The sequence below is a fragment of the Ruditapes philippinarum genome, unplaced genomic scaffold, assembly GCF_026571515.1.
Source record: "Ruditapes philippinarum isolate M1 unplaced genomic scaffold, ASM2657151v2 ctg766_1_1_1_1, whole genome shotgun sequence".
NCBI lineage: Eukaryota > Metazoa > Mollusca > Bivalvia > Venerida > Veneridae > Ruditapes > Ruditapes philippinarum.
The window spans coordinates 81,070-153,158 of record NW_026861034.1 but is presented as its reverse complement, the minus strand read 5'-3'; positions in this window follow the sequence as shown (position 1 = coordinate 153,158).

Below are 72,089 nucleotides of genomic sequence, written 5' to 3'. Positions count from 1 at the left end.
TGAAGCCCGTTACGAAAAAATAATTGTATGGAATTTCATACTGTACCTCTCCTCCTTTATAGAATTCATTCCTTGACAAGGTATGATCATTCTCTCGACGTAAGTAAATTAAATATTGTGTCGTTTATGTTTGATCAATAATCAATGCCCAGACATAAAATCAAATAAAGTACTTTTAGTTCAACGGTACTATTTTTCTTTTTCTATATTATCTTTGCGATTCCATAACGGTATATTGCAATTGAATTTTGATACGTACCCTTTAAATAATGCTAAAAGATATGTATGTGATTCAAAACCATGAAAACAATAAACATTAAATACACTTGTAAACTAATTGGAATGTTATTATGTATTTTGAATTATACCTGAAGTGGGTAAACGATTAATATTACAAATATTATTGATAAAATCTATAGAAATGTATCATTTTGATATTCTTGTAAATAATAATTCTTGAAATAAAATGTTGACAAGTGTTCTAAGTGATTTTGTTTTGGCATTTATAGCACGAATCCTAAAATTTTCTTCTAGAACAATTTATTAGCAGTTGTATAAAGGTATGTAGTATATGATCATGTATGTCACACGTATCAACAAATACTACGATACTTAATTGGTACCATATGTGAAACATGTGCTAAATATGTTCTTTAAACAACATTTCATGATCGGAATAAATGATACATTGTAGTATATATGTTTTCATTAATTTCACGAAGACTTAGTGTTAAAATGAAGTTGTATGTAATGGAATGCTTGTAATATCATTTAGTAATTCACCTTGTCCTTCACTATATGCCCTTTTAAACATGAATTGAAATTATGAAAGTGACAGTCTGCCCATCTTAGTGTAAATTGTATTTGCAAGGGTAAACGTAAAAAGACATTTCACTATGCTATAATCGTTTTTAATTTTGCATTCTACTGCGTAAAACTAATAAATAACTAACGTGACTAATTGCCAATTCTATACATATCCTACAGAATGTATCAGTAACGTTCAATTAATAAAATAGTGGAACAGTCTTTATATATTTAAGGCAGATTTCATATTTTATACGCAGCATTTGTGTTATTTATTTTTTACAAACGACCGTTTTAATAAAGCACAATTTTTGTAAATCATTTTTGTATAATATCATTTTTGTTTTTGTGAAAACTATCTAGCAAATTATTTAAGAAATATATTTAAACAACAAGGTTCAAAGTACGTCTGAAATCTTACAATAGAACTGTCACTTACTCGAACATCGGAATATAATGTTTTTTTAAAAGAAGCCAACAGAAGTCGAAACTATGTGAACTTTGTACAACTTGTCACATTTGATCAGAAGGGAAAACAGATGGCACGTAGCATATTTCATTTCATTAATCTATTTTTTCATTTTATTTTATTTGTCGTCTATGTGACAAATATCAACCAATTAAAGCTAAATAAAATCAAATTAGGAAAAAACATAAGGTACGTAATACGTCATAGACTTTAAAATATATCGGTCTACTTATTACTTGTAATTGTTTATTATTTATTTACATCTCCCGTATAGTGTCGTGGCTGACAATAATTACATTCTATTTTCTTTCTAGTAAGTAACAAATTTTATATATTAGATACATCACATACCAGTCCTTTAATTAAAAGGCATTTTTCTTTATTTGAAGCTTTTATTTTCCATATCAGAATAATTATTGAAGTAAAATTTCGATGTTGATTTCCTTATTAGCAATATTGTCAACTACACACACAAGGTTTTTCTGCAACCCGTTAGTTTGACTGCAAGCAGCCATTTGTGACATAATAACGTTACGCGGCCTTGACGTCTTCCGGGTCGTATGGCGTACGAGGATAATAATGGCTACTCAGGCCTCTGATAATAAAAAAGGCGAAATTTTTTATCAAAATAATATATCAATATAAATCGTTACCATTTTGCATATCAAAAAGTCTTTTATTTTCGTGTAAGCATTTACTACAATGTTGCTTAAAGCCCTTTACATCATAATTATCATGACAAAATTGTAAACGATCGACATCTTAATGTTTCAATTATTCTTTATCTTTTGATTATTATGATTTATATCCATCTATCTTAAATTAACGAGTATAAATTTTTCAATGAGAAAAAAAGAAAAGAATTTGACATACGCAAAACGGTATATAAAATAATTTGACGGAAATAAAACTTGGTGAATTAAGAAACCTAAATATAACAAACAAGATATATACGCGATATAAACAAGATATAAAGAAGTCTCATCTTTATTTTATACTAATGGTCAGATGTAACGAAATTATCGGAGTGATTTATATGTCTGCTGCATCATATTATTTAGTTTATAGTGCATTTTGATAAGATTATCTATTACATACCATGGACAGATGTGAATTAAATAATCAAGAAGAATAAGATAACTTGTCTTTTCAATTCTTGTTCGTTGATACCAATAATATGTTAATGAACAGATTATATATGGTTTTCATTTATTGCCGATTTGCTTTGAAACATGTTTAAATGCTCCTGTTAACAAATTAAAGTCTAATCATTACAAATAATGTTTCGCTATGACATAACTTTAAATGACGTAGGATCGTGTTAGGTTTACCAATTTCTTGCATGATTAACCTGAACTATTATCACAAAAAACGGTATTAATAAAATCTAGAAACAAGACTGTTAAATGTGATTTAAGTGCAATTACGTTCCCAGACATTGCTCTGATACATTCGAAGTGACCTTCGGTGAAAATTGCATTGAAAGTTAAACATTCAATTAAATACTCTTCACAGAGGATGATTACACCTACTTAATCTTTAAGGCCTATCAAAATAATATCTATTTTTAAAGATATTCCCAATAGCATTTCATTTTTTTGTACATACTATTTGATGTAAAAATCGCAAAACCCGAGTATTTATTGTACCCTCATATGAATGTTTTGATATTTAAAAATTTATAAAATTAAAAATTTTGGAATCAAATTAATGTGTTTAAACTTTAAAAGTACAGCATGAAGTTGGTTGACACAAGATCGAACGAATGCAGTAAATTGTGCTAGGAAACTGTAGCAAAAACACGGGGATAAATAAGGTCTTCTATAGTAAATCAAGTGTAAAAACTTATTCTGTAGACATTATGGCACCGCACAAGAACATGCAACATCTCATGCAGCTACAAATTTAACAAAAAAGAAGACCATCCTTCAATGAGGAAAAAAGATAAAATAAAGTGAACTCTAGGTTTTATTCAATGTTCAGTGCATAAAAAAGGACAAATACAATTTCTTACGATGGTCTACAGAGATGGTTTACAGATATTCTCCGATGTGTATTATCATGTGTCACGTTATCTTCTGCGAAAAACTAAGTTTAAAACGATATCCGATGCGGACGATTCTGAAAAAATGCAAAAAGGAAGAAACCGAAAATTTAAGAAACCGCTTTAGACAGTGGAAAGTAATAATGGAAACTTACTTAGCAAAAAGCATCAGCTAAGCTTCTATTTTAGTAATTCAAATTAATATACACCATTAGTGTAACATTTCAATGTTTTTTCATAAAAATGAATATACTATAATAAGTTACTCGAAGGTATTTGCTTATTAAAGATAAATATAATACAATTAATTAGCTTTAAATATGTATCCGTCTTATGATAAATATGCTTTTAGTCTGATAATATTCTCAGACAAATTTCATTTCTTCTAATGGATATTCAAGACATGATTTGCCCTTCTTTAACAAATGCCTCATTTACTAGCTTTTACTGCTGCCTACATGATCTAATTGATATAATTATATTACAATCCATGCACTCCTCACAGGTTAAGGGTTTTCCCTTTACATTTGTGAAGACAGAACTTAAGATATGTCTTGCACAACTAAGAAGACGGCTGATGTAATGCTCAACTAGAAGACCCTGGTGTGATTTGAAACAACCGATTTATCATACTGTTATCGTTTTAAGAACTTATAGTAAATAAACAGATTGATGACAGAATTGTCTGTACACTTTATTTTTCAGTTCAGAACTATAAATTACTCCATAATCTGTACAATGACTGCAGCCTATTATGTTTGCTTTAAACTTAGAATTATGTTAAAGTGCCTACCATTAAACAATTGAACGTCTTTCATATACTAAGAAAAAACTTGATATATTGTATTGTTTGAAAACGATACCAATTGTTTAGATCCACATGTATAGTTCTGCATTTCGCGAAAGTAAGTTTAAAACACAAATCACAAGTGTGTATTCTTGAACTTTTTTTGACGATAGTTTGCAATTAAATTTGCTGTTTGTTGAAAAAATATTAAAGTTGTAAATAAAATGCCCGACAAAACGTAACGAACTGCAACACGTAGCCCAAAAAATGCATTTTTCATCATAATTATAAAGTAGATATTCACAGACATTATTAATTTTGAATTCTGGTTTCCGTTTCATTTTTCGCATAAATTTCAACTGAAAGTTATCACAGATCTACCTTCAGTAAAACAAAATATTATTTGTATACATAATGTTTGAAAAAAACATCTTTTTTTATTTTGACAGGTTTTCATAAATGCAACCTTTACCTAAATGCAAAAATATATATACTATAAATGTTACGTTTTAATGTAGAGATTATACAGAATGAGCGTGATATTAGAAAGATATACACTAAAGGCAGTCTCCATACTTTGCAATGAAAGTTATTGAAGATGTCGAAATAAAGACATTTAAATACCTCAATTTTTCTTTCTCGACTACAGATTTATCACATATTTTACTGCCTGCTTGAAAATAATGCATTTTTTCAATTTATCCAAACTTTTGACAGCTCAATATCTTCGACGGTAATAATTAGCCAGTCATATTTTCTTCTCTGTTTTCGTTAAAAGCTTAATAATTATATAGAATTGACTTTCTAGGATTAATATTTCTTTTCATTGTATTTCACTTTTTGTAGGTATTTGTCCGTAAGAGAAGGGACCGGGTTTTGCGTTTTTTTAAAACAAAGAATAAATCAATGAACAATAGAAAAACAAAATAAGCTTTTAGTCAGATAATATCATCAGACTGATTTGATTTATTCTGAAAATCTATTTAAGCACAATTTGTCTTGCTCTAACAAAGGTTTCATTAGTGGTTACATACATTTACTTACGGATAGCTTTACAACGGATTGCATTTTGGGCGTGCGGTGTATTAGCTATTTTCATAGATTTACAATAACAAAACATAGTCTTATTGTTTGATTGATTAATGAATAATTTAAACCTTTTGAAAACTCATTTGTATTCTATATTATAATACATCAGGTGATAAGGACATTACAATACTAGGCAAAATATATCTAACCATACGTACGTACACAATTCAGATTGTAAACATATAATTTAAAAGTTGAAAATATTAAGGCTTTAGCATTTCAAATTAACATGTTAAACATTTCAATCGCCTGGTTTTATTTTTGTCCCATAATCTCTGAATCACATTTTACATTCAAACTATATTATTGTTATAACTTATAAGTAGAAAACACGATAAAGTACACCATAGTTTATATTTCAAATATCATCATAATAGAAAAGTTTTAAATTTCAAATATACAATGTTAAATTGAAGCGATATTTTGCTCATCTTTTTATTGTCAAATTAAGATGGATTGATAATACATTCTAAAAGATTGCCTGCTGTAACGATATTTGACCAAATGTTGATATTGTAAATCGTTTGAGATATAAAATAAATCTGCTTAAATCGCTCATGAAAAGGGTATTATACATTTGAAAAATAAAATATTGCAAAACTTACGTTTACTGGAACCTGTTCACTGACTATGGGCATAATCAAATCATAAAAATCTGTTATTTACTGTATCATTTGATACAACATATTCTTACAGTTCAGTTACACCTTCCACGTCAAGTATTGAAATTATCGCTTTGAATGATTTCAGGAAGATGTTTGAGTACGAAAGGAATGATCTATAATTATACTGATGATTATAACAATAAGGTGAAGAAGATGATGATGAAAAAGTAAACAAAGAAGAACACCCCCCAAAAAAGCAATGAATATATTATACAAAAAACACAATGAATATATTATACAAAAAACAATGAATATATTGAGTTGTAAGTAATAACATCATTTTACTTTTCAGGCGTCATAGGTACAAACATAATCTAATCAACGATTGACCAAATGATAATTTAAGAAGATTATTAAAGAGAATCTATTTACCAGATTGATTAGATATCAGAAAAGTTGAGAAAAAAACGTCAATTTGTATCGCTCACAAGGTCAAAATTATATCACTTTAAAAAGAATTTGGGACTATTTAAACATACTAACTGAGAATATAATAATGTACTAATAATAGTGATTTGTCATATCTGCCATTCTTGATTGTGAACAATATACATTTTGTATAACGTGGATTTTATAGTGATCAAGCTATTTTGATACTTCTTTGTCTAGAGAAAATGATTGTGCTGTTACCATTTCACAAGTAAAATCGATAAACAAACATTTGTGATTATATAAAATGTAAAAATAATTTTATATAAACTGTAAAATAATGCATTCAATCCAGACGTTGCTTTTAGTTCAAATGTATCCTTTACATAGTCACCATTAACATTTATTGTTTTAATACTATAACCTAATAACCTATCTTTATTTATTTCTTTAAAAACTTTGTTTCGTTATGTTCGCTTCTATCAGAGAAATAGAGGATATTTGTTCGTTTTGTATGGAAGATTGAAAAATATTTCACTGAATGCAGACCAAATGCAATATTTTCACGAGTGGCGTAGCCACGAGTGAAAATATAGTAGCTAGTGTTCACGAATTAATTTTACATGATGTATGTAATGTCGACTTTTTTACGTATGACGGCATTAATATTTGCCTGTTTTTTTCATCTAGGTATGATATTCTTTTTATCTGCATTCAGATATACTCCGGCTACAGTGAAAATTATAATTCATAAATTTCACTAGTGTTTTATCAGAATATAATCATCTGATATAAACACTGGGAAGCATGAAATAAACCATATAAGTTAATAGCTTAATATGATGAAACTATTTACCGATCCTTTGTCTATTGAATAACGTTAAGTGCAGTTCTATTCTAAGAATACAAATCTTAATATATTTACAACTACTTTCCTTGTCAAAGGCAGCCTGCCCTGTCTTTGTAATTGACATACACCTTTAACAACTAATATACAATATATAGGATGTTAACAGTATTGTATTGACCAGAATCTTAGTTATTCAAAAAGAACTCTTGGAAATCGTTTGAATAAAAGAGCATCTGCAGCTGAACAAAAAGTACATTATCCAATGTGGACAATATATTTTAGTTACAATTACTCTCTATTGCGATTGTATTACAATTTGCACAGCTTTTAAAGAGAACAGTAGTAAAGCTTTGGTTGGATTACTAGTATACGAAAGTTAAATTGAACATGAAAAAATGTTATCATTGATTAGAATGGAACTAGGAAAGGGTAATAATGATGCATGTTTATGAGGTGAAAATAACTTTGTCACAGTTATGCATATAGCTGATAAATTCGCCTATTTTCTGAATTAATTTTCTGGTGTTCTGACATATTGAATGCTATAAGGATATGGTAGGGTAATTAATTTACAGTAAAATAAACAAGAGTTCCGTAGACGTTGTTTCATATAAAACTCCAGACAAACAAGTTTTATAAATCAGTTGTTTCATCCCAATTAGTTCCTTTATTGTACACTAATGATAAAGTTTAATGACAGTGTAGAAGTGATTTATATGTCTGATGCAACATATGCCAAGTTCATATTTGACGTATTCTTCGATGTTGAAAATTGTTTTATAAGCATAATTATATAGTTTTACATATATAAAAGTTCATCCAAGTGTTGTAACAACCTCAATTACAACATATAGGACCTTTTATTCAATCTTTTCTGCGGAACAAAACATGAAAATAAAATATCATTTTAAATAATAAAATATATTATTTCCTTAATTAACGAAACACCCTATCGTTGCTAAAATTTTAAAATCAAGTACAGTCATGTTGCAAGGCATTGTTCATAATCTAATGTATATATTTAAAGTTACCTTCGTAGTCAGTTTCAATAGAATTCGATAATACTATATACGAGGGTTGCCAAAACAAATTCGTGCACTGCAGTTATTGTCGTGAAAGTTATTGATAAAAAACATGAATTATATTTCACTTGAAGGGGAAATCTGTCTCCAATTTGTCAAATCTGTCCGGCGTGGCGTGAAAACGAATAGTCAAATAATTACGGGTTCATTACATAAACATTGTTCTTAAGAATATAAATATTCAAGTGTACATTTTAATACCCGCCATACCTTATATATGTTTAAAATCACTTGAGAACAAAACAAAGAAACGACTCTTACTTCTCGAAACCTATTCATATCTAAAGGCAAGAAACGTTATTTCAAAACTAAATATGTATCAAGTTACTATCACATATCGTGATTGCACGTAGAAACAAACGTGTCACATACTACTGGTATTGTTATTAACATGAGTACTTTAGCATGTTTCTATACAGACAATCAATCAGGGTAAATCAAACTGATGGTCATTAAATTCCATAACCTTATACGATCTGATAGAATGTTAAGCAATGAGACAGACATGTAAACTCAAAGTACAATCTACATAATGTTCAATGAAATCTATTCTTGATTGCGGGTGAGTGTCCTAATTGAGTTTGTTGACATATATTAAATTCTTGACTGGAACTAGTTTATCAAGATACTTGCGTACGAAGTTTCAGACCATAAGCCCACTCTGTTTTTCAGAATGATTAATTAAATTGCAAAATTCACCGAAAAGTTAAAAACGTTGCAACGGTTTTCACTAAAAGCGATCTAATCGAAGTCTAATTATTTATTATTACCGTTCTTCTTTGGACATTGATAAGAAGAAAAAGCGATCAAAAGAAATTAAATCAAGTGAGAAAATGTACAAAAAAATCCATGTGTCTGTTAATCAGACTTACAGTTTTAGGGTCATGTATTGGTTTTACGTCTGAATAAAAACACAATAATGATTTGTCTTAAACATGATTCGTGTTCAACTCATCGTGTCAAAAACCGTGCTGATAATGATTACTCGGTTCATCCTGAGATACAATTATCACCCTATCCGGCTTTTAAAGCATTATTTACATTGATTCAAATCAACATGTGTCAGTGGTCTCAATTCCTTTTTCGAATGAGCGTGCTTTTTCTCGTTACATTTGGAGAGGGGAGTAATAATCGTTTGTTTGAAACGTGAACTTTGTTTGACTCCACACTCATTTATGCATTGTTTCTGATTGCTAAGGCAATGTCTTAGTATACATCCTATAAGGAATACGGCATAAAAGCTTCTGTGGGAACCATTTCACATGAATTGTCAAAATTGGTTTGTAGATGAATTTTAGCATAAACGATTTCATTAGATAAAATAACACTTTAAACAAGCATTTAACAATGTCTTCTTGTGATTTATATCGAGGTTTTCATTTGACCTAAGCTTACGTTGTTAGCATATCTTCCAATATTTAACAAAAATATTTAAAGTTAAAACATAATTATGTACAAATCTATATATCCTTCTAAAACATAATGAATTTACGATTCTTCGCAGGATAACAATTTTATAAAACATTTAAGTATGAGATGATTAATACGTTCTCAATTATATTTATTACTGACTATTTTTGTCTTGAATACTTTTACAAAAGTATATTGCGAGAGGGTTTGCTTTCCATGAACGTTGTTCTCTTTTCGATATTCAGTCTATTTACATTAATACCTTGTGAGGTGTACCACACTATCTGACTGAAAGAATGTAAAATGTTATCACTAAATCAATTCAGATATACAACTGAAGTTAATGATAAAGGCACAAGGCGGCCATCATACTTATGGTGTAATTAATAACTCATCGGCAAAAATTTATGAGCTCAGTGTGGCTCATTTAAGGACGGATTCAAACTATTTCTCAATAAATACGTATATGGGAATATGTAATTATTTTTTGATATTTGAACTAGAACTAGTTGTTTAACTTGTATCAATTATGATACCATTCATTACTTTGCTTTCGTTGCAAAACAGATTTGAATATAATTAAAGCACTATGTCAAAAAACATATGAAAACAATAGGTGGATGTCCATATATTTGACGTCTGCTTATACAGATAGTTCATAATAACCTAATGCCAGACACAAATTAAGAAAAATGCTACTTCTTCAATACTAAAAACGATCTTTTTAATTTATTAAAGGTAACAAAACAAAACAAAACAACAAAATAAAAATGATCAGACATTTAAAAACTACGATTATGTCATCAGATAGAAATCTATTTTGGCCCGAGAAAGTTAGTTCAATAATATTAAATGTTAATACATATGTTAAAAACAAACGTGAAAATGTGTTGGTCATTTGTACAAGAGTGTATTTAATACATAGTTAACATACTGTTGTTACATGTATTCAACATAATATATTCCATTTTAATAATTATTCAATTCTAAAACAGAAATGTAAACATACATACAAACACCCGCACACATAGACATACACACACACGCACGCACGCATATACACATACACACACAGGCACTCACGCACGCTGTCTCATGCTCAAAAATCTTTTTGTCCCTTTTTTGTATAGTGACTAATACAAATCTTATTAGTTTTCTTTATAGATATGGTTTTTTGCATTGTTTTACTCTTGATTTACTTGACAATTCTTAAGTTACAGAGGATATTCCATTTTGTCTTATGCGCTTCCAATTTGTCTTTAGATAATGCAATTTGTTTAACTATTTGTATTCTACTGTATAACATTTTTCTAAATATTTCAAAACTTGGTGTATACTTTTGATATTTTGTCTTTAAAATGTAATATTTCATTAGAATGAGAATGAAATTATCTATGTTACTATGCAGATTAACTTTAAGTTCTCCAAAGAATAAAATTTCTTTCGAAAGATTAAATATAATTCCAATTGAGTTAAGCCACGTGTGTAGCTTTGACAAAATATTTTGTATTTTTGTACATTCCCAAAAGGGATGGTCAATATTTTCAATGCTATCATGACAAAAATGGCACAAATTTGTGTCTGACAGTTTGCATTTGAAGAGAAAAGTATTAGTCGGTATAATTCTGTGGAGGAATTTAAACTGAAAATTTCTTACTGTGACATCTTTTGTGCCCTTAAAAGGCAGTTGATATATCTTTTTCCAGTCAATATGTTCTTCATATTGTTCATTTTCTAGTATTAAGATTAAGACCTGATATAAGACTAAAATTCTTCAAAACATAGACAAGCCGTTCAAAAGACATTTGTGTACCATCATTTATAAATGATGCATCATCAGCAAAAGTTTGTTTAATTTGTTTTCCTTCAATATATATTCCCTTGATATCGCGATCATTTTCTATGTAATTTGACAATATTTTAAGACATATAATAAACAAAGACGATGATAATGAACATCCTTGTCTCACACCTCTCTCTATATTAAAAGTTTCTGAAAAATTGCCGTTATTGATTATTATACTAGTAATATTCGTTTAAAAGAGTTTCAGCCACTGAATTAAAACATTTCCAAAGTTTAAGACAACAGAAAATGGCTCAGTATAAAGACGTATTGACTTCTCATGTTTAACATACTTTAAAGCAGCACTTCTCCAGATTCAAGCTAATTTTCATGATAATTTTAAAAATGTATTTGAATGTGTAATATTGTAAAGTAACCCAAAGGAAGCAATTTAACATTATCAATGGCACTTACAAACCACGTAAATTACCAAAAGGTGTCATAATATGCATAAATAGTAATTACTGCGTTACTATCGCAGTAAAAACATAGTTGTTAATTCTGAAAAAGTTGCACATTATATGTTGAATATTACTTGAATCTTGTCACTTTTTACTTTTCCTTACATCTTGGTTCAAGTTATCTCAAGTTTGATTTTATTGAAATATTTTGACCCATCTGGAGGCATGTAGCTTTAAAGCGGTAGTGCATTAATGGACATTGGAATTGTTATCGCACCAAACTATTTCATGAACTTTATTTGACCTTCGAACTAACTAAAGCATATTGTGCTTCCAGGAAAAAAAGATGATACATTTAAGAAGATTTAAGCTTAGCCTAGTAAATTATCCCTTATCTATTGACTATACTGTTTAAGTTGGGATGAATAATTTACTTGTAATACAGCTCAATAAAGCTGATGAAGTGTGAGCAACGACTGTGTTTTTGTTACATTAAATAAGAAAATCCCTAAAGACGCCACAAATGGTAGAAATGAAAATAGAAAAATCTTTGTGATAAAACACCAACAATGTAAAGCTATTTGTACGCATTCAGAGACAAATTATCTCATATTGCTTCAGATTAATTTATCATGTATCATTTGCTTCAGATATGGATTTGTAACATATAAATGTCTGTTGTCATTATCTTTTTCAGCCTGAACTTCATTTGACCCAACATTCATAATTATGTATGGAATTGAATCTCACTATTTGTGTAGTCTTTTGGATTATAGACTCTATGAAAATTAATTCTGTTACAGTGAGAAGAGTATAAGCATCCCATTTATTTTTAAGAAGATGATTTAAATAGTAACTTGCCAAGAATGCAGTAATTAAATTAATGGTATATATTTAAACATGATATCATACATGTAGAATGACGCAATATTTAAAAGAATGACTTCAAAAAAGCTATTCTGACAGGAAATGTTTTTTAAAACTATTAGCAGTCTAAATATCTGAATTTGTAACAGACATTTTAAAGTGTAATTTTACAGTAAAATTTATTGTTAAAGTAAAACAAGAGGGCCATGATGGCCCTGAAATCGCTCACCTGTATATAGGCCCCTGGGCCAATGCCAATTTTAAACCAGAGACTTTTATTTGAACAAACTTGGAAGACAGCCATTAGAAGAAGAACTCTTTGGGGTTTTTAAAAGAAGTTTTTTTTAAAGTTTTTACTATATACATATAGGAAATAACAATGACCCCCCGAGGGGCCAATTTTCACCCCAGGGCTTTTATTTAAACAAACGTGGTAGACACTAACTAGAAAATATTTCATACCTAGTATCTAAACTCTAGCTCTTATTGTTTTTTAATAGAAGAGTTTTAAGTTTTTATTCTATACAAAATAATGAAAATCAATGACCCCCTGGGGCGGGGCCAATTTTGACTCCAGGGCTTTTATTTGAACAAACTTGGTAGACATTCACTAGAAGAGGTCTCATGCTTAATATCTAAGCTCTAGCTATTTGGGGTTTTTTAAAGGAAAATCAATGACCCCAAGGGCCGAGCCAATTTTAACCCAAGGGCATTTATTTGAACAAACTTGGTAGACACCTACTATAAGATGTTTCTGCCTAATATTTTAGCTCTGGCTATTTGGGCTTTTTAAAACAAGATTTTTTAAGTTTTTACTATATACAAATAAGGAAAATCCATGACCCCCGGGGCGGGGCCAATTTTGACCCCAGGGTATTTATTTGAACAAACTTGGTAGATACTGACTAGATGATGTTTCATGCCAAATATTTTAGCTCTAGCATTTACGGTTTTCTAAAGGAAGATATTTTAAGTTTTTTCTTTGGTTGCCAATATATCATTTGTTTTTAAGTTAATGCTCGCTCGTAAATGTGCTACAATTTAGCATAAAAGTAGTAAAAGAAAAGAAACTTGTATATTGACTTTCGATGACAAACTGGGCTCCTTTACGGTAATTCTGTGTTGGTGGATGCGTTCATTAAATGTCACCCTTCCTTGTTGATCTTGTTTTTTATAGTCCATACAAAATAATTATTCACTATATTTGTACTAATTAAAAACAACGTACGATTGTTCAGCCTTGTGGCCGATCCTTTTTCGAAAATCCTAAAAACACACTAGAAAACAAATTGGACATTACTATGACATTATCTTTAACGCCTTGAATTGGCGTAAATTAATGATGTAATAAAGGAGGATTTTTTTTCAGAATGTAAAAAGGCAGGTTAAACGTTACGCAAAAAAGTATCAAATGCAGTTTCTTTCTTTAGTTCCTTACATGAGAGGAAAAGATGAATATCAATCAGATACCAATAAAATAGAGAAAAACACAATCCATTCAAAACCGTTCAAAACAATACAATTTACTTTTAAATTGAATAAGTGTAAACAAGGAAGTAAAATGTCTTTCCAAAGATATTGTGATTTCTTTGATAAATTAAATGTAATTTTTGAGTGTTAAATCCTAAAATAATGAAAATATAAATTCCACTACTAGTACTTTTAAGGTCAATATTCTGTAGCACGATTATAAATTAGTTGTGGTATTCCATGTCTCATGAGAACTGAAAACCATTCATTGTTAAAAAAGGTAAGGGTAATTATGCTTATTGGTTTTTTATCAATGCTGAAATTAAATACATCTATAACGCAACCGTGTTAGTCGGATCGAAATTTCTCATCACGGATGTAATTAAATAAAGAAACCCCCTCACACAAAATGTAAACATATTTTATCAGATTTCTTTTCAAATTGGATAGAAATCAGAATTTACAGATGTTTTCTGCTTTTAAATGATGGTTTGAAAAGTTGTTTAATTAAGTAAATGACAAAAGGACATTGCGTTGTATCGATAGATAAAGTCCGGTTAAATAACAAATCTTTGTTACCAATTATTTTTTTGCAGTTTGTAACTTCATAAGAATTTTCTCTTTTTTAGTTATATAATTAGAGACGTTTTCCGGAGTTTTCATATAGACATATGGGCAAAATTCAAACTGTTCAATAGAATTTTTGTAAACTTGGCATGTTGTTAGAATATGATAACAGAAACTTTTTAAAGGGAAATATATTTGGAGTCCTCATTTTCGAGTTATCTGCCCTTGAATTGGACTTTTTCGTTATTCAAGGGCAGAAAATTTACAATGAAGCGAAACAATAATTTTTTCTTTCTTATTTTCGTGAAGCTTACCTTCGTCTTTGTCAATATGAAAAATTTCAAGAACAAATTTTAGAATGGATAGTTTTTTTTCCCACTTCTTCTCTTAACCTGTGCATTTTTTCTTAAAAATTGGCCTATTTTTTATGAATTTAAAGTACCTTGAGTTTCTTTGAAAAAATTTAACAGAAACGATATAAGGCATTGCATGTTATCATGTATTGTATTACAATAAAAAGAAAAACATTATCCATAAGTTAAAACAAGAATTCATTTACGTATGTATAAGTTATCTGCCCTTTAAATGACCTCAAATAAGTAAAAAAAATTCTAATTCAGGGGCAGATAACTAAAAAATAAGAACGGTGACCCCAATTTTTTTTCGCTTAAAATGTTTCTGTTGTCATATTCTCAAAACAAGCCAAGTTAGAACAGTTTTAATTTTGCCTATTTGTCTGTATGAAAACTCCCGAAAACGCCCTTAAAATAAACACGTACTTACGTCTGTTTGATGTTGTTTATTTGAAATGGCAAGTTAGACCATTTTGATACTGTTTCAGACAATGTTACAGCATGGTGTAATTATGTGTACAAGATCTGGTTCATTTTTCCCATTTAGTTGACCTAATTTATTGATTATTTGTAATCTTTTGATATCCGTGAATACATTTACATACCAATACCCTGACAGTAACGTTTTAACGATTCCTTTTCGACGTAAACACCTCGGACAGGGATTAAGTGCTTTTGAATCGTCTAATATATTTATATTGAATGAGCAAACATCTGATAATTTAGCGACTATATTGTTCAGAACAATACTTGAATACTTCTTTCGCTAGAAAAGCGGCCAAGCAGTTGCCTTTTTTATTATACAGACATAAGAATTGCAGTCCTCGTTTATCACTGTGTGATCTTAAGAGGCGACTAAATGGGTTAGAATGACTGGAGTCCATGCAATTCATAGCTCAAGTAGCTGAGGTGGTTTTACCCCTAATGTTCCTTTAACATTGTAACACCCGAGGTTAGCCAAAATCATCTTTCCTGTTTCGGCCTACAATTAAAGAAACATGACCGTTTTTTTTTGCGTTTGGCTCGGCTAGCGCAGACAGGCTTGAGACCTGTGCTATTAAACTGTTGCAATAGGATGTAAATTCTTTTATTATCCTAGTAATATCAGTACAATTAGGATAAAAGATAAATATCAACCTTCACGAAATAACGGACGTGTCGTCCAAGCACGATGTCTAGCCTATATTGAGCCTATAGACAAATATTGAATATAAAAGATGCAATAAATATGTTTTGGTTTTACTTGTTAGTAAACATAAGATATCTTTATGCATAAGTAATACACTCTATAAATATAATTCAACAAAAGTGATTAATAATCTAAAGTCTTCGGAAAGACAAAAACTAAATGATTCAAGCAAAATAATACACAGAACAAATGCGATAAATTGTGATTTTTATTAATTTGAATAAAGAAGCTGTATTGTGATAGCAGAATAATTTAATAAACAAAGCACTTTACAATTTCATAAATGTCAGATGTGTCGCATGCGTTTCTGAGATAATTCATATATGTTTACAATAAGCCTATAACTCGTGAATGAACTTTTGACCCCAGGGTTTTTATTTGAACAAACTTACTAAAAGATGTTTATGCTCTAGCTATTTTTTAAAAGAAAAAGTTTTTACTGTTGTCTGTAATGGAATTTTTGTAACACCATAATTAATTATGTTGATAATAATTCACCTTATCTTTCACTATATGCCTTTAAATGAATTGATATTATGAGATTGACATTCTGTCTGTCTTAGTGTAAATTGTGTTTGCAAGGAAACACGTAAAAAGACACTACACTATGCCATAGTCATTTTTAATTTTGTATTCTACTGCGTAAAAGTAATAAATAACTAACGTGACTTATTGCCAATCCTATACATATTCTACAGAATGTATCTGTTCAATTTATAAACAAGATTGCATTTGAGAAAAATGCTATGCCACCGCATGGTTCAAATTTCATAGCTGTACATCAAAGGACAAGAAAGTAGGTCACATCATCTTTAGATGATATCATTTAACAAATATTAAAGCTCTAAGCCTTGTACCTTCAGACAATAAGATTTTTTTTTATTTTTTACTATATTTATACATTGAAATCAATGACCCCCAGGGCAGGGGCAATTTTGACCCTAGGGCTATAATTTGAACACTCTTGCTAGAGGTTTACAACACAATGTTTCATGCAAAATATCTAACCTGTAGCATTTGTCAATTGCTAGAAGTATTTTTTTTAAGTTTTCACTATATACATATAAGGAAAACCAATGACCCCTGGGGCGGAGCCGATTTTGACCCCAGGGCTTTAATTTGAACAATCTGGGTAGAGGTCTACCAGACAATGCCTTATGCAAAATATCTAAGCTCTAGGCCTTTTGGGTCTTTACAAGAAGGTGTTTTAAGTTTTTACTATATGTACATATAGCGAAAATCAATGACCCCGGGGCGGGGCCGATTTTGACCCAAGGGCTAAAATTTGAACCATCATGATAAGGGTCTACCAGATGATGCCTTATGCAAAATATCTAAGCTCTAGGCCTTTTTTGTTTTTACAAGAAGGTATTTTAAGTTTTTACTATATGTTCATAGTGAAAATCAATGACCCCCGGGGCGGGGCCAATTTTGACCCCAGGGCTATAATTTGAACAATCTTATTAGAGGTCTACCAGACAATGCCTTATGCAAAATATCTAAGCTCTAGGCCTTTTGGGTTTTTACAAGAAGGTATTTTAAGTTTTTACTATATGTACATATAGCGAAAATCAATGACCCCGGGGCGGGGCCGATTTTGACCCAAGGGCTATAATTTGAACAATCTTGGTAAAGGTCTACCAGATGATGCCTTATGCAAAATATCTAAGCTCTAGGCCTTTTGGGTTTTTACAAGAAGCTATTTTAAGTTTTTACTTTATGTTCATAGTGAAAATCAATGACCCCCGGGGCGGGGCCAATTTTGACCCCAGGGCTATAATTTGAACAATCTTGTTAGAGGTCTACCAGACAATGCCTTATGCAAAATATCTAAGCTCTAGGCCTTTTTGGTCTTTACAAGAATTTTTTTTTAATTTATTCTTATAATTCCTTTTGGTTGCCATGGCAACCAGATTTCTGCATGGAATGAAATTCTTTGAACAACTTTGAAAGCCCTTCACCCAAGGAATAATCCTGCCAAGTTTGGTTGAAATTGGACTAGTGGTTTTTCACAAGAAGATTTTTTAAGTTCATTATATAATCTATATAACACACACACACACACACACACACACACACACACACACACACACACAAACACACAGGTGAATCGCTATATGCCACCGCACCGCAGATGCTGCCACCGCATCGCAGATGCTGCGGTGGCATAAAAAGTGGAACAGCAGTTACATATTTAAGGGATATTTCATATTTAATCCTCAGCATTTGTGTTATTTAGTTTTTACAAACGACCGTTTTAATAAGGCATATTGTTTGTAAACCATTTTTGTATAATACCATTTTATTTAACTATCTAGCAAATTATTTAAGAAATATATTTTAAAAACAAGGTTCAAAGTACGTCTGAAATCTTACAATAGTACTGTCAATTACTTGAACATCGGAATATAATGTTTTTAAAAGAAGCCAACATAAGTCCAAAAAGATGTGAATATTGTACAACTTGTCACATATATATTTGATCAAAAGGGGCATAGAAAACAGATAACCGATCGATGATACGTAGCATATTTCATTTCATTAACCTATTTTTTCATTTTATTTTATTTGTCTTTTATGTGATAAATATCAACTTATTCAAGCTAAATTAAATCAAATTAGGAAAACAAACATAAGGTATGTAATACGTCATAGACTTTGAAATATACCAGTTTACTTGATTATTATTTATTTACATCTCCCGTATAGTGTCATGGCTGACAATAATTACATTCTATTTTCTGTCTAGTGTAAGTAGCATATTTAAATATTAGATACATCACATACCAGTCTTTCAATTAAAAGGGATTTGTCTTTGTTGGAAGGCTTTTATTTTCCATATCAAAATAATTATTGAAGTAAAATTTCGATGTTGATTTCCTTATTAGCAATATTGTCAACTACACAAACAAGGTTTTTCTGCAACCCGTTAGTTTGACTGCAAGCTTATGACATCACGCGGATTTGACGTCTTCCGGATCGTATGACGTACGAGGATAAATAATGGCTACTCCGATAATAAAAAAGGCGAAACGTTTTATTAAAATGATTTATCATCTAAATTACACTAATATGAATCGTTACCATTTTGCATATCAAAAAGTCATTTATTTTCGTGTAAGTATTTACTACAATGTTACATAAAGCTCTTTACATCATATCATGACAAAATTGTAAACGATCGACATCTTTATGTTTCAATTATTCTTTATCTTTTGATGATTATGATTTATATCCATCTATCGTAAATTTACGATTACTAATTTTTCATTGAGAAAGAAAAGAATTTGATATGTGCAAAACGGTATATGAAATAATTTGACGGAAATAAAGCTTGGTGAATTGAGAAACCTAAATATGATTACAAACAAGATATATACGCGATATAAACAAGATATAAAAGAAGTCTCGTCTTTATTTTACACTAATGATCAGATGTAACGAAATTATCGAAGTGATTTATATGTCTGATGCATCATATTATTTACTTAAAGTACATTTTTATAAGATTTTTTTATAACATAGCATGGACAGATGTGAATTAGATAATCAAGAAGAATAAAATAACATGTTTTTCCATTTCGCTTTTTTTTGTTGATACACATTGTATTATAGATGGTTATACTGTATTGCCGATTTGTTGTGAAACATGCCATAATCTTGAATGCTCCTTTTAACAAATAAAAGGCTAATCATTACAAATAAAGGAATGTTTCTCTGTAAGCTAACTTAAAAGCTGTATGACCTTGTAACATTTGCCAATTTCTTTCATGAATAACCTTAACTATTATCACACAAAAACGGTATTACTAAAAACTAGAAATCAGACTGTTAAATGTGATTTAAGTGCAATTACATTCCCAGACATTGCTCTTTAATCCCATTATGATACATTCGAAGTGGCATTCGGTAAAAGTTGCATTCATATTTAAACATGCAATTAAAAACTTTTCAGAGAGTACGATTACACCTACTTAACCTTTAAGTCCCATCAAAATAATATCTATTTTAAAAGATATTTCCAAAAGCAACTCAATTTTTGTACATACTAATTGGTGAAAAAATCGAGTATTTATTGAACACTTATATGACTGTTTTGATATTTAGAAAAATGTTTTGGAATCAAATTAATGTGTTCAAACTTTATAAGTACAATATGAAGTTGGTTGAAACAATATCGGAAGAATGCAGTAAATTGTGCTAGGAAACTGTAGTAAAAACACGGGGATAAATAAAGCTCTCCTATAGTAAATAAAGTGTGAAAACTCATTCTGTAGACATTCTGGCACTGAACAAGAACATGCAACATCTCATGCAGCTACAAATTTAACAAAAGAGAAGATCATCCTTCAATGAGGAAATAAGATAAAATAAAGTGAACTCTAGGTTTTCTTCAAAGTTCAGTGCATAAAAAAGGACAACATACAATTTCTTACGATGGTCTACAGAGATGGTTAACAGAGATTCTCCGATGTGTATAATCATGTGTCACGTTATCTTCTGCGAATAACAAATTTTTAAATCGATATCCGATGGGACGATTCTGAAAAATCCAAAAAGAACGAAACCGAAAGTTTAAGAAACCGCTTTAGACAGTGGAAAGTAATAATGGAAACTTATTTAGCAAAAAGTATCAGCTAAGCTTCTATTTTTAGTAATTCAAATATAAATACATCATAATTGTAACGTTTCAAAGTTTTGTTATAAAAATGAATATACTATAATAAGTTACTCGAAGGTATCTTGCTTATCAAAGATTAAAATAATACTGTTAATTAACTTTACCTATGTATCCGTCTAATGATAAGTATGCTTTTAGTCTGATATATACTCAGACAAATTTGATTTCTCCTAATGGATATTCAAGACATGATTTGCCCTTCCTTAACAAATGCCTCATTTACTAGCTTTCACTGCTGCTTTCTTGATCTACTTGATAGAATTATATTACATTCCATGCACTCCTCACAGGTTTAGGGATTTCCCTTTAAAATTGAGAGGACATAATACAAGATATGTCTTGCACAGCTAAGAAAACGGCTGATGTAACGCTCAACTAGAAGACCCTCATGTGATTTGAAATAGCCGATTCATCATACTAATGTTGTTTAAAGAACTAATAGTAAATAAACAGGTTGATGACAGAATTGTCTTTACACTTCATTTTTTGTTCAAGACTTATAAATTACTCCACAATCTGTTAAATGATTGCAGCCTATTATGTTTGCTTTAAAAAAAGTGCCTACCATTAATAGTTGAACGTTTTTCATATGTTAAGAAAAGCGTGATATATTTTATGGTTTGAAAATAATACCAATGCCTTAGATCTTCATATTTATTTCTCCATTTTGCGAAATTTATTAAAAAAACTTATCACAAGTGTGTGTTCTTGAAATGTTAAATTGACTCTTGGACGACTAAACAAAACGTTTTTTTCATACAGTTACGAATTGCGAAACGTAGACCATCAAATGCATTTTTCATCATAAACATAAGTAACTATTAATTTTCTGATATTCATAGACAGTTCATTGCACAAACTAAATATATCAACAATTAAGCGTAACAGTTTTCATCAAACCGCTAATGGAACTATTGCTTTTTTATGTAAAGACAAATAAATAAAGACTTAATTTACGCTTTCTCTATCCGACGACGTAATAGTATATACCTTGCTTATGGAATGTGAATAATGAAATATTCGTTGATTATGCTATGTTACTGTTATTATACGACAGTCGACACTTATTTCATGCTTTCAAAAGTACCATTTCAATACGTGTCAAAACGTGTTCGAGATAAAACTAATAAAATTCTAATTACAACCGCGACTAAAACATATGTCTAGATGTATAATCTGAAAACTGGAACTAAATAATGAAATAAGTCTTATGTTTTATAAGGCATGGTTTCATATCATATTTTTTTTAATTCTTATATCCGTTTCATATTTCGCTTAAAATTCTACTGAAAGATCTCTTCAGTAAAACAACACATTATTTGTATCTATATTAAAGAAGACAACAACAACAACAAAAACAACAAAAAAACAACATTTTATTATTTTGAAGCAACTATAAAATATGAAAAACAAGATCAACAGGGAAAGGCGGCGTTCAATGAACGCAATAAACCTGCACCTTCATACAAAAATGTATATATAATTATAAATGTTACGTTTTAATATAGTGATAAAAAGAATAAATATAATATTATAATGATTTTTCGTAGAACTAACCGAATATTTAATCACCCGTTTGATAGTATTTAAATTGCAATGAAATATTGATGATATCGAAATAAAGACATTTAAATACCTCAATTTTTCTTCCTCGACTACAGATCAGTCACATATTTTACTTTACATATTTTAAATTGCAATGAAATATTGATGATATCGAAATAAAGACATTTAAATACCTCAATTTTTCTTCCTCGACTACAGATCAGTCACATATTTTACTGCCTGCTTGAACATAATGCATTTGATCAATTTATCCAAACTTTTGACAGCTCAATATCTTCCATGGTAATAATTAGCCAGTCATACTTTCTTTTCTTTTTTCGTTAAAAGCTTAATAATTATATAGACTGGACTTTCTAGGATTTATATTTCTTTTCATTGTTTTTGATAATGTCATCAGACTGATTTGATTTATTCTGAAAATCTACTTGGACACAATTTGTCTTGCTCTAACAAAGGTTTCATAAGTGGTTTCATACTTTAACATTTACTTAAGAAGGATATCATTACAACGGTGTTCATTTCGAGTGATTTATTTTGATAGATTTACAATGAGAAAACATAGTCTTATTGTTTGATTGATTAATGAATAATTTAAACCTTCTGAAAACTCATGTATATTCTATATTATAATACGCCAGGTGATAAGGACATTACAGTACTAGGGAAAAAAAACCTAACCTTACGTACGTACACAATTCAAGTTGTGAACATTTAATTAAATAGTTGAAAATATCAAGGCTGTAGCATTTCAAATTGACATGTTAAACATTTCAATCGCGTGGTTTTATTTTTGTCCCATAATTTCTGAATCACATTTTACATTCAAACTATGTTATTGTTATAGATAATAATTATAAAACAACAAGTACAATACATTGTTTATATTTCAAATATCATCATAATAGTAAAGTTTTAAATTTCAAATATACAATGTTAAATTGAAGCGGTATTTTGCTCATCTTTTTATTGTCAAATTAAGATGGATTGATGATACATTCTAAAAGATTGCCTGCTGTAACGATATTTGACCAAATGCGGATATTGTAAATATAAAATAAATAAATCTTCTTAAATCGCTCATGAGAAGTGTATTATAGATTTGAAGAAAAAAAATGCAAAACTTATGTTTACTGGAACCTGTTCACTGACTATGGGTACAATCACATCATAAAAAATCTGTTATTTACTGTATCATTTGATACAACATTTTCTTACAGTTCACTTACACCTTCCACGTCAATTATTGAAATTATCGCTGTGAATTGTTTCAGGAAGATGTTTGAGTACGAAGGGAATGATCTATAATAATACTGATGATTATAATAATAAGGAGAAGAAGATGCTGATGAAGAAGATGATGGAAATGTAAACAAAGAAGAACACCAAAAAAGCAATGAATATATTATACAAAAAAAAGTTGTTGTAAGTTGTAAGTTATAACATCATTTCACTTTTCAAACGTCATAGGTACAAATATAATATAATAAACGATTGACCAATGATAATTTAAGAAGATTATTAAAGAGAATCTATTTACCAGATTGATTAGATATCAGAAAAGTTGAGAGAAAAAAACGTCAATTTGTATCGCTCACAAGGTCTAAATTATATCACTTTACAAAGAAGTTGGGACTATTTAAACATACTAACTGAGAAAATAGTAATGTACTAATAATAATGATCTGTCATATCTGTCATAGACAACGTTCTTTCTCCATTTTGAACAATATATAACGTTGATTTTATAGTGATCAAGCTATTTTGATACTTCTATGTCTAGAAAAAATGATTGTGCTGTTACCTTTTCACAATTTGTGAAATCGATAAAGAAACGTTTGTGATTACATAAAATGTAAAAATAATGATATATCAAATAATGCATTCAATCCAGACGTTGCTTATAGTTCAAATGTATCCTTAACATAATCATTAATAACATTTACTGTTCTAATACCATAACCTATCTTTATTTATTTCTTTGTTTCGAAATGTAGCTACGGAAATCGCCTCTATCAGAGAAATACAGGATATATGTTTGTTCTGCATGTTAGATTGAAATATATTTCACAGAATGCACACCAGAAGCAGTATTTTCACGAGTGGCGTAGAAACAAGTGAAAATATAATATCTGGTGTTCACGAATGAAATATATTTCAATCTTACATGCAAAACAAATAAATTTTCTTTTTATTTCATGCTTTTTAAGTGATATTAAGTATTTTTACTGATTTTGCCTCGCAACGTTGCGCAATCTCCTTTATGACGTCATCATATCATGACCTCACATCATCAGTTTTGAAATATAGTTCTGTTAAATTTCTCTAATTTTGTTACATTTTTACATGATGTATGATGATACCATAAAGAAGCAAAATTTGCGTATGACGGCATTTATATTTGCCTGTTATTTCATCTAGTTATGATATTCCTTTCATCCCCATTCAGATATAGTCCGGCTAAAGTGAAATTATATCTTATAAATTTCACTAGTGGTTTATCAGAATATAATCATCTGATGTATTACAATAAAACACTGGGAAGCATGGAATAAACCATATAAGTTAATAGTTTAATACGATGAAACTACTGACCAATCATTGGCCTATTGAATAACGTAAAGTGCAGTTCAATTCTAAGAATACAAATCTTAATATATTTACAACTACTTTCCTTGTTAAAGGCAGTCTGCCCTGTCTTTGTAATTGACATTCACCTTTGAACAACTGATATACAATAAAATGGATATTAACATTATTGTATTGACCAGAATCTTAGTTATTCAAAAAGAATTCTTGGAAAACGATTGAATAAAAGAGCATCTGCAGCTGAATAAAAACGTACATTATCCAATGTGGACAATATTATTTAGTAACAATTACTCTCTATTGCGATTGTATAACAATTTGCACACCTTTTTTAGAAAACAGTAACATAGCTTTTGTTGGATTATACGAAAGTTAATTTAAACATGAAAAAATGTTATCCTTAATTATAATGAAACCAGGAAAGGGTAATAATGATGCATGTTTATAAGGTAAAAGTAATTTTGTCAAAGTTAAGCATATAGCTGATAAATTCGCCTATTTTCTGAATTATTTGTTCTGGTGTTCTGATATATTGAATATTATAACGGACATGGTACGCTAATTAATTTACAGGAAAATAAACAAGAGTTCCGTAGACGTTGTTAATATAAAACTCCAGACAAACAAGTTTTATAAACCAGTTGTTTCATCCCAATTAGTTCCTTTATTGAACACTAATGATAAAGTTTAATGATAGTGTAGAAGTGATTTATATGTCTGATGCAACATGCCAAGTTTCATTGCCTTTTGTAAGGTGTTAATTAAATGAAATTGAGCATTATATAAAGTAGTTAGTTTATTTCTCTACATTTGTTTTGTTCGATGATATTCCTTCGTACATATATATTACTCATTTAAAAAAACGACATATTATAAAACCCTCTATAAGAGAAAATAGACAACGATGAAAGATTTGCAATAAAGCATCTCAAATAGCACAGCTGTATGATTAAGTTAACTGTAACTGAATGAATCCTTTAACACAGTTTCCTTTTGGTTTTATATCATAAATATGATGCTCAAAATAAGATTTGTCAATATTATAAGTTCCAAAAAGCATTATTTATAAAGGTATTACCGAATTAATTAATTCATGTAAATAAAATGAGGTAAATAGAAATTTATTTTCTATAAAAATCAAAAGTCAAAGTCATTTTTTAATAAGAAATGAATGCATATATTTAAATGATTATTGTAGTATATATTTGACATATTCTTCGATGTTTGAACATTGTTTTTTAAGCATAATTATATACATATATAAAAGTTCACCTAAATGTGGTAACAACCTAAATTACAACATACAGGACCTTTAATTCAATATTTTCTGTGGAACAAAACATGTAAATAGAAATATCATTTTAAATTATAAAATATATTATTTCCATAATTAACGAAACACACTATCGTTGCTAAAAGTTTAATATCAAGTACAGTCATGTTGCCAGGCAAAACAAACTCATAATCTAATTGATTTATTTTATTATTAAAGTTACCTTCATTTTCAGTTTCAATATAATTCGATTATACAATTTGAAACTTGAAACTTTTTATTTAATTAAACGCCTGTTTCTATTTAACAATATTCAACGGCGTTGTACAGTACATATAAATAATAAGAATAAAAATGTGAATGCATAAGAATATGTGGATCAACATCAAATGAAATAAAAGCTTTTACATACAATTCCAATTAACATATTTTTAAAAAAAAATTGCAGAGACCATAAAATGATAAAACTGATTGATATACATGTAGCTTGCATTTGTTTTCAATTCAAAATCGGATACACCATAAAGAATGACATTGCAATAATCCAAGTGTGACATTACGAGTGCTATAACTAGTATTTCAGCTGCTTCTTTGGTGAGGTATTTTCGGATACGTTTTATTCTAAGATAGTTTAACATTGCAGTACGGCACTTTCGCTTGACATGTTCCTTGAAATTTAGTGTTTGGTCTAGAAATGCGCCTAAATATCTAATGGACTCTTCGGAGTTGATCTTATCTCCGTTAATACATATGGATTTTAGGTGACACTTTTCGAGTTGTTGAGCACTTCCAAATGTTATGAATTCTGTTTTCGATGAGTTCATCTTGCGTTTATTAGCGTTCATCCAGTGGTTGATATCAATCGCACCATTTTCTAATTCAGCGATTGCAGTAATTTCACTCTTGTCTTCAGTCGGTTTAAAACGTTTTGTTGTAGTATGGTCATCAGCGAATACTATATACGAGGGTTGTCTAAAAAATTGTGCACTGCAGTTATTGTCGTGAGAGTTATTGATAAAAAACATGAATTATATTTCACTTGAAGGGGAAATATGTCTCAAATAAGAAAAACAAGCAATTATCATAGTATTGCAAGCAATCCATAAGTCCCCTACCGGTAAGAGCCCAAGCAACATTCTGAAGGGCCATTGGCCATTCACTTAGGTTCCTATTTTAAGTAAATTTGTTGAAAAAGTTCTTTAAAAGTGATCACAGGAAACAGTTTTTATGTACAGACAGACGGACTGAAGGACACTCTAAAGTTATTTTTTAAACATCCCTGATATCAAAATATAACATTTTTAAAATCCTATCATGATTGAAGAAGTTGGAGTAAAAATTACCAATTTCTCAAAAAAAAGTCTAAGTTCAAAAGGGGCATAATTCTCCCTAATAGTCTTGCTAGAGTATTGAACACTCACAAATGTTGAGTGACAATAAGAAACATTTATATGAAGTTTGAAGTAGATACATTCAGAAAAAGAAGTTATTAAAAAAAAAATTTTAATGAAAATTTTAAGTTCAAGGGAGGTAATTCTGATAATTTTTGTGCTAGAGTTGTAAACCTTGTCACATATGATGTGGTTGATGACAAGCAACTTATATTTAAAGTTTGAAGAAAATACCTTAAGAAATAAAGAACTTATAGTGAAAAAACTTAAAAACTAGAATCAGAAATCTTGAAATTCAGTCTATTTGTTGCCATAGCAACCAGAATTTTCAACATAGGATGTAAAAAAAGGATGTGCATAATTTCCATACTGCCATCTACCAGTATGTCAAGTTTCATAAACATATTTTCAGTACTTTTTGTGTTATCACTGGATCCAGTTTATGTGTTAAATTTGCCATATTTTCAGTCTATTTGTTGCCATATCAACCAGAATTTTCAACATAGGAAGAAAAGAAAAAAACGTGCATAATCTCCATACTGTCATCTATCCATATATCAAGTTTCATAAAAATATTTTCAGTACTTTTTGCGTTATCGCGGGATCCAGATTATGTGTAAAATTTGCCATATTTTCAGTCTATTTGTTGCCATAGCAACAAGAATTTTCAACATAGGAAGAAAAGAAAAAGACGTGCATAATCTCCATACTGCCATCTATCCATATATCAAGTTTCATTAAAATATTTTCAGTACTTTTTGCATTATCGCGGGATCCAGTTTTGTGGACGGACGGACTGACGGACGGACTGACGGACAGACGGACGGAGGGTAAACCTAAAGTCCCCTCCGGTAAACCGGTAGGGGACTAAAAAGCCGTGTTACCAGCGTGTCATGAAAAGGAATCGTCAAATAATGACGGGCTCATTACATAAACATTTGTTCTTAAGAATATAAATGTTCAAGTGTACATTTTAATACCCGCCATACCTTTATATGATTAAAATCACTTGAGAACAAAACAAAGAAACGACTCTTACTTCTTGAAACCTATTCATATCTAAAGGCAAGAAACGTTATTTCAAAACTAAATATGTATCAAGTTACTATCACATATCGTGATTGCACGTAGAAACAAACGTGTCACATACTACTGGTATTGTTATAAACATAAGTACTTTCGCATGTTTATATACAGACAATCAATCAGGGTAAATCAAACAGATGGTAACCTTAAACGATCTGATAAAATGTTAAGCAAGGAGACAGACATGTTAACTCAAAGTACAATCTACATAATGTTCAATGAAATATATTCTTGATTGCGGGTGAGTGTCCTGATTGAGCTTGTTGACATATATTAAATTCTTGACTGGAACTAGTTTATCTAGATAAATGTCCCATGTGATGAAGGTCTAGACCAATAACTTGCGTACGAAGTTTCAGACCATAAGGTCACTCTGTTTTCAGAATGATTAATTAAATTGCAAATTTGACCGAAAAGTTAAACGCGTTGCAACGGTTTTCACTAAAATTGATTTACGAATAGCACAAAAAAAACGAATTTTAATTTATTTCTGAGTATATATTTCTTAATTATCTTTTGTATAAATTTCTGTTTTAAGTGACCCAGTTGAATAAAATACATAATGTAGTATGTTTTAAGGTTTTTTTTGGACCTCAGTTGAGTTCCTTTAATCCAAATGATACATCTACATGTTTAATAAAGTCCTACAAAGGCGATATTATTAAGGTAGTGTTACGTTTTATAATAAAAAAGGAAGTCTAATTATTTATTATTTCGGTTCTTCTGTGGACATTGATAAGAAGAAAAAGCGATCAAAGAAATTAAATCCAGTGAAAAAATGTAAACATAATCCCTGTGTCTCTTAATCAGACTTACAGTTTTAGGATCATGGTGTATTGGTTTAACGTCCGAATAAATATAAAATGATGATTTGTCATAAACATGATTCGTGTTAAACTCATCGTGTCAAAAACCGTGCTGATAATGATTACTCGGTTCATCCTGAGATACAATTATCACCCCATCCGGCTTTTAAAGCATTATTTACATTGACTCAAATCAACATGTGTCAGTGTTCTCAATTCTTTTTTCGAATGAGCGTGTTTTTTCTCTCGTTACATTTGGAAGGGGAGTAATAATCGTTTGTTTGAAACGTGAACTTTGTTTGACTCCATACTCATTTATGCATTGTTTCTGAATGCTTAGGCAATGTCTTAGTATACATTCTATAAGGAATACGGCGTAATAGATTTTGTGGGAACTATTTCACTTGAGTTGTCAAAATTGGTTTGTAGATGAATTTTAGCATAAACGATTTCATAAGATAAAATAACACTTTAAACAAGCATTTAACAATGTCTTCTTGTGAGTTATAGTGAGGTTTTCATTTGACCTAACCTAACGTTGTTAGCAGATCTTTAAATGTTTTTAAGTTCATTTTTAAATTGTTTGTATCCATTTTCTTCCATATCTAAATCAACTGATATGATTTCAGATTGAGGCTCACGTTTAAAATTGTGTTTTGTCTAAGTTTGATTGTTCAAGCTTATAAAATGCCAATGTATGATGTGTCTGTTCTTCTGAAAAAATATGCAAATATATCTTGTTGCCAAAAGTAAACTTTCAAAATAATTAATTGGTGTAATAATGAATAAACTTTTTGATAAATTGTAAAATACTTTAAACAATGAACGGAAATACACTTCATTTGATATCAAACAAATCGATAAATGTACATTTTTCTAAATGATGTCGTGCCAATTCTAGAAATATATAATGCGACAGAAGCATAAAAATATTGTTAAAGAGTGTTTTGAAAAATCATTAAAGTATAGAATCTCTTTTTGTGTGCAGATTTATAATAAAATGCGAATGATTTTATACATACCTATATATGCAATGTTTAATCATACGACTTGCTTGAATGTATCCTAAACGTTAGTCCCTTTACAATATACACATGTATAAAGGTCGAAATGTTTGTTAGCTTGTTATTAAGACTGATCATTAATGTTCATTACAATCAGAAAGTGACTCATATCTCTGATAAATATTTGTAAGTTCAAACATTTTATGTTACATAATTATGTACTAATCTATATTTCTTTATAAAACATAATGAATTTACAATGCTTCACAAGATAACAAGTCTAAAAACATTTAAGTATGAGATTAATAAAACGAACTGAATTATTTTTATTACGGACAATTTTTGTCGTGTATACTTTTACAACAGTATATTGTGAGAAGTTTTGCTTTCCATGAAAGTTGCTCTCTTGTCGATATTCAGTCTTTTACATTAATACCTTGTGAGGGATGTAATAGGTTGTACCACACTATCTGACTTGACTCTGAAAGAATGTTATATGTTATCACTAAATCCATTCAGATATACAACTGAAGTTAGTGATAAAAGCATGACGCGGCTATCATATTTATGGTCTAATTAATAAGTCAATGGCAAACAGGTTAGGGCCTCAGTGTGGCTTATTTAAGGACTGATTCAAACTATATCTCAATAAGTACGTATATGGGAATATGTAATTTATGTTTTTATATTTTAACTACATGTAGTTGTTAAACTTGTATCAGTGTTGCAAAACAGATTGGGATATCATTAAAGCACAAAGTCAAAAAACATATGAAAACAATCAGTTGATGTCCATATATTTGACGTCTACTTAATAATAATCTAATGCCAGACACAAATTAAGAAATATATAAAAAAAATTTAATTCCTTTAAGGTAACAAAAAAAAAAAAATCAAAATAATCAGACATTGAATAAACTACGATGTCATCAGATAGAAATCTATTTTGATCCGAGAAAGTTTTTACGTTAATATTAAATGTTAATACATGCGTTAAAAACAAACGTGAAAATGTGTTAGTCAATTGTACAAGATTGTATTTAATTTTATTTTGTCTGTTGGGTTGAAAAACTAAAGATAACGGCTCAGTATAAAGACATGTTGACTTCTCATGTTTAACATACTTTAAAGCAGCACGCCTTCAGATTCATGCCAATTTTCATAAAAAATTTAAAAAATGTATTTGAATGTGTAATATTAATAGTCAAGTAACCCAAATGAAGCAAATTACACATTATCGTTGGCACTTACAAACCACGTAAATTACCAAAAGGGGTCAAAATATGCATAAATAGCATTTACTATGTTACTAACACAGTAAAAACATTGTTGTAAATTCTGAAAAATTCAGTCATTAGTCGCACATAATATGTTACATATTACTTGAATCTTGACACTTTTTACTTTTCCTTACATCTTAGTTCATTTTTCTCAAGTTTGATTTTATTGAAATATTTTTACCCATCTGGAGGCATGAAGCTTTAAAGCGGTAGTGCATAAATGGACATTGGAATTGTTATCGCACCAAACTATTTCATGAACTTTATTTGACCTTCGAACTAACTAAAGCATATTGTGCTTCCAGGAAAATAAGATGACACGTTTAAGAAGATTTAAGCTTAGCCTAGTTAATTATGCCTTATCTATTCACTATACTTTTTAAGTTGGGATGAATAATTATGACAAATTACTTGTTATACAGCATACATACAGCTCATGATGAAGTGTGAGCAACGACTGTTTTGTTACATTAAATAAGAAAATCCCCAAAGACGCCAGAAATGGAAGAAATAAAAATAGAAAAATCTTTGTGATAAAACACCAACAATTATCTCATATTGTCAGATTAATTTATCATGTATCATTTGCTTCCGATATGGAGTTGTAACATATAAATGTCTGTTGCCATAATCTTTTTCAGCCTGAACTTCATTTGACCCAATATTCATAATTATGTATGGAATTGAATCTCACGATTTGTGTAGTCTTAAATCAATTTTTGGATTATAGACCCTTAAAAGATTAATTCTGTTACGATGAGAAGAGTATAAGCATCCCATTTATCTTCAAGAAGATTATTAAATAGTAACTTGCCAGCATGCAGTAATTAAGTTATGGTATATTATTTAAACATGATATCATACATGTAGAATGAGGCAATATTTAAAAGAATGACTTCAAAAAAGCTGTTCAGACAGGATTTTTTTTAAACTAATAGCAATCTAAATTTGTAACAGACAATATAATGTTTAATTTTACCATGGTAACAGGAAATGTACGATTGAGCATGCTGTTACAGAAGCTACTGTCCAGTCATCATTTGTGCCCAAGTTTAATCGGTATTGAAGCATTTTTCATAGTTTCATAGCAGTTTGAACTTGTAACAGGAGGCTTTTCAATAAAAACGGCCATTTTTCACAAAATGCTCATGGGGTAAAAAGTTAATGAAGGCTGAACTAGGAAAATGTAAATACGTGCTCTTTTGTTTAATTTGCAGACCATAATGCATTAAACATTTTGCCCAACTTTCTAACGCTTCATACTCCCTGTGATAAAAATCTTATATGATCTAAATCAATTTGTTCAACATTTTCAACACATGGCACCCACTTCTAAAGAAAAAAAACATATTAATTCCTGTCAGAGATATAATGTGTGTCTTTAAGACGAATGTCATTAATACCTTGTCATATTAAAATGGTTTGACATCCAGCTAATGGAACATTTCTCGTCTCTTTGAACTCTGAAATGAATGTTATTTGAATATGAGGATGATTAATAAGAAAGAATGTTGACTTATTCGAATTTTTATTACGATTTACTTGAACTTGTTACTATATCATTTGTTTTGAAGTTAATGTTCGCCCGTAAATGTGGTACAAATTATCATAAAAGTAGTAAAAGCAAAGAAACTTGTATATTGACTTTCGATGACAAACTGGGCTCCTTTACGGTAATTCTGTGTTGGTGGATGCGTTCATTAAATGTCACCCTTCCTTGTTGATCTTGTTTTTATAGTCCATACAAAATAATTATTCACTATATTTGTACAAATTTTAAAAAACAACTACGATTTTACCCTTGTGGCCACCCTTTTTTTCAAAAACAAAAAAACACATAGAAAAAAAATTTGGACTTTACATACTATTTTTTACCCCTTAAATTTGGGGGCCGAAATTTAAATTTTTTAATAAAGGGGATTTTTTTCAGAATGAAATGAGCAGGGTTAAACTAAAGAAAAGGGAGAAAAAAAAGTTTTTTTTCTTTTTTTTTTCTTTACATGAAAAAAAAGAAAATACCAATCAGAGCCCAAAAAATAGAGAAAAGCAGAATCTTTTAAAAAACCTTTTAAAAAACAATAAATTTATTTTTTAAATTTAAAAAAAGTGTAAACAAGGAAGTAAAATGTTTTTAAAAGATTTTGTGATTTTTTGATAAATTAAAGAATTTTGATTTTTAAACCCTAAAATAATGAAATAAAAATTTTCCACTAAGTATTTGAGGAAAATTTTCTTCACGTTTTAAAAATTAGTTGGGGTTTTCCATGTCTCATGAAAACTGAAAACCCATTTGAAAAAGGGTAAGGGAATTATGCTTTTTGGTTTTTTATCATGCTAAAATTTAAATACATCATAAACCAACCGTTTTAGTGGGATCGAAATTTTTCTCACCCGGGGAATTTTTTTAAATAAAAAAAACCCCCCACACAAAATGTAAACAAATTTTACAGATTTTTTTTTAAAATTGGGATAAAAATCAGAATTTACAGATTTTTTCTTTTTTTTAAAAATGAGGGGTTTTGGAAAAATTGTTTTTTAAGAAATGAAAAAAAGGACATTGCTTTTGTATGATAGATAAAATCCGGTTAAATAAAAATCTTGTTACCCAAATTTTTTTTTTGCAGTTTTTAAAATTTTAAAAAAATTTCTCTTTTTTGTTTTTTTATTAAAATAAAAAACTACTTTTCGTCTGTTTGAGTTTTTATTTGAAATGGGAAGTTAAAACCCCTTTGATCGTTTTTGACAATTTACACATGGTTAATTTTTTGAAAGATCGGTTCATTTTTTTATTTATTACCAATTTATGATTATTTTTAATTTTGATATCCCTAATACATTTTTCAACCAATACCCCGACAGTAACGTTTTAACTTTCCTTTTTTGACGTAAAAACCCCGGACGGGGTTAAAGGCTTTTTTAAAACGTCTAATATATTATATGAATGGGGAAACATCGATAATTAGCGACTTTTTTCTATAGTTTTAGAACAATACTGGAAAACTTCTTTTTGCTAAAAAAAGGACCAAGATTGCCTTTTATTATACAGACATAAGGGAATTGCAGCCCCGTTTATCACTGGTGATCTTAAAAGGCGACTAAATGGGTTTTGAAAGACTGGGTCATGCAATTTTTTGCTCCAGCAGCTTTTGGGGTTATACCCCTAATTTTTGCTTTAAAAAATTTTTGTAACCCCCCGGGAGGTTGGGCCAAAAATAAATTTTTTCCTTTTTCGACCCATAAAAAACCCCAAACTGGGGTTTCGTCCAAACCTTTAAAACTAAACGTTACAAACGCATTAAAAGGGAAACCCAAAATGTCAATTAAGTAAAGTACAAAAAAAAGAAATTGATGCAAAGCATAAAAGGGGGCGCCCAAGAAAAGGGAAAAGGGCAGCAAGTGAAGTTTGAACTATTTAAGACATATGAGACAAGATTTTTTCTTTTTAAATTTTTTCAATTTTTTTACCAAAATTTTTGTAAATCAATTTTTGAATAGCGGACAAAAGGGCTTTTGTTCATTTTTTTAAAATTTTAAAAGGGGCAGGGGCTAGAGATTAAAATTTTTTACTTGTTTTTTTCCTTTTGGGACCTTTGGTTTTTAAAAAAGAAAAACTTTTTGGGTTTTTTGGGCGTTTGTTTCCCCCTCCCCCACTGGGAAAAAAAACCTTTATGGGCGAGCAAAAGGGGGGAAAAAATTTAAAAAAAAACCCTTTTGTATAAAAATTTCTTTTAAAAATCCTTTTTGGTAACGCATGATCAACACCCCCCTTTGTGTAATTGCCCCTTTTATTAGGGTTTATCGCTATTAGCAAAGGGCCCCCCCTTCTTAAGGTATTTTATTCACATTTTATTTAAAAATTTTTTGGGCCCCCCAAACGGGGGTTTATTCACCATGTTGATAAATTTGGGGCAAAATTTGTTTAATTATAAAATTTAATTGAAAATATCTTTTAATTTTTTGTTTAAAAACAATACAGATTTTTTTTAAAACATTGTTTTTTTTTTCCTTTTTTTTTTTTTTTAGGGTTCCCTTTTTTATGTTTTACTTATTTTTTTTTTAAAATTTTAAATTGTAAAAAAAAATTTTTAAAAAAATTCAATTGTCATTTTGGCCCGGGACGATTATAAGTCAAAAAATTAATTTGGAAAAAAATTCAGTAATTTAAGGGTTTTAATCTTTCAAATAAAATTTATTGTTTTTTCTTATTTTTCTTAAAACCATGACATTTTTTTTTCTTTATCTTTTTTTAAATTATCAATAAATTTTAAAATTTTAATTTCAAAAAATTTCAAATTTTGTAATTTTTAATTTAATTTTCCTTCGGGCATCTTTACAAAACCCCGAAATAACAAATTAAAAAAAAATGTTTAAAAAAGTTGATAGTGTCTTTTTAATTTACCATAAAAATTTTCCCTTTTTTTTCTCAATATTTTTACTTTATTTATTGTAGATAAAATAAAAACTTTTGCTTATTGTTTTGTTTTTTGGGGGGGGTTTTTTTTTTCAAATTGTATTTTTAAAGTATAATAAAAAATCAAAAAATTTTGGAAAAATTTTGGAATCTGTTTTAAAACCCAAATTTAACTGAAAAACATTCTTTTTTGGAAAAAAAAAGTTTATTTTCTGTAAAATATTTGTTTTGTTCTTTTAACGTTTTATCAAACCATCTACCCCAAAAAAACCGGGGAGGGGACCGGGTACTATTGGGCCCTTTTTTCACTAGTAAACCCCGGGGAATTCCCCCGTTTAAAAGGAAAAGGGCCAAAATTTTCCCTTTTTCCTTTTTTTTAAAAAAAAAAAAGATTTTTCGAATTTATTTAGGTCATCAACTCATCTTTTGCGGATAAATTTTACAAAATTTAAAATACCCCTAATAATCCACTGTGTAAATAAAAAAAAAACCCAAAAAAAACGCGATTTTTTTTGACCGGGGAAAATTATTATTTCATTTTTAAAATGTTTTCAAAATTCGCTATTCATTTACCACGGAATTAAATTTTAAAATCAAACACCTTCATACCCCATCCCGGGGGATCGGCTTTTTTTTATAACCGACTAAAAATTGGGTCGAAAAAGTTGCTGTCGCCCTTTTAACAAAATTTTTTGATTTTTTTTCCATTTAAAAGGGGCCCCCGCCCCCTTTTGGGCGCGGACGCCAATTAAAAAAAGGGGCTGTTTCCCCTCCAGTTTCTTTTTATTTTAATTGGGGGTTCAGAAAAGGGAAAATACAATTAAAAAAACAATTTCCTTTTTTGCCGTTTTGGCTCGGGGTAGGGGCAGACCAAAAAATTTTAGACCTGTTATATTGAAAGTTTAAATAGGGGTAAATTTTTTTTTACTAAGGCCCTAATATATCATTAAAGTTAAAAATAAGAAAAACCCCCATCCTTCATATATTTTAATGGACGTCCGCCCAAGCACGAGCAAACCCTAAATTGGGGCCTGTGACAAATGTTGGAAAATAAAATATCCCAAAAACTATGTTTTTGTGGTTACTTGAAAAGAAACAATAAGATATCTTTTTTGCATAAGTAATACACTCTAAAAATAAAATTCAAAAAAAGTGATTAAAAATCAAAAGTCTTGGAAAAGCCCAAAAAATTTAAAAGGGATTCAAGCAAAAAAAATTTAAACAGAACAAATCCCCGTTAAATTGGGATTTTTTTTTAAATTTGAATAAAGAAGCTTTTATTGTGATAGCGGGAAAATTTTAAATTTAAAAAAAAGTTTTTAAAACAATTTTCATAAAATGTAAAGATGGTCGAAATGGGGTTTCTGAGATAAATTCAAAAATATGTTTATTTTTAAGCCTTTTTAACTCTTTAAAATGAAACAAATTTAAGAAGGGGGACACCCCTTTATTTTATATAATAATAAAAAAGGGTTTCAAAAATAAACCCAAAATCCCCCCCACCTGTGTATAAAAGCTCACAATGAAAAGGGAAAAACAATTAATATTGAAAAACTATCAACAAAGCCAGACGTAAAAAATTAAAAATTTTTAAAAATTTAAAATTAAAAGTTCAGATGTGTATCTGAAAAAAAGTGGGATAGGGGTAAAAACATTAGGTTTTCTTGTAAGGGGAAAAGGAAATTTTACATTTAAAAGGGAAAAGGGAATGGCCCCCGGGGGCGGGCAAATTTTTTAAAATTTTGAAAAAATTTTTTATCCCCGGGGCCCAAAATTTTTTGTATTTTTAATAAACTAGGGTTTTAAATTTCGATTTTTCCCAAAAAAGCGTTCACGTGACAACCCCCAAAAAAAGTAAAAATTTATCTTTATTTTAGCCTTTATTAAAAATTTAAAAAAAAATCAACGTTTAAAAGCGGTTTTGGGAAAATTAAAAAAAATAATATAATATTTATTATGAATAAATCAAAGGCTTTGCGGAATTTAGGGTGATAACCGACTATGGAAATTTTGTAAAGTTTAAATTAGAAAAAATTTCCCCAAAATACATAAATTCTGTTTTAAAAAAAACAAAAATGTAAAAGATAATGGTCTTTTCTTAAGGGATTTATTTAATGGGAAAAATTTAATTTCAATTCCAAATAAAAAAAGGCGAAAAAACCCTTTGCGTTTTTCTTCCGCTTATTTAAAGGCGTGCACATGTGTTTGCCCATTGTCTGCCTTTATAATTAATTACCAAATTATATGTATTTTTTATATGATTTTCTTGATTGAAATGTTTTAATTAATAAAAACACGAACGTAGCATAGCCCCCTCGGCCCCCTTTATATTAAAGTTTGGCCACTTTGGGCGGTTTGTCCCTGTGTTGGCCCCGGGGAAACCTTTAGGGGAAAAAGTCCGTTGAATGCCGCCCCTTTTCCCTTTTTATCTATGTTTTTAAAAATTTTGGGTTTTAGGTTTTTTAAAGATTTTTGGGAAAAATTTTTTTAAAATTTTGGGAAAAAAATCGGTGAATATGATAAAAACTTCTAAAATAAAAAAGTTGTTGTAAATGATTTTTATTTAGAAATTAAAAACCGTTAAGGAATCATTTATATGAAAAAAGATAATAATATCAAATCTGAAAATTGAAAACATAGTGAAATATATTAATGCTCTATGCAATAACCCTCAATCGTATTGAAATAAGAAATGATTCAAATTGTCATAAAATGTAATAAAGAAATATTTCTGACACTTCCTCGTATTTCTTAGAATGACAAAGGCGGCAAGAAATGTCATAAAATGTAAGAAATATCCTCTAAGATTATAAATTTAATCGTGACAATGAGATTATAAACAATGTCACAAGTGACAGCTATTTTTATATTACATTTTCCTTTCAAGATAAATGCGTTTACATTTGTGCTCATTTAAAAAAATATAGATAGAAATATATTACTGGTATCGTTATTTTGCAACTTTGTGTAAACCAAATGATGATTTCGTTCTTTGTTTATTATTTTATATTTTCTTCCTAAGAAAGACAAACGTTACATATGTGAAGTATATAATGTCAAATTTAAGACGTAAATGTAGCGTAAAATTACAGAACTTCTATTAACCTTAATATTTTTGAAGGAAATTGTCATTCTACAATGGTAAGCAATTAATTACTTTAATGACCACTAGGGCTACAAGGACAGGACAAGAACACTCTTGGATTTACCAGACTGTTAATTTATAGAACTTCTGTAACAAGAAAAGAACGGTGTGAAATCGTTCTTTTCACTTGAATTTCTCTAGCTGAAGTGAAATTTGTTTCAATTTTCTTCAACCGTGAAAAATAAACAACACGAAATTATAATCTCAAACTTACCAACAACATAAACACTTAATTGTTTCGTGATTTCGTAAACCAATTCTATTTCTAGTATATTTCCAGTTAGTAAATGTAAACTTCACTGGGCATTGATTTTAACATAATGCCTCCAGGACCTGGTTGTTCAAAACATTGGTTAAAATTAACCAATGGATAGCTTATCCACTGGTTAAATCCTTAACCAGCGGCCAGCTATCCGGTGTATATAATTTCATTGTTCGACATATGGATAGTGCCATGGCTACCTAACCAGTGGATAACGTATTTATCAGCTGGTTAAGTACCACAATGGAACAGGGCTGGATAAGTCCGTCTGCTGTACAAAAACAAAAAATGGCCGACAAAAAAACGACTTTACATCAAAAATCAAGAGAGAAAGGTCAGAAAATTTCGATGCTGCAACTTCAGCATTTTTGTGTGACAAGGTGGAAAAACATATTGACATAAATTCAAAACAAACTAATTTCTTAACAGTTTTGCAAAAAATCACAGATACTTCAATGCGAGGGCTGGGGCGCCTCGCAGCGTGAGTCAGCTGAAAGAAAAGTACAGACAATCTGTGTCAGCTGCCAAAATTGCTTCCAACATTAGGCAGAAAGAGCTGTTTTAAGACCGGAGGTGGATCAGCCCCACCGCCTTTATCTGATATAACGCTAAACTTGTGCCAAATAAATGACGACAGTCCGTCATTTTCCGGGATCGCCAACGCCATTAAGTTTAGGACAAATTCAAATTCTGGCTAGTTTAAGAGCTATCATTAAAAATTCCTTGAATAATCTTTTATTTATTTATTTTGTTATGCAAAGTCAATCACATGAATATGTTTATTTACACTGAAACGTCTACGTCACAAAAATATTGTTGCTCCAATCAAGATTAATTTCTGATGTAATTCTTACCGCAAGCGCATAAATTATTGATTTAAATACTAGCGGCCATTTTATGTGCTTATGTTAGTAAGACAACATCGTTAATGTGTACTCTATTGTACTTTAGAGTTACTCGTAATGAATGACAGTACAGTTTGCTGAAAGTTTTGTTGAAAATTTCGTTTACTGACATGGCTGAATAATATTAAGAAACGATTCGCTCACTGTTAGCCAATGAATAAAATAATAAATGATTTTAAACTACGTCGTACAGTACAGACAGTCAGTACATAATAAAGTAGGGTTTTTTTTACTTTGGGATCATATGCATTTTTTCATGGAATCTGCAATTTTTATGTAATTTTGTTTGTGAATTTAAGCTTTCCGAGGGAATTACTTTTGTTTCCAGATTTTGATGACGTCATCTTCTAAAGTTTTTTTGGCAGTAATATTTTAAAAACAAGAACTTATCGGAAGTATGAGGAAAGCCATTTTACAAAGGTAAAGGAAACAATTTATTACAAACATAGAATTCTTTCGTCATTACAGAAACCGAATTTCATATTCTTAAAACATAAGTTTTTGTGTGTTGGAACGGTGAATATCAACTGCAATTTAACCTTGTACGTTTGTGATTAAAGAATAATCTGTGAAATACCAAGTGAACAAACATGGCCGCCAAACAAAAAAGATTAATATGTCATTTCCGCAACGGTCATTACCAAAATGATATATTTTGTTATGGTAATGACAATATCGTTTCGGTAATGACAAAGATAGCACAAATTATGATTTTTTCTAACATATTAATGATATGATTATGAAAGAATAATGGCTTTTCATGTTTACAAAGATAGCACAAATAATGATTTTTTCTAACATATTATTGATATGATTATGATAGTATAATGCTTTTCTGTTACAGTTATTATGTTCGGTTATAATAGCTCTTCTCATGAAAATAAACAGTTGAGTGGTACTATCATTTTGTTTGGCTGAGGCAGTGTATTATTGGGTGATACTTTTATTATTTTCAGTTGCAATGACATGCTGTTGGGTGCATAGAGGAGAAATCATACATTGATGGATTATAAAATGAACACGAGTTGTTATTATTGCACGTCTTTTTAAAATTTGCTTGGTAAAGGTGCCGTGTAAAAAGCTTACTTGGACAATTCTTTTATTGACTTAACATACCATTTTTCCTTTCGTTTCCAGGTTTCTTTCTCTTTCCTTTTGCTTATATTGCTTATATTACTTCTCTGCTTTTGGCGCCATCTTGCCATTCTTTCCTTTGCAGTGAGAGGCATTGTTGAAGAATCTTCGTTCTAAACAAAATTTCGTCTTTGGTACTTTTAACATTGTCCCAAAGATTGCACATTCTTGTCCGCCAGTCCTCCTCTCTTCCGTGTTCTTTTTGTTGAAGGAAACTATAGAATAGCTTTTCAGAGGTCCCAAATGTTTATCAAGACCATCGAGTGTAGCTTTAAATGCTGAAAATATAATTTATTATGACTGAGAAATATTTCTACTCTAGCATTAAATAAACATTGTTGTCATTCTGCTTGTTATTGATCTAAAATTACATGTTTTTTTAAAATATTATTATTGTTTTTAGCTCACCTGTCACAAAGTGACAGGGTGAGCTTTTGTGATCGCTTTTCGTCCGGCGTCCGTCCATCGTCCGTAAACTTTTACTTTAAATGACATCTCCTCATAAACCACTAAGCCAATTTCATCCAAACTTCACAGGAATGTTCCTTTGGTGGTCACCTTTAAAAATTGTTCAAAGAATTTAATTCCATGCAGAACTCTGGTTGCCATGGCAACCGAAAGAAAAAACTTAAAAAATCTTCTTTTAAAGAACTCGAAGTGCTATGGCAAAGATATTGAGCATCAAACATGTTCTAATAGGTGTCTACCAAGTTTGTTCAAATAAAAGCCCTGGGGTCAAAATTGGCCCCGCCCCAGGGGGTCATTGATTTTCCCTATATGCATATAGTAAAATCTTAAAAAATCTTCTTTTAAAGAACCAAAAGAGTTAGAGCTAAGATATTTAGCATGAAACATGTTCTAATAAGTGTCTGCCAAGTTTGTTAAAATAAAAGCCCTGTGGGTCAAAATTGGCCCCCCCCCGGGGGGGGGGGGGGGGGGTCATTGATTTTCCCTATATGCATATAGTAAAAACTTAAAAAAATCTTCTTTTAAAGAAACTCAAAGAGCTATGGCTAAGATATTCAGCATCAAACATGTTCTAATATGTGTCTACCAAGTTTGTTAAAATAAAAGCCCTGGGGTCAAAAATTGGCACCGCCCCGGGGTCATTGATTTTCCTCATATGTGTATACATGTAGCAAAAACTTAAAAAATCTTCTTTGAAAAAACCCAAATAGCTAGAGTTAAGATATTAAGCATGAAACATCTTTTAGTGAGTGTCTACAAAGTTTGTTCAAATAAAAGACCTGGGTCAAAATTGGCCCCGCCCCGGGGGTCATTGATTTTCTTTATATGTGTATAGCAAAAACTTAAAATCTTCTTTTGAAAAAACCCAAATAGCTAGAGTTTAGATATTAAGCATGAAACATCTTCTAGTAAGTGTCTACAAAGTTTTTTCAAATAAAAGCCCTGGGTCAAAACTGGCCCGGCCCAGGGGTGTCATTGTTTTTAACTATATGTGTTATAGTAAAAACTTTAAAAAAATCTTCTTTTAAAAAGCCCAATGAGCTAGAGCTTAGATGTTTAGCATGAAACATCTTCTTATGGGTGTCTACCAAGTTTGTGCAAATAAAAGCCCTTGGGTTAAATTGGCCCTGCAACGTTGGGGGGGGGGTTGGGGGGGGCTATATACAGGTGAGCGACCTCAGGGCCATCATGGCCCTCTTGTTTATTCTTCTCTACTATCATTATGATTGTTTTTATTATTATTATAATCATCAAAATGGCTATTCATTATTATTGTATGTAAAATTAAGAAAACAGACATGAAAATATTAATTGGTACTCATCGTTACAACGTATAGATGAGTACTTTTGTACTAGCGTTTTTAATACAATATGATAAACAAGATCAACAAGGAAAGGCGGCGTTCAATGAACGCAACCCCCATATGACCCAGCAACAAGAACCAATGGCAAGGAGCCCAGGCGGACCCCAAACAAAAACCGGTTTATGTACATTCATTGTTCGCTCGAATGATTCGAGCTGTATTTAATCGGGGTTTTCATATTCGAAATTCAGTTTCTAGCGAGCAACTCTTAGGGACACACACATTCAAATTCAATGCCAAAATTATTTTGTGATAAGTACAATTTTAAAAATGTACAAGTTATGCCTTAATAAAATGTTTTGTTTAAATTTTTAACGCAAACATAGTGTGTAGACATTTTACATCGTTTTGTATATATTGTTAAATGTTTTGCAAGGGATGAGGCCCAGCATTCGGTGGTATTTGACAGTCACTTTCCTGTGATGGCAAATGGGCACAGGTTTCCAAAAATATTTTCCCTTAAATAACACTGAAATCAATTCAAAAAAATTTAAAAGGGTTTTTTTGTTTTTTTGGTTTTTCCTGGACGAGTCGACCACGATTTGCAAAACATTTATATGACAGAGATAAAATTTATTAACCAATTATAATATTTATTGCTTTATGTTATATTTGCACGTTTATTATGTCATCTTGTATACTGTCCCTAATTACAAGCGTTCTCGCATATTGCATTCGAGTGTTTTAGTTGTTATTTGTAGAAGTTTTGTAGGAAATAAGGTGGTACATGATATAGACAAAAGGTAGTGTACGGTAATGATAAAGGAAACAAGTACGCTGAGGCACCTAGTATTAAAGTTACCGATAATTCTCGACGTTTTGTCCATTCTTCCTCATTCCGTCCTCCGCATTTGAAATTTTCTCGCGTTAAGGTATTAGGACCCTAATGGGCACTATCAGGAACTAAAAAATTGACATCATAAGTCAGATGTATACCTTAAAGTACATCTGTATGCAAAATTTAAAACAAAGTTTACCGTACGGAAATCAAGTTATGGCCACTTTTCTGAACTCAAGCTAGGATGTTATGAGGGCCCCTTTTTTTAAAAGTAGGAACCTTTAAATAATCTGCAATAACATTCTAATGAAAAATGTTTTCCCATTAATTTTTGGTAAGAAACAAATAGTACCATTCAGCTAACAATCCAAATAAGCAAAATTATGGTTTCTACTTAAAATTAATGAAATCTGTATAAAAATGTTACCCTACCCCACCCATTTTTACCACGTGTCTGGCCATTTTTCTACTTAGGGAGCCTAATTTAAAAAAAATCTTAAAATTTACCCAAATGAGTGCCTGTTTTTCAAAAAGTTTCCCTAAAATTTTTAAAAAAGTATATTGGTTGATCTTGTAAAATATGAAGTACTTTTACCGTCTAGTTTTTGATTATATTACACTTTGAAAATATCAGGTACCATATTTATTACTATATTTAGCATAATTTAGCCAATAAATACCTATATAAATTAAAAAATCAAAATTAAACACTTGTTTCTTTCCAAATGGGACATGAGAGATACATAAATAATGTTAAAAAAAAAAAGAAAGAAAAAAAAAAGTTGACCCTTCTGGGATTGAACCCATGGCCCTCATTTTTCAATGTAGTTAACAGTAGTTCTAGCCTATTTGAATACTCTTCAAAGCGGAGGTAATGCATTAGGGTGCTAATACCTTAAAACTTGAAATTACGTCATACAGAACAGTTGATCAAGTGACATCACTCGTGCAGCAATATTTTTCCACAATGTAACGGTAATGGTTCGGGAATGAGGGACACACATTCTACGAATATTTATTTTATTTAAATCAATATTTTTTGATACAATTAAATGGCATATATATTTCAGATATATTTCAAGATTTCTGTAAATGATTTAATAGGAAAAAATTTCGGAATACCATTTTGTTTTTTGGTTTAAGATGACAAAGGTTCAATCGGGACAGGCATGATGAAGCCTTTATGTTTTTAAAAATGAGCTAAATGCAACACATAAATTGTGTTACAAAAATATTGTTTTTTACGCAGAAATACTTTATAACAATGAACAACAAAAAGTAAATATATATTTTTTTCTCGATTTTCAGTAAAGAGACATTGTTAAGCACACAAAGACAAACTTGTATCGAAGTTAATTAATTACAATGTATATGTTTTCAAACAAATATTTTGTATATAAACTCTGCATGCGTAGGTACATAAAGGAGAAATCGTAATTGATGGATTATAAAATTAACACGAGCTGTTATTATTGCACGTCTTTTTAAAATTTTCTTGGTAAAGGTGCCATGTAAAAGCTTACTGCAGTAATATACCTGATGATAACCCGATACTTTTAACATCAAAATAAAAAAAAACTCATATCACGCTCACAACCAGAATGCAAGACGAAAAATAAATATTTTTTTGGGATACACTAATGACAATCGCAAATTCATTTTATGCAGAAATAACGCTAATGAATCTTTTCGTTCATAAACATTTCTTCAAAAGTTTGGGTTTTAAAGGTGCCTTTTTATGCAGTTGTGTAAATTACTAAAAAGCTGTATCAACTCTCTATTATTAATTTGCTTAGTTTTAAAAAAAATTCACTGTATACTTTGTTTTAATCAGATTGTTGATACAAGAGCCATATACTATCTACTCCCGTCCCCCGAGCTGTTTTTTGCAGTTGGAATGATTGTGACTGTTATAATCCAGTTAAGAAACTAGCTTTGTAAACACACGAACAAACATGGAGAAAAAGAGTCTGCATGTAAATATGTATACATGGTGAGATGTCACCAACAAGTGTTAAAAGAACATTTATTTTTGTTCCTGAAATATGTTTGATTTAACCAGCAAAAATCTGGTGATATTATAAGATGATAATAGGCTTATTAAAATATTGCACACAGCTCTATCTATAAATTTGTAATAATTTTGTAAGTATTTACTTATTACAACATGTTGCAAATTATGGGAGAAAGTGACCACTTCACATAGTCAAACTTGTTTAGCATCTGAATTTTATTTATATGTAAACACACACAATATTATGATGGCTGAACATGGTAAAACGTCCTCTACAATGGTAACAAATGTACGTTTCTGAATATCATGTTTATAAAAAGTTTATAAAAAGTTGCCCCGTACTTCACTTCAGTGTTGTTATATTTTCTGTCCTTCGGGATCATTGATGCCAACACTATAAAAGTGTTGAGAATTGAGTACGCTCAAGCCGGTGCTAAGGGGCGTGAGGGATGTTGCACTTCTTCATTATCCCTCATGTACAGACTCAATCAAACCGAGTCTGCAATTCTTATGTTATTTTGTTGTGATTAATGCTTCGAGGGATCACTTTGTTCCAGAATTTTGTACTTCACAACAGCAGGTGTCAAGTGCCGTGTGGCAGCCGTAAAAAGTTGCCCCGTACTTCACTTCAGTGTTGTTATATTTTCTGGTCCTTCGGGATCATTGATGCCAACACTATAAAGTGTTGAGAATTGAGTACCGCTCAAGCCGGTGCTAGGGGGCGTGAGGGATGTTGCACTTTTTCATTATCCCTCATGTACAGACTCAATCAAACCGAGTCTGCAATTCTTATGTTATTTTGTTGTGATTAATGCTTCCGATGGATCACTTTGTTTCCAGAATTTTGTACTTCACAACAGCAGGTGTCAAGTGCCGTGTGGCAGCCGTAAAAAGTTGCCCCGTACTTCACTTCAGTGTTGTTATATTTTCTGGTCCTTCGGGATCATTGATGCCAACACTATAAAGTGTTGAGAATTTTGAGTACCGCTCAAGCCGGTGCTAGGGGGCGTGAGGGATGTTGCACTTTTTCATTATCCCTCATGTACAGACTCAGTCAAACCGAGTCTGCAATTCTTATGTTATTTTGTTGTGATTAATGCTTCCGAGGGATCACTTTGTTTCCAGAATTTTGTACTTCACAACAGCAGGTGTCAAGTGCTGTGTGGCAGCCGTAAAAAGTTGCCCCGTACTTCACTTCAGTGTTGTTATATTTTCTGGTCCTTCGGATCATTGATGCCAACACTATAAAGTGTTGAGAATTGAGTACCGCTCAAGCCGGTGCTAGGGGGCGTGAGGGATGTTGCACTTTGTCATTATCCCTCATGTACAGACTCAATCAAACCGAGTCTGCAATTCTTATGTTTTTTGTTGTGATTAATGCTTCCGAGGGATCACTTTGTTTCCAGAATTTTATATTACATGACTTATTAATACTTGAATACAGTATTCCTACTTGAATCGCACAGTAGTAGTGCGATTCCATGAAAAGCGGCGTATGGTCCCCAAGTAAAAAATATGATAAACAAAATATCTTCCACAAGTAAAGGCGGCGACCCCCATATGACCAGAACCAACGGCAAGGAGCCCAGGCGGACCCCAAACAAAAACAGGACAGGGCAAAAAATATGATCAACAAGGAAAAAATTCTGGAAACAAAGTGATCCCTCGGAAGCATTAATCACAACAAAATAACATAAGAATTGCAGACTCGGTTTGATTGAGTTCTGTACATGAGTGATAATGAATAAGTGCAATATCACTCACGCCCCCTAGCACCGGCTTGAGCGGTACTCAATTCTCAACACTTTATAGTGCTGGCATCAATGATCCCGAAGGACCAGAAAATATAACAACACTGAAGTGAAGTACGGGGCAACTTTTTACGGCTGCCACACAGCACCTGACACCTGCTGTTGTGAAGTATAAAAATCTGGAAACAAAGTGATCCCTCGGAAGCATTAAATCACAACAAAATTACATAAGAATTGCAGACTCGTTTGATTGGAGTTGTACATGAAGGATAATGAAAAAAAATGCAACTCCGGGTCTTGGTTTTAGGTGGCAAAAGATGTTCAAATTTCCAAAGATAAAAAATTAATACGTGAATCAATAAATTTTAAAGATGTTACGTTTCCCCTGTAAACTAGAGCTTACTATCCGCATTTTTTCCGGCGACCAATTTGCCGAAAAATCCTCTATAGATTACAACATCTGACCCGAACAAAATTAAAATCAATTCAGAAGGAATTATGTATTTAGGTCCTTTCAGGAATAAGTTACGAATTATTTTGTCTGCAATTATATCAAAAATTAAACAGTGATTAAAAATTGGCCAAAAATGCTGTTACAGGTTTAGACTATTGCACCAGGGGTCTTTTTCCAAAAAAAAAAAAAAAAATGATAAACAAGTCGACAAGGAAAGGCGTGCACTCAATGAAGCAGCCCCCCCCTACAGCAAAAGCGCCGCGGCAAGGAGCCCCGGGGGCCCCAAAGAAAAAAAAGGGCCCGGGCCCAAAACCGGAAGTACGGCAGGCAAACCCCTAACAGAAATTTAAAAATTTTGATTTAATTAAAGGAAAATAAAAAAAAAAAAATAAAAATTTAAAATAAAGGGGCCCCTAATGCAAAAAGGACAGGGGAAAGGGGGAAAGAAAAAGATAAACAGAATCCCTAAAAAATCCAAAAAGTCAAAAATTGGAAAAAAGGTTTCAGGGTCGGTTTTTTAATTTAACCGTTCGGGGGGGGGGGGGGGAAAAAAAATAAATAAAAACCCAGGGCAAAGGGAGATACCCTTACCCCCCCAGCGAGAAAAAACAAAAAACGAGAAAAAATGTCACCAAAAACAGTTTTAACACATAGAATTTCCTCTGAAGGGGCCCCCTTAGATATTTTGAAAATTTAAGGACTTTTCCAGGACTTATCAAGGACCTTTTTGATTTTTTTAAGGACTTTTTAGAAGATTAAATTTCACGCTATTCCATTTTTTGTCCTATGAATATTTTCATGGTAATGTTTTAAAACAACATTTAATAACACCAATATAATACATGTAGTTCATGACATAAATCTAACTCTATCTAAGAAATACATTCAGTGTCTATAAATAATGAAATGTACTTTGTGACAGCAACTGTTGCAGGGTGTCCTGCAATTTTCATGTAATTTTGGTGTTTTTAATGCTTCCAAGGGATCACTTTTTTTACAAGATATTCATAGTACTTTAATAAGTAACCTCACATTTGACCTCAGTCCACTTAGGTGCATTGAATGGCAAAAGCATGTCACACTGAAGGGTATATGAAAACTGCCTGCAGGTGTTTCTACATTAAAAATTTCAAAACTTTCATGTTTAAATGTTGTTCTCTGCTTAAGCCTGTGCTACGGGTTCTACAAAATATGGCGGCAGCACAAAATACCCAAACACACACAATTATAGCAATATTCATTTTGGAAAATAATGTGACTTAGCCAACTATTACTTTCATTCATTCCATTGAAATTTTCAGTTCAGATGTTGTAAGAAAAAAAAGTGACATTTGCTTTTCTAACTGTTAGGTTCTGTTTGGGGTCCTCCTGGGCTCCTTGCCGCTGGCGCTTGTTGCTGGGTCGGGTGGGGGCTGCGTTCATTGAATGCCGCCTTTCCTTGTCGATCTTGTTTATCATATTTCATTAATGAATAGACAAATGTACTTGCAAGATATGAGATTTGTTGTCTACATTTAAATTTGTAGGGTATAATTTTGTTGTAATTTCATATGTGAGTTCATTCGTATTATTTTTTTTATTTAATAGTTTTCATGGAGTATACTGTATTTGGGTATATTTTGGTTCAAAAATGTATATTTGGGTATGTTTGATTACATCTTAATGAAAGTGCATATTGTATTCATGATTAAAACAGCACTTTTTTTAGTATAACACATTCATTTTTAGTATACTTTGGCTAATATTTGGGTATTTCTTGCTACCCAAATATGGTGTGGCCAACTAGCTGTGCTCTGCCTTGACAATAGTTCATGTATGTAATACTTTTGTTAATTTTATATTGATTTACCTTTGGCTTTTAGCATGGTTGTGAGCAATAAGGTTAAACAAATTGCCCAAGGAAGCAACCAGACCTGTGAACTTTCATGTTTCTTAGCACGGGCCAATCAAGCAAACTTGTGGTCGATTTGTGACTGTCTAAATTCTTATAACATTTTTCAAACAAAACCGCCATAGTAACCAGAAAATAAATGTTTAATCTCATAAATGTCAAACTTGGCCTCCCAAAACACATGTAAATCGAAAAATCATCAACATTCAAGATGCGGAAGTCAATATACTGTGCTAAGACCGCCATTTTGGTTGTTTGATTTACCTCCCCTTTTCCAGACTAATTCCCGTACCTTCCCGGACTTTTTTATGTATCAACACTAATTCCCGGACTTTTCAAGGCCGGGAGCTCCTGTTTTCAAATTCACGGACATTTCCCGTTTTCCCGGACAGCGTGGGAACCCTGAATTCTGAGGAACACAGAGAGGCGCCGCCTTGGAACGGTCAGCAGCATAATTGCAATTTTCCAGTACCGTCCATGAACAGGCTCAATCAAACCGAGCCTGCAACATTTTCAATTTTGCCGTGTTGGGCTTTCTTTAGGGATTCTGTATTTCTCTATTTCAAGTTGTTGGGGTATTAGACTGAATATCTAAAAATTCTGGAAACAAAGTGATCCCTCGGAAGCATTAATCACAAAAAAAAAGTCAGAAACCACTTTGTTGTAATTAAATATGATATTTCTAACAGGTTTCTTATATTTATAGCAAATAATTGGTATCTCGGAGTTTTTGAAGTATAAAGGAACTGAATAAGTGACACGTTTATCACGAAAAATACTTGGTAAATCGATGAAATCGATACCTTTATCGATTTCCCCTTCCCCTTTGTGGGCCTATTATTTTCTTTGAATTCCTAATCAGTTACAAATTATTTATCATTTAATGATTCACGTGTCGTTGCCCTGTCCTTTTTATGTTTGGGGTCCGCCTGGGCTCCTTGCCATTGGTTCTTGTTGCTGGGTCATGTGGGGGTTGCGTTCATTGAACGCCGCCTTTCCTTGTTGATCTTGTTTTTCATATTTTATTAAGAAATTCTGGAAACAAAGTGATCCCTCGGAAGCATTAATCTCAACAAAATAACATAAGAATTGCAGACTCGGTTTGATTGAGTCTGTACATGAGGGATAATGAAAAAGTGCAACATCCCTCACGCCCCCTAGCACCGGCTTGAGCGGTACTCAATTCTCAACACTTTATAGTGTTGGCATCAATGATCCCGAAGGACCAGAAAATATAACAACACTGAAGTGAAGTACGGGGCAACTTTTTACGGCTGCCACACGGCACTTGACACCTGCTGTTGTGAAGGTTACTTTTAGGAAATGCCTGTTGTGGTCAGAAGTGTTGTCGATATGAGGTCTTAAGACGTGCCGAGTATAACTTTGAATAAGATAAGCTGCTGTATATAAAGGATGTGTTTAAATAACTATATTATCTGCCTCCGCGTCTAAGATTTTCAGAGATGATAATGAAAGGGAACATTGCATGTTTACCAGAGTTTTTTAAGATAATATTTAAGTCGGTGACAGACAGGGTAATGTTAGATTTACGTTTGATGTTGTCATTTCTACGTACTCCGTGAGATCGGGATTTACGTTTACGAATATTCAGAATAGAAAATATATCAATTTTAGGATCTTTAGAGATGTTACCTTGTTGAAAAATATTGTCATTTAGGCCAAGTGGGAAAGGCGTTTGTAAGTTCTTGATCCATTTTAATTCTGCTAAGTGTCTAACTTTAACTTTGAAACTAGCAGAAGCATCAGAATCATAAATTATTTGTTTCACTGGTTGAATTGAAACATTTTTAAATGAATGACCATCTTTACGAAAATGTTGATATAGAAAAGTTGTAAATTTTGTGCGATTTCTCATTTTATAAAAATGTTCACGGAATCGAATTTTAAGAGAACGAACTGTCTGACCAACATACTGTATGCCACACCCAGGGGTGTTTCAAGTTAAAACATAAACAAAATGAGTTGCCTTTCAGTCAATATCTGTATTTAAAATAATATTAAAAGTTCCCCCATTTACATTAGAGGTTATTGTAGACCTGTGCGATAAAAAGTTACAACATCCGCACCTCTTAGAATTACATGTACAGACTCAATCAAACCGAGTCTGCAATTCTTATGTAATTTTGTTGTGATTAATGCTTCCGAGGGATCACTTTGTTTCCAGATTTTTACACTTATTAATAGAAGGATACACTCTAGCTCTATGAGGATAATTAGTTTGTGTGATATTATATTTCTTAAGAATGGTATGTTTTATAGGAGAAAGCCTAATGCGTAAAGAATTACTGAAAATATTAGAGTTAATGGATCGTGGAATATAAAATGAATTAATAGATGAAAAGTTTAAAGGCGAAAGAACGACGGATGGTGTTCGTCTAGGTGTACTGTGATTTCCAATCTGTAAAGAATTAGTAGACGTACAATGTACCGAAGAGGTGAAAGAAAGTGTGTGTTGTTTCTATTCAAGTTATTCATAATTATATGTAGTAATAAAATATAATAAACAAGATCAACAAGGAAATATGATAAACAAGATCAACAAGGAAAGGCGGCGTTCAATGAACGCAACCCCCATATGACCCAGCAACAAGAACCAATAGCAAGGAGCCCAGGCGGACCCCAAACATAAAAAGGACAGGGCAACGACACGTTAATCATTAAATGATAAATAATTTGTAACTGATTAGGAATTCAAAGAAAATAATAATAGGCCCACAAAGGGGAAGGGGACAGGAGACCGGGGGAAGGGGGGGGGTTAATCAAAGAAATAAAAACTAGAGGCAATGGGGAAGATACTTACCGTAGACGAGAAAACAACAAGGGACACAAGCAAAAGTGTCATCAAAACAATATGAAACAACATAGACATACATCTGAGGAACACAGTGGGGCGCCGCCTTGGAACGGTCAGCAGCATAGTAATGACTGCTGGGGAGTTTAAACCGGTTAATGGTGCACCAAACCTCGCTCTTAGCCCCACCATGTTCCTATAAACGAGACAGTGTAAATAAAATGAATCCCCGCCAAGTGAAATTCTAACAGTTGTCATGGTTACAAAAGGTTAAATAAGTAAAATATGATAAACAAGATCGACAAGGAAAGGCGGCATTCAATGAACGCAAAAACACTAAAATGATCATGTAGAAACATATAAAAGTAAACCCAATGACCATAACAAAAGTACTCAATGTCCTAAAGGAAGACAGAGCAACAAGAAAATCACCTACAAGGGCCCGACGAAGCAAGGCAGAAGACGAACATTAAGACAATTCAGTCCCAAAGGGCTGTACGAACTATCCATCATAGAGTCTCCCACTTGGTCCGTCAGATGCAATCAAGAGAGGAAAGCGTAGTGTCCAACTGTAAAAGGGTTGAACACTAAACATGCAGTATGTCTTAAAATAGTAGGGTCATAACCTCTTTTAATAAAACGTTTAATGATTTTAGTAAAAACAGCAGAAAAATTACCATGACCCAAAATCTTACGAAGTTTGTAAACCACATCGCCATAAAAACCAGGCTGGCTAATCCCTTGTCGCAGAAGAGTTTTTTAGAAATTAAATCAAAGTTACGATTGTAAAATTTAGTAAAATAAATTTACATTTACATGTAATTTGCGTTCAATGAACGCAACCCCCACATGACCCAGCAACAAGAACCAATGGCAAGGAGCCCAGGCGGCCCCAAACAAAAACAGGACAGGGCAAAGACAGAGCACGGACAGGCTGATAATTAAATGATAAATAATTTGTAACTGATTAGGAATTCAAAGAAAATAATAATAGAAAAATTCTGGAAACAAAGTGATCCCTCGGAAGCATTAATCACAACAAAATAACATAAGAATTGCAGACTCGGTTTGATTGAGTCTGTACATGAGGGATAATGAATAAGTGCAACATCACCCACGCCCCCTAGCACCGGCTTGAGCGGTACTCAATTCTCAACACTTTATAGTGTTGGCATCAATGATCCCGAAGGACCAGAAAATATAACAACACTGAAGTGAAGTACGGGGCAACTTTTTACGGCTGCCACACGGCACTTGACACCTGCTGTTGTGAAGTACAAAATTCTGGAAACAAAGTGATCGCTCGGAAGCATTAATCACAGTAAAATTACAAGAAAATTGCAGACTCGGTTTGTTAGTGTACATGAGGGATAATGGATGCGTGCAACATCCCTCACGCCCCCTAGCCACGGCTTGAGCGGTACTCAATTCTCAACACTTTATAGTGTTGGCATCAATAGGCCCACAAAGGGGAAGGGGCAGGAGACCGGGGAGGGGGGGGGGGTAATCAAATAAATAAAAACTAGAGGCAATGGGGAAGATACTTACCGTAGACGAGAAAACAACAAGGGACACAAGCAAAAGTGTCACCAAAACAGTATGAAACAACATAGACATACATCTGAGGAACACAGTGGGGCGCCGCCTTGGAACGGTCAGCAGCATAATAATGACTGCTGGGGAGTTTAAACCGGTTAATGGTGCACCAAACCTCGCTCTTAGCCCCACCATGTTCCTATAAACGAGACAGAGTAAATGAAATGAATCCCCGCCAAGTGAAATTCTATCAGTTGTCATGGTTACAAAAGGTTAAATAAGTAAAACACTAAAATGATCATGTAGAAACATATAAAAGTAAACCCAATGACCATAGCAAAAGTACTCAATGTCCTAAAGGAAGACAGAGCAACAAGAAAATCACCTACAAGGGTTAGAATGATAAAATGATTCCATGTCCAGTGGGGCACCAATATTAAAGTAACGAGACTAGAGTATTAGTGCCACAGTGTACACAGAACCTGCAAAAGAGTAAGATTAAAGAAAATTTGGGGTATAAAAATAAAATAAAGTGGAAATAAATATAAACCGTTAGTCCATGAAGGCTGGACATGGAGGGGGACACCGACACTGAACGCCGAACAATCCCTTGAGGATGAAAATATAACAACATTGATTGCATGTACGGGGAGACTTTTTACGGCACAAACAACACGGTTGTGAGCATAACATATGATAAACAAGATCAACAAGGAAAGGCGGCGTTCAATGAACGCAACCCCCACATGACCCAGCAACAAGAACCAATGACAAGGAGCCCAGAATGCAAAGAATGCTTTTGCCCTAAACGATAAAATAATGGGCAAAAGGCGGCGTTCAATGAACGTAACCCGCACCCGACCCACCTCATAGGGGTCAACAGATTGTTCTGGCCATTACCTGAAGACAAACTCTGGTACCAGAAATATCAAGTTGTAACATTGCTTGACTTAGAGCCACAAAGTGTAACAAAGAGACATTCTCAGATTAACCAAGTTGTATGGGATGCCATTACAGAAGAAATGGACATTAAATAGTTATTCTGTTGCCTTGCTGTTGAAATTTATAATAATATGACAATATTTATTATAATGAAATAGAGAAAATAAGAATCCCTAAAGAATATCCAACACAACATAATTGAAAATGTTGCAGGCTCGGTTTGATTGAGCCTGTTCATGGACGGTACTGTAAAGTGCAAACTACCGTCCACGCCCCCTAGCACCGGCTTAAGCAGAATTCAACATTTAAACATGAAATGGTGAAATTTTGAACTTAGAAACATCCGCAGATGTGTTCATACGGCGGTTATCATGGAACCTTCAACATGACACTTCCGTGCCATTCCATGAAAAGCGGCGCATGGTCCCCAAGTAATAGAAAGCGTGTGCCCTAAACGAGAAAACAATGGGCAGAACTAAATAAAATGGAATTTTGAAAGGGGATCAGAGGTTATGAAGCCTGCATATCACAGATAAGACGTCAAAAGACAAAGTTAAAAAGCAGGCAACATATCCTAAGGGTGATTCAACATTATTCAAGTAGGAATATTGGAACCACCCAACTAGAAAATGCCTAAAAGTTAAAACTAAAAATACCACAAGCACAAATTTTAACATGTGTAAATATGAACAATCAATGACTATTGATTACCATTAATAGAAGATATTGAATGAGTGTAAGTTCAATTCTGAATTTATTGCACGAGTTGAATAAAATAATATTATGCTAGACTCTGGCGAGCATAATATTATTTTATTCCAAGAGTTCAATGACACAACAGCAGGTGTTAAGTGCTGTGTGGCAGCTGTAAAAAGTTGCCCCGTACTTCACTTCAGTGTTGTTATATTTTTATATAGGTATTGATCAAATGGTGTCTGACATTACTCCGCATGAACTACAACTTAACCATTGTTTTCTCGTTTAGGGCACACGCATTTTTTTACTTGGGGACCATATGCCGCTTTTCATGGAATGGCACTACCGTGTCACATTGAAGGTTCCATGATAACCGCCATATGAACACATCTGCGGATGTTTCAAAATTCTAAATTTTACCAGTTCATGTTAAATGTTGAATTCTGTTTAAGCCGGTGCTAGGGGGCGTGGACGGTAACTTGCACTTTCCAGTACCGTCCATGAACAGGCTCAATCAAACCGAGCCTGCAACATTTTCAATTTTGCCGTGTTGGGCTTTCTTTAGGGATTCTGTATTTATCTATTTTAATAAAACGAACTCTTGAAATTTTAGTACATCATTTTTGGATCTTCATATTACTATCAACAACAATTCTATCAGGGTTCATACAGACCATCCAGGACAAAGTTCAAGGACTTTTCAAGGACTTTTTCAAGTATTTCAAGGACTAAAATATGTGAAACACTAAAGACAAATATGTGTAAGGGCGACAATGTATGAAATTCATTGAACGCCGCCTTTCCTTGTTGATCTTGTTTTTCATATTTTACATGCAAATACCTGTTGAAGTACTATCAAATTTATGAAGTTTTTTCTAAGTGTGCAAGATTTTGCAGTAGTTGCTTCAGAGGGTGGGAGTGTTATTGTCAGATTATTGTTATTGTCATCTTTATTCAAGATAGTACTTGCACCTAAATTATATCCTGAATACATTCTCTCACTGTTGTGAATTGTTTGTGTTTCTCACTTTAATGTGCGATTTTATAGCACTTTCACCCATTCCTGAAACGTATATAATCTTATCACAAGCGCTACACATCGCCTTTTTTTAATCACCCTTGAATTCTTTAATGAAAGGGTATTTTTCTACCCATTTTGGTGAGAAATTACACTTCTTCATTTTTTGATGAATAACCCAAAAAATAGATAAATACAGAATCCCTAAAGAAAGCCCAACACGGCAAAATTGAAAATGTTGCAGGCTCGGTTTGATTGAGCCTGTTCATGGACGGTACTGGAAAGTGCAAGTTACCGTCCACGCCCCCTAGCACCAGCTTAAGCAGAATTCAACATTTAAATATGAAATGGTAAAATTTGGAATTTAGAAACCGGTCCGTAAAATTTACACGTCATGAATATTTCAATCGTGTATAAAAGCCGATATCCGTTCCGTACCGTCTTACTATCTCGTTACGAAATAGATAAACACAGAATCCCTAAAGAAAGCCCAACACGGCAAAATTGAAAATGTTGCACGCTCGGTTTGATTGAGCCTGTTCATGGACGGTACTGGAAAGTGCAAGTTACCGTCCACGCCCCCTAGCACCGGCTTAAGCAGAATTCAACATTTAAACATGAAATAGTAATATTTTGAATTTAGAAACATCCGCAGATGTGTTCATACGGCGGTTATCATGGAACCTTCAATGTGACACTTCCGTGCCATTCCATGAAAAGCGGCGTATGGTCCCCAAGTAATAAAAGGCGTGAGCCCTAAACGAGAAAACAATGGGCGGAACTAAATAAAATGGAATTTTGAAAGGGGATCAGAGGTTATGAAGCCTGCGTATCACTGACAAGACGTCAAAAGACAAATTTAAAAAGCAGGCAACATATCCTAAGGGTGATTCAACATTATTCAAGTAGGAATATTGGAACCACTCAACTAGAAAATGCCGAAAAGTTGAAACTAAAAATACCACAAGCACAACAATAATGTCGTGCTGAACGATCTTCAAGGATCGAAAATATAACATCATTGATTAAATGTACGGGGAGACTTTTTACAGCCGCCACACGGCACAAATAACACGGATGTGATCGATCGAAGTCGTTTTTTTTTAAAAAATTGATGTATATTTGAGTTTTCTTTTGTTGGTTTTTTGTTTGTTTTTTGGCCGCTGTTTTACTCATTTTAGTCGTTTTGTGGTACTTAATAAAGAATTCGTGGATTATTGAACAAAATTCTCAAGTTTCCTGTAAAATTCAAGGAGTTTTCAAGGAGTTTTTCCCTGGACAAAATTCAAGGAGTTTTCAAGGACTAACCACCAAATTCAAGGACTTTTCATGGCCTGTGCGAACCCTGTCTATTCACACGAAAATCTATGATAAAAGAGATGACTTTGACTTTTGTATAGTTAATTATCCACATTTAGATGGAGACGAACCCCATGCAACATCTTACGGGGTTTATGTTTCTTAGTTAATTAGATTCGCTAGAGCTTGTAGCAACGTAAAGGATTTCAACGAGCGGAATATTTTTATTACCAGCAAGCTTCTAAAACAGGGCTACCGCTATCATAAATTACGGAAATATTTCACTAAATTTTACAATCGTAACTTTGGTTTAATTTCTAAATTCAATAGTGATTTAAAAACTCTTCTGCGACAAGGGATTAGCTAGCCTGGTTTTTATGGCGATGTGATTTACAAACTTCGTAAGATTTTGGGTCATGGTAATTTTTTGCTGTTTTTACTAAAATCATTAAACGTTTTATTAAAAGAGGTTATGACCCTACTATTTTAAGACATACTGCATGTTTAGTGTTCAACCCTTTTACAGTTGGACACTACGCTTTCCTCTTTTGATTGCATCTGACGGACCAGGTGGGAGACTCTATGATGGATAGTTCGTAAAGCCCTTTGGGACTGAATTGTCTTAATGTTCGTCTTCTGCCTTGCTTCGTAGGTGATTTTCTTGTTCCTCTGTCTTCCTTTAGGACATTGAGTACTTTTGTTATGATCATTGGGTTTACTTTTATATGTTTCTACATGATCATTTTAGTGTTTTACTTATTTAACCTTTTGTAACCATGACAACTGTTAGAATTTCACTTGGCGGGGATTCATTTTATTTACACTGTCTCGTTTATAGGAACATGGTGGGGCTAAGAGCGAGGTTTGGTGCACAATTAACCGGTTTAAACTCCCCAGCAGTCATTATTATGCTGCTGACCGTTCCAAGGCGGCGCCCCACTGTGTTCCTCAGATGTATGTCTATGTTGTTTCATACTGTTTTGGTGACACTTTTGCTTGTGTCCCTTGTTTTCTCGTCTACGGTAAGTATCTTCCCCATTGCCTCTAGATTTTATTTCTTTGATTAACCCCCCCCCCCCTTCCCCCGGTCTCCTGTCCCCTTCCCCTTTGTGTGCCTATTATTATTTTCTTTGAATTCCTGATCAGTTATAAATTATTTATCATTTAATGATTAACCTGTCTTTGCCCTGTCCTGTTTTTGTTTGGGGTCCGCCTGGGCTCCTTACCATTGGTTCTTGTTGCTGGGTCATGTTGGGGGTTGCGTTCATTGAACGCCGCCTTTCCTTGTTGATCTTGTTTATCATATTATATTGGATGCCTAATGCAGAATATCCTTTCTGAAGAGTACTCATTTTCGATGAGGACACACCAGTTTTGACAGGGCGTAGATTCAAATCCCAGGCAAGGCAATTTTTTCTGATGCACTAGTTATACTTCAATTGTCAATTTTTACCAAACAAGATGATAATCTTTTGTAATTTCTTGTAATTATGTCCAGAATATAGTACAACTCATTAATATAAAGATTAAATATAGAATATTGAAGTAGAAAATTTAAAAAATTGATGCTAGTCAGGGGCTGTATACATTAAGATATGCAAGAAGCAAAAAATATGTTCCTGTGTTTTATTTAGATAAAAAAATGTTGTAGTTTTTTATTTCTTATATAAAACATAGAATCATATTTATGATTTCTATATATGTTCATAAAATAGAAAAAACTGAATCCCTAAAGAAAGCCCAACACGGCAAAATTGAAAATGTTGCAGGCTCGGTTTGATTGAGCCCGTTCATGGACGGTACTGGAAAGTGCAAGTTACCGTCCACGCCCCCTAGCACCGGCTTAAGCAGAATTTAACATTTAAACATGAAATGGTAAAATTTTGAATTTAGAAACATCCGCAGATGTGTTCATACGGCGGTTATCATGGAACCTTCAATGTGACACTTCCGTGCCATTCCATGAAAAGCGGCGTATGGTCCCCAAGTAATAAAAAGCGTGTGCCCTAAACGAGAAAACAATGGGCAGAACTAAATAAAATGGAATTTTGAAAGGGGATCAGAGGTTATAAAGCCTGCGTATCACAGATAAGACGTCAAAAGACAAATTTAAAAAGCAGGCAACATATCCTTAGGGTGATTCAACATTATTCAAGTAGGAATATTGGAACCACCCAACTAGAAAATGCCGAAAAATTGAAACTAAAAATACCACAAGCACAACAATAATGTCGTGCCGAACGATCTTTAAGGATCGAAAATATGACATCATTGATTAAATGTACGGGGAGACTTTTTACAGCCGCCACACGGCATTACATCATTGATTAAATTTACGGGGAGACTTTTTACAGCCGCCACACGGCACAAAAAACACAGATGCGATCATAAAATAGAAAAAACTGAATCCCTAAAGAAAGCCCAACACGGCAAAATTGAAAATGTTGCAGGCTCGGTTTGATTGAGCCCGTTCATGGACGGTACTGGAAAGTGCAAGTTACCGTCCACGCCCTCTAGCACCGGCTTAAGCAGAATTTAACATTTAAACATGAAATGGTAAAATTTTGAATTTAGAAACATCCGCAGATGTGTTCATACGGCGGTTATCATGGAACCTTCAATGTGACACGTTAGTGCCATTCCATGAAAAGCGGCATATGGTCCCCAAGTAAAAAAATGCGTGTGCCCTAAACGAGAAAACAATGGGCGGAACTAAATAAAATGGAATTTTGAAAAGGGGTCTGAGGTTATGAAAATTCTGGAAACAAAGTGATCCCTCGGAAGCATTAATCACAACAAAATTACATAAGAACTGCAGACTCAAAGCCTGCATATCACAGATATAACGTCAAAAGACAAATTTAAAAAGCAGGCCTCACATCCTAAGGGTGATTCAACAGCCTGTTCATGGACGGTACTGTCAAGTGCAAACTACCGTCCACGCCCCCTAGCACCGGCTTAAAACACCATATAAGAATTTGTTCTCACGTTAAATTTAATATTCGGGAAAAAAAGCATTTCATGTGAATCAAGATACAACATTTCTTAGCTCAGGACCTGCATGTGTATCAGATAACAAGAATAAAGATCAACGAGGCAAAGGCAACGTTCACAGGACGTCGCCCCCGGACACACCCAAGCAGGACACCCAGAATATGATAAACAAGATCAACAAGGAAAGGCGGCGTTCAATGAACGCAACCCCCACATGACCCAGCAACAAGAACCAATGGCAAGGAGCCCAGGGGGACCCCAAACAAAAACAGGACAGGGCAAAGACAGAGCACGGACAGGTTAATCATTAAATGATAATTAATTAGTAACTGATTAGGAATTCAAAGAAAATAAAAATAGGCCCACAAAGGGGAAGTGGACAGGAGACCGGGGGGAGGGGGTGGGAGTAATCAAAGAAATAAAAACTAGAGGCAATGGGGAAGATACTTACCGTAGACGAGAAAACAACAAGGGACACAAGCAAAAGTGTCACCAAAACAGTATGAAACAACATAAGACATACATCTGAGGAACACAGTGGGGCGCCGCCTTGGAACGGTCAGCAGCATAATAATGACTGCTGGGGAGTTTAAACTCGAATTTAGACTCGAATATAGTTGATATTTGACCTTGAATGTCAAATAATTTTATTTTCACTGATTATTGCTATAATTAGCTGTTACTTTGTAATAAATCAATTGATTTTTTCATACTTGAACAAAACAACCTTTATAAGGGGGAATTCTTATAAGATGAAATGACCTCGACGGTCAAAGTAGGTCAAGTACTTTAACTACTGTAAAAGTATTGAATTTTGGTTAAAATAGATAAAAATACAGAATCCCTAAAGAAAGCTCAACACGACAAAATTGAAAATGTTGCAGGCTCGGTTTGATTGAGCCTGTTCATGGACGGTACTGGAAAGTGCAAAATATGAAAAACAAGATCAACAAGGAAAGGCGGCGTTCAATGAACGCAACCCCCCCGTTGCAAGTTACCGTCCACGCCCCCTAGCACCGGCTTAAGCAGAATTCAACATTTAAACATGAAATAGTAAAATTTTGAATTTAGAAAAATCCGCAGATGTGTTCATACGGCGGTTATCATGGAACCTTCAATGTGACACTTCCGTGCCATTCCATGAAGAGCGGCGTATCGTCCCCAAGTAATAAAAAGCGTGTGCCCTAAACGAGAAAACAATGGGCGGAACTAATTAAAATGGAATTTTGAAAGGGGATCAGAGGTTATGAAGCCTGCATATCACAGATAAGACGTCAAAAGACAAATTTAACAAGCAATTATCATAGTATTGCAAGCAATCCATAAGTCCCCTACCGGTTAGAACCCCATCAACATTCTGAAGGGCCATTGGCCATTCACTTATGTTTCAATTTTTCTCTATTTTAAGTAAACTTGTTGGAAAAGTTCTTTAAAAGTGATCACAGGAAACAGTTTTTATGAACAGACAGACAGACGGACTGAAGGACACTCTAAAGTTAATATTTGAAACATCCCTGTTACCAAAATATAACATTTTAAAAGCAGAATTCTTAAAGAGGAGATAACTCTTGAATTAAAGATGCAATTTCATAAAAATATTCAGCTCTTTTTGACTTATCACAAATATTGTTATATTTGCCATGTTTTAAGCCTATTTGTTGCCAAGGCAACTTATTTTTGCAAAATAGGAAGAACAGATAAGACATGCATAATCTCAACACTGCTATCTACCCATATGTCAAGTTTCATAAAAATATTTCTAGTACTTTTTGAGTTATCACCGGATTCAGTTTATGTGTAAAATTTGCCATATTTTCAGTCTATGTGTTGCCATAGCAACCAGAATTTTCAACATAGGAAGAAAAGAAAAAGACGTGCATAATCTCAAGACTGCCATCTACCCATATGTCTCGTTTATAGGAACATGGTGGGGCTAAGAGCGAGGTTTGGTGCACCATTAACCGCGTTTTAAACTCCCAGTAGTCATTATTTATGCTGCTGACCGTTCCAAGGCGGCGCCCCTCTGTGTTCCTCAGATGTATGTCTATGTTGTTTTATACTGTTTTGGTGACACTTTTGCTCGTTGTCTCTTTGTTGTTTCTCGTCTACGGTAAGTATCTTCCCTTTGTCCCTAGTTTTTTATTTATTTTATTTCCCCCCCCCCCCCCTTCCCCGTGTCTCATGTCCCCTTCCCCCGTGCCTTTTGACATTATGAGCCTTATATTAAATCATTTATTTGTTTTGTTTTAGTTCCTTATAAGTTACTAATTATGTATTCTGATGTAGTGGTTTGCCTGCCCGTACTCTGCCTTGTGCCCTGTCCTGTTTTTCTTTGGGGTCCTCCTGGGCTCCTTGCCGCTGGCGCTTGTTGCTGGGTCGGGTGGGGGCTGCGTTCATTGAATGCCGCCTTTCCTTGTCGATCTTGTTTATCATATTTCATAAAAATATTTCCAGTACTTTTTGCTTTATCACTGGATCCAGTTTATGTGTAAAATTTGCCATATTTTCAGCCTATTTGTTGTCATAGCAACCAGAATTTTCAACATAGGAAGAAAAGAAAAAGACGTGCATAATTCCAAGACTGCCATCTACCCATATGTCAAGTTTCATAAAAATATTTCCAGTACTTTTTGCTTTATCACTGGATCCAGTTTATGTGTAAAATTTGCCATATTTTCAGCCTATTTGTTGCCATAGCAACCAGAATTTTAAACATAGGAAGAAAAGAAAAAGACGTGCATAATTCCAAGACTGCCATCTACCCATATGTCAAGTTTCATAAAAATATTTCCAGTACTTTTTGCGTTATCACTGGATCCAGTTTATGTGTAAAATTTGCCATATTTTTAGCCTATTTGTTGCCATAGCAACCAGAATTTTCACCATAGGAAGAAAAGAAAAAGACGTGCATAATCTCCATACTGCCATCTATCCATATACCAAGTTTCATAAAAATATTTTCAGTACTTTTCAAGTTATCGCGGGATCCAGTTTTGTGGACGGACGGACTGACAGACGGACAGACAGACGGACGGACAGACGGACGGAGGGTAAACCTAAAGTCCCCTCCGGTAAACCGGTAGGGGACTTAAAAGCAGGCAACATATCCTAAGGGTGATTCAACATTATTCAAGTAGGAATATTGGAACCACCCAACTAGAAAATGCCGAAAAGTTGAAACTAAAAATACCACAAGCACAACAATTAAGTCGTGCTGAACGATCTTCAAGGATCGAAAATATAACATCATTGATTAAATGTACGGGGAGACTTTTTACAGCCGCCACACGGCACAAATAACACGGATGTGATCATAAAATAGATAAAAATACAGAATCCCTAAAGAAAGCCCAACACGACAAAAGTTGTCATAACTGTGTTAATTTATGTCCTGATCTGATTCATAAGTGGACATAACAACACTTGTGTGCCATAAATTATTGACCTTTAAATGACAATGGCCATCAAATAATTGAATTTTTGATTATATTTCCTTTTCTTTGTCATTTTTGTGGAAAAGTTTCAACTATATCCCAGTTTGCATATTTACAATTCCCAGTTTGCATATTTACAATACAAAACATGAGACAAATAATGACAATAAACACTCATGTGAACATTTGTGGACAAACCCGTATGAATATGTTATATGTAGATATTTTTATTAATTTAGGCATATCAGTAATGACCTAATGTAATACAAAGTGAGAAAGAGAAAAAAATCTATAACAATAACAATTTAATCTGTCGAAATGCATAATGCGTAGCTGTGTCTGCTTGATTATTATTGTTTGCTATTTAATCTATTTTTGCCAATTATCTAATTGATATGACTTATATTTTGTTATATTTTCGATCCTTGAAGATCGTTCAGCACGACATTATTTTTGTGCTTGTGGTATTTTTAGTTTCAAGTTTTCGGCATTTTCTAGTTGGGTGGTTCCAATATTCCTACTTGAATAATGTTGAATCACCCTTAGGATATGTTGCCTGCTTTTTAAATTTGTCTTTTGACGTCTTATCTGTGATACGCAGGCTTCATAACCTCCGATCCCCTTTCAAAATTCCATTTTATTTAGTTCCGCCCATTGTTTTCTCGTTTAGGGCACACGCTTTTTATTACTTGGGGACCATACGCCGCTTTTCATGGAATGGCACGGAAGTGTCACATTGAAGGTTCCATGATAACCGCCGTATGAACACATCTGCGGATGTTTCTAAATTCAAAATTTTACTATTTCACGTTTAAATGTTGAATTCTGCTTAAGCCGGTGCTAGGGGGCGTGGACGGTAACTTGCACTTTCCAGTACCGTCCATGAACAGGCTCAATCAAACCGAGCCTGCAACATTTTCAATTTTGCCGTGTTGGGCTTTCTTTAGGGATTCTGTATTCATCTATTTCATAAAATAGATAAATACAGAATCCCCAAAGAAAGCCCAACACGACAAAATTGAAAATACACAGATAGTATATCACAAAATTCTGGAATATCACAAAACAACAAGTATGTTTTATGACTTTTCAATAATACAAATTTTAGACTTACTTGCACACTTGGATTGGGTTCAGTCTAACTTCTCCATGTAAAACTCCCCATCTTCTCTTAGTATACCTATCCCTCTTTCCACCAATGTGCGAGTCTTTTTTGTGTGCTCTTTAGAAATAGAAATTCATTTTTAGTATACATTATTTCAAATGTATTTAAGAGTTTATATTTACACTTTAATATAAATTATTGTAAATAGAATTAAGAGTTTACACTTGAAATGAATGAATTTTTTTCTTTAAAAATACTATCATTTAAAAACAGCATTGTTTAATGTATTTAATTGTACCATACTATGAATTGTTGAAGATTTAATTTTTAAATTTCCATTTAAATATACATGCCTATTGTACATCAACTGTGCTCCAGATTGGGGGGCTAGATATGGGGTCAAAAGCCAGCGTTTGCAAGGATAGCCACTATCTCCTAACAAATAGTTGTTTCCTGGCAAAGATCTAGAAAGTTATAGAGACCACTTTCTCTTAACATCCTGCTATCATGGGTAGCTCCATGCCATCTAGCTATCAAATCAATGATTCTATAGTTGGCATCAAATACAATCTAAAAATAAGAAAGTTGCAATATTATTTAAATTGCCTTATGTTTAAATTGTACTCAAGTTTAAATATTTTAAACAAGAGGGCCATGATGGCCCTGCGTCGCTCACCAGAAACAACTGCTTTTCAGTGTTGGAAATTATTTTTCAAAAGAAGTTGCTGAAAGGCAAGTCCAGCTCTTTCGGCAAGTTAAACTCAACTTTAACTTGCCCCTCTAGTAATATACTTTCACAACACTGATTTTGTTAGCTTTTTTTCTTCATAATAAACAATAGGGCCACTAAGATGGCCCTAGATCACTCATCTAAAAAATTCTTGAAACAAAGTGATCCCTCGGAAGCATTAATCACAACAAAATAACATAAGAATTGCAGACTCGGTAACCCATCATTTCATTATTCACAATATAAATTTAAATATTTTGCCCTAATGTATGTTGCAAGTGTGTTCATATGAGACTATGTAGAATAAATACAGAATAAATGATCACTAGAGCAGGATTAATTTTGACTGGACAATTTTTTTATAACTTTTTTGAATGAAAATACAAAATGTCACATGCAAAACATGTAAGGTGTAGATGTTTGAAGTTTACAGTTTGGGACAACAATTTTTTTATACATTCTGTTTGGTTACATAACTTACCTCAAAAAAAGACAATAGGTCAAACATTGTAAGAAATATGAAAAGTAGGCCAGTTGATATCAAAATTCAATTCAGCATCAGAAATTACACCCCTTGTCCAAATTTTAAGTCTGTATGTCATAAAACACAAAATTGAAGGTCAAATTATATCAAAAGTAGGTCAGTTGATATCAAAATTCATTACGGCATCAGAATTTACAAACCTGGTCCAAATTTAAAATCTGAATGTCAAAATACAAGAAAGTAGGTCAATTGGTGTCAATTATGCACGTTCAACAGTCTGTCCCAAAATTTATTTAAATGTGCTTTTTCCAAGTTTAAATCCAAAAAATAGATAAATACAGAATCCCTAAAGAAAGCCCAACACGGCAAAATTGAAAATGTTGCAGGCTCGGTTTGATTGAGCCTGTTCATGGACGGTACTGGAAAGTGCAAGTTACCGTCCACGCCCCCTAGCACCGGCTTAAGCAGAATTCAACATTTAAACATGAAATAGTAAAATTTTGAATTTAGAAACATCCGCAGATGTATTATCTACTTTAAGATAAAAATAAAGAATTTAAATTTATGTATGCCTGTCCGTCCGTGTTAGTCTGTACAAGTATATATACTCTTGACAAAATCGCGCTCTGCTAAGAAAGTCTGCTTTTTTCATCATTTTCAGCTATCATTATGACTTTAATAATTAATATATTTTTATAAATAATACAGCATATTATAGTCTTGTATGTCTACTTTAAGATAAAAGAAAGAATTTAAATATATGTCTGTCTGTCCGTCCGTGTTAGTCTGTACAAGCATATATACTTTTGACAAAATCGCACGCGGCTAAAAAAACAAAAACGATTGTACATTATATTAAATTTGAACCTACCTTGATCTTGAATGTTGCCGTCTTAAGGACCTGTCTGGCCGCATTCTTCTGTCCCTCCTGGTTCTATGGGCGGATCTCCTGGTGGAACGGGAAGGTGACCTGCAAGATGTAAAATGTTGTTATCAAATTTTCATTAATTTTATTTTGAAAAAGGCTACTCTAATACACACTTTAGATATTTGATTATTTTTTTAATGAAATTTTTATTACAATAATTTCTGAGATATTAATAAATATATTCTTTATTTTCAATGATCAAGGATGAATTTGAACTGAAAATAACCCCTCGTCAATTAGCCTCTGCTGGTCGGCAACTCTCCTTTTTTCGGCGCTAGCAGGGTATGGATCCCGGAATTCTTCCCTGTCCAAAATATGATAAACAAGATCAACAAGGAAAGGCGGCGTTCAATGAACGCAACTCTCAAATTCTCTTCTGGTACAGTCCAATGCAACTGGCTTATTTTCGTCCCTGCCATGCTGTCATTTGTTGATTCCCATCTTGAGAAGGAATGCACATCCCTCAAGTGCCGCGGAATGTCAGGCATAATCTTCTGGCAACCCTTCATAAGGCAGAGTCTGTAATATCGCCCGTTTGGGGTCACCGTAACAACAACTGCCTTGCATATTGCGCAGCTGTATCTGTTTCGATGTTGTTTAGGAGGCATTATTATTATCCGTCCTGTCGCTTTGTCGTCTAACTGCAGAATGACTGATGAGAAGTGAAGCGGGCTGCTACATGTATATAACAAAAAATTAAAAAGCGATGTCCCGGGTTTATAGTCGGTAGAGTCCCTGACATTATTCGTGTTCACCACCCAAATCCCCCTGCCTCAGTCCCCCCTCGTCAAAGTCCCTCTTTCGAAACCCTGACGCCTGGTCAAAGTCCCTCTCTCGAAACCCTGAAGCCTCGTCAAAGGCCTGCCGCAAAAGGCCCTTAAGTGAAGACCTTTCTCAATCGAATTGCCGAGCCTCCGTCGCCGCGCGCGCACTCGGTCCCTAGGCAAAACCCGAACCGGTAAGCCGCCCCTAAGCAGTGTCGTGTAAAGTCCCTTGAATTAAAGGGACTTGACTGACTGGAACGACTATCAGGGACTTAACCGACAAAGGACTCTTACGACAATCAGGGACTTAACCGACAATAACAGGGACTTTACCGGCAAAGAAAGGACTGTACCGACAAAAAAGGACTACAGTAGGGACTCTTACGACATTCAAGGACTGTACCGACAATTACAAGGACTTTATCGGCAAACAAAGGACTGTATCGGCATATAAGGACTACGGTACGGACTCTAACGAATCTTCTCTCCAGTGTGTATTATTATATCACCATTTTCTTCAGTGTGTATCCTTTTATCCCCATTCTCTCCAGTGTATTTGATGATATCACTATTCTCTCCAGTGTGTATTATCATATCACCATTTTTTTCTAGTGTACAATAATTAAACTATTAAATCAAAACAAAGAAAAACAATTCGTGTGTATTTACAAAATTATAACATAATCAAATATGTATTTTTACTATTAAATATATCATTTCTTTATTTTTATAGGACTATATTTTTTCTAAGTTTTTATATAAAAATGAATAATTAATGTTTATTATGTTGTTAATGAATGAACACCGTGCTTACTCAAGCATCTCGCCATGTTCCAAATTTTGTCTCTTACAGCAATCTCGTTAAGGGCATACCATTTTTCTTTATTGATCATTTTTGTTGTATTCCTAACAGTGTTAATAAAAGGTTTAGCTGTTTTTTCTTTGGCTAGAAGGATTAACGCATTGTAATCTTCAAAAAAAACTCCTGGTTTTCCTCCGGCGTCCATTTCCGCCTTCCGATGTACGATGACGATGTACAGCTGCCACTTGAGACGTCGGGTTGGTCGACAAATTTGAAATGGCCTCTTTGACTTCTGGTTTGTCATGGAAGTCTTCAATGTTCATAAGCGTTTTCACACGCTTCATCTCACTCGAATATTAAAAGTTTGCGCGCACCTTCTTTTCCCTGTTTAGAACGCTCATTAAACCCGGGAGTTCGTTGAACAGCCATGCCTGTGACGATGTACAGCTGCCACTTGTTAACCCAGGTATGGGTGAAGCGTACAGCGATGGTGTTAGCTCTGGGTCTACTTTAAGCACCCACTGTGCCGTTCTATGATCTTATGATCTAATAGTTGTCCAGGAGAAGGGGGATGGGAAGTTTCCTCTGGTATGATGTTTGGGCTATGGCCTTGTTCCGGAGCGTGCACCTCCGCCTGTACTTCAATTGTAATTCTGGCCTCGTGTTCGGGAGCGTGCAACTCCGCTTGTTCATCTATTATATCACTGGCCTCGTGTTCGGGAGCGTGTATTGGAGCGTGTACTTCCGCCTGTACTTCTAATGTATTACTAGCCTCTTGGCGTTCGGGAGCGTTTACCTCTATCGTCTTTCTTGTCTCATGTATCACCTCGTAAAATATAATTTAAAGTAGTTTCATTTATAATTTGTTATATATAACAAGGAGTTTAAGGTCAACAAAGGAGCAACCGTACAAAGGCAAAGCAATTTATACATAGAAACCAAAATAAAAAAATGTAAATATGTTATCCGACAAGAAATAAATATGAATTTGATTTTACTATACCCCCAAAAACGAAGTTTGGGGGGGGGGTATATAGGAGTCACCCGGTGGTCGGTCGGGCGGGCGGTCGGTCGGTCGGTCCAGACGTCCGTTGCATTTTCCTTGTCCGGACCATAACTTTAAGACTAATGGTTGGAATTCAATATAACTACATACAATGGTCAAGCACATTGAGAGGAAGTGCAGTGCACAAGAACGATAACTCTATCTTGACTAATTACAGAGTTATTGCCCTTTGTTACTTTTCCTTGTCCGGGACATAACTTGAAAACTACTGGTTGGAATTCAAAACAACTTCATACAATTGTCAAACACAATAAGGGGAAGTGCAGTGCACAAGAACCATAACTCTATCTAAAGTAATTACAGAGTTATTGCCCTTTGTTACTTTTCCATTGCTTTCTTTTGTCCGGACCATAACTTGAAGACTAATGGTTGGAATTCAATATAACTACATACAATGGTCAAGCACATTGAGAGGAAGTGCAGTGCACAAGAACCATAACTCTATCTTGACTAATTACAGAGTTATTGCCCTTTGTTACTTTTCCTTGTCCGGGGCATAACTTGAAAATTACTGGTTGGTATTCAAAACAACTTCATACAATTGTCAAACACAGTAAGGGGAAGTGCAGTGCATAAGAACCATAACTCTATCTAAAGTAATTACAGAGTTATTGCCCTTTGTTACTTTTCCATTGCTTTCTTTTGTCCGGACCATAACTTGAAGACTAATTGTTGGAATTCATTATAACTTCATACAATGGTCAAGCACATTGACAGAAAGTGCAGTGCACAAGAACCATAACTCCATCTTGACTAATTACAGAGTTACTGCCCTTTGTTACTTTTCCATTGCTTTTTTTTGTCAGGAGCATAACTTGAAGACTAATGGTTGGAATTCAATATAACTTCATACAATGGTCAAGCACATTGAGAGAAAGTGCAGTGCACAAGAACCATAACTCCATCTTGACAAATAACAGAGTTATTGCCCTTTGTTACTTTTCCTTGTCCAGAGCATAACTTGAAA